This window comes from Gigantopelta aegis, chromosome 9 (genome assembly GCF_016097555.1).
Source record: "Gigantopelta aegis isolate Gae_Host chromosome 9, Gae_host_genome, whole genome shotgun sequence".
NCBI classification, from domain to species: Eukaryota; Metazoa; Mollusca; class Gastropoda; order Neomphalida; family Peltospiridae; genus Gigantopelta; species Gigantopelta aegis.
The window spans coordinates 29995132-30067220 of NC_054707.1; the positions used below are offsets into that span (position 1 = coordinate 29995132).

A 72089-nucleotide genomic window follows, 5' to 3' on the forward strand; every position below is an offset into this window, starting at 1 on the left:
AAAACATAAACTTTAACTTTATACAGTGTATGTCTTTGCGTGCGATTGTGTGCGCGTTCATATATATATATATATATATATATATATATATATATATATATATATATATATATATATACTGACTGAAAAAACAACAACGCAAGTTCAGTTTTGGTAACACAACTTTTTTTATCCGAATACCAAATGTAGTAACATATGACACATAGCTACCCCATTGTACTGTCTTTGGTTAAAATTGGGTCAACGTGCGAAGCTGATGCTTTTTACCGATTTGTCAAGAAAGCATGCATTTGGACAACTGCCACGTGCTGTGGACTTGAACGCCATACCACATCGAAGTTTTGAACAATACACATCGAGTGCATAACATTTCATTTCAACACGATAGAAAAGCAAAATTCCACGAATGTTACAAGTTTATAGGGGTCGGACTATTGCACTAACCGATTTCAGACGGCTACGGAGACGACGAGTCAGGTTCGTCGCCCAGCGTGTCCACGAACGGTTAGGAATCGGTTGCGGAAGTTCAACTTAAGGCCACGGCGTCCCTACGTTGGTCCGCAACTTACACCCAGGCTACGTCAATGTCGATTGCAATGGCTGCGTGCATATGCAACAAATCGGTTTCACTTGGCCCACTGGAGACGTGTTATTCATTGACGAGTCTCGGTTCTTGCTTTACAGGTCAGATGGACAACAACGCGTCTCTCGACGTCGAGGTGAGCGATAATCAGACGCGCGCGCTAATGAAAATGGCAGATTTAGAGGAGGGTATGTTATGGTTGGTGGGGAGGGGGGGGGGGGATTTCTCATGACGCGGTCATCCAGGGCAATCTTACAGCTGTAAGATATCGGCATCAGGTCTCACGTCCTTCCACTTATTCATGTGCGTAACCTTACGTTCCAAGCGGATAATGCGAGGCCGCACGTTGCGAGGGTTTGTCTTGACTTCCTAAACCAAAACAATGTCCAAGTGCTCGATTGGCCCCCCTACAGTCCAGATTTGAACCCGATCGAGCATTTGTGGGATGAGCTGGACAGGAGGGTCAGGAAGCGCGTCAACGTCCTAAACAACGTCGATCAGCTCACGCAGGCTCTTATTCATGAGTGGAATAACATCCCACAAAGAACCATAAACAACTTGATTGGGTTAGAGCAGCGACTGCAGCCCGGGGTGGACATACACGTTATTGATTTGGATCAGGAAATGTGACAACACAACAAAACTTGTCAAAATATATTCAGCAATGAAGACATAACCTACAAATCCAAACAATGAAATAACCATCAATAAAACATTTGAAATATTTACCACCGAAAAAAATTGCTTGGATTTTTCGTCAGTATATAATTATATTCAACAAAACAGTAATGACCTCTTTTTAATTTATTTTCCCAATGGAGATAACTCTTTTAAGGCTGAGAACAAAAAACACTGTTGTGAAACAATCACTGCAGAGATATAGTGAATTATAAGGAGTTAATGACAAAACCCCAAAGCATACAGAAAAGTGAACAAAATATAACATACAATCAATCAGTATTAACACTGTTCCAATATAGATTAGTTAATCAAAGCAGCGTAACCACTAACACATTCTTAATCGAGATCAAATATATATATATCTACAGAATATATGTAGCGCAGAACCAGGGACACTAAAACTTGTCTTATGAATATAATATGGTATACAATTCATGGAAAGATATATTTTTCAGAAAACTAAAATAAGACGAGACTAGAAATAAACTGGTATGATAAATAATGACCAAAGTAAATTTGTAAGCTGGCTTACAATCAACATCAAATATATTAAATCAAAATCAAAGATTAAACAACATGGCCAATATGAATATTATACAAAAAGTAATGTATCCTTTAAAAAAATGCTATTATAATATCCACATGTAAAATAGCAATTATAATATATTGATATTACACGTGTATATATATATATATATATATATATATATATATATATATATATATATATATATATATATATATATATATATATATATGTGTGTGTGTATATATATATATATATATATATATATATATATATATATATATATATATATATAACTAGGAAGACCGACTAGAAAGACAGACATATATAATACATCGATTCTATTATAAGTCATTGTCGTGCATCTGGGGATAACAAACATTGTTCAAGTTTCTCGAACATACAGATTTAGTATGTTTCTTATGATCCATGTTTCAAACTGCGCGTGTTCGTTAACTATAGTGCGAGTCATGTGACGTACTCCCATTACCACTGGGAGACCGTGGCGCGAACCATCCGCCCTCGGAGGTGTGTGGCGGCTACTTGCGGTACACCGAGTCAACGGAAACACTTCTTGGTGGCGACCGGCTCCAGTTCGAACCGCTGAACGAAGCGGTAAGCTGCGATCTTCTGTCAGCTTCCTGTAACGTGTCATCGTAGAAACTAGGCAGCGACCCGTGCTCGTCACTTAGGAGACCCGTGTTCGCTTCCTGGAAGTAGGTTTTCGTGTCCTTTCCTTCCGGTGTCGCCACGGAATCACTCTCCGACGCCGAGTCAAGAGCGTCGAGACGTTTTTGTGAGACGTCGATCGCGACGCGTCGGTGTCGGTGTTTGATGAGCATCAGCACCATGAAGACGAAGAAGTTGAACGGGTACGTGTACCAAATGTACGTTAAATACAGCCGCACATCTGAAACACAACACCAACAAAAACAACACAACTCTCGATTATCGTTATATCGTTTATGAGAGAATGTACCACCAACAAACTCGAACAAATGTGTGACACAAGTAGGCCTAGTTCAATCAAACTGTTGAATCGGAGAAATTAGAATCAAAACAACTGCGCGTGCGTGTACAGTGAACTACGTAAAGCAAATTCAGGCAGAAAGGTCGCTTCATATGTACGTAGATTTTTATGATTATTACAACAACAACAAAAATTTACACACTACAAAATTAGACTTTCCAAGTGATCAACAACAAAATCCAGTATTCGATGCCGAATTGACAAGATTACACACTATCACCATGTTCCAGTGCTTTATCATCTTCATAAATCAAGGCTAATATTCGTTCCTCGTATTCAGCCTTGATACATGTCGTCAAGAAATCGTGCCACAAAATGCTTAAATTTCAATGGATGCGATGAGATCTGATTGCAACGAATCGCAACGCTCCTTATAGATTCCCTTGTTATTGTAAACAAAGATGGAAGCGTCAGCGTCCGGCGGTTAATTTTTGTTATTGCTTTCAAGGTTGTCACATGTTACCGATGCTGTGATTGGTCAGCGATGTTACAAATCGGTGTTACAAATTTTCTTCCAATAGAGGCGCTAGTAGTGGATATCAGTAATCTTGACTACATGTATCAAGGCTGAATACGAGGAACGAATATTAGCCTTGATTTATGAAGATGGTGCTTTATGTGCACGGTGTCCATTTAACAGTTGTCAGTGATCAAGTATTTTCATTTCAAAGATTTAACTTACGAGCAAATTCATATAGACATTACCTTTACTCTTAAAGGGACTATCCTTGGTTTTCAGCCCTAGTAAGACTTCTGATACTCTCCACCCCCTCCCCCTCCAACAAAATAAACAATTCTACTTTTTTTCTTCTTTTTTTAGCACTATCTTACCTCAGTATGTTTTAAATATAAAATATTATACGGATAAATACATTTGGAATAACCTTTGGCTAAATTATTTCAAATTTCATTTGGTCGTTGGAAGAAATAATAAAACTGATATTGAGATACAACATAACATTACGATGTCCAGAAATGCATTGGTTATAGAAATAACCCTATACTGAGCAAGACAATGTAAGTAAATTGAAATTTTAAAACTATTTTATTTCCCCAAAACCTTCTAAAATGGCTATAAACTCAGACGACGAGTTAGGATAGGCACTGGTCTAAAAACAGCAAGATGTCATGGTGTTTTTGGTGTTTGTTTTTTTTACACATTTACATACTACAATCGAAGTATTATATGAAACATTTAAAGGGACATTCCTGAGTTTGCTGCAATTTTTAAGATGTTATCGACTAACAGAGACTTTTTGACGACTGTAATTACATATCAAATATATTTTTCTGCATAAAATATTAGTGGCTGTATATTAAACGTTTTTCTGATCGTCCTAATATTTGTAGTAGGTTAAATTTCATTTTATTTCCTAAAAACTATTTTTTTTTCGTACGTACGAAATTATTTTAAGACAAACTCCAGTTTGGGCTTCTTACAAATATTAAGACGACCAAAAACACATTGAATATACAGACACTGATATTCTAAACAAGAAAATATATTTAATATGTATGTTTAATCGTAGAAATATTTTTTTAGTGGAAAATATCTTACAATGCAGCAAACTCGGGAATGTCCCTTTAATAATGCATATAATTGGATACATTGTGTCCAATCCTTGTGTGCATGCGTGCATGTGTGTGAAAATATATGATCAATTATGCAATAAAATATTTTCAAATCAAGACATCATTTGGAAAGCAATAACGCTATGTATAACCATTGAATTTATATCAGTTGAAACATACATCTGTTGCTGTAATGTTCCATCATAGTGTGTAGAAGACCGTTTGGTGTAGCCACATGACCTGATGGCAACAGTTTACCCAATGGCAATGTCTATAAGGTGTATATCACCAAATCAAATTTAGTAGACGATAACAGTAACTACCAAAACTGCTTTATATATGAACATCCAATAGCCGATGATTAATAAATCAATGTGCTCTATTGGTGTTGTTAAACAAAACAAACTTTAACTTTATATATATATATATATAGTAGTCGTTTTCGAGTTGAAAGAAACAAGCCTGTCATGTAGAGAAAAACATACATTTTTTAACGATATATATATATATATATATATATATATATATATATATATATATGCAACGTTTCAGTCTCACACCGGCCTCGGTGGCGTCGTGGTAGGCCATCGGTCTACAGGCTGGTAGGTACTGGGTTCGGATCCCAGTCGAGGCATGGGATTTTTAATCCAGATACCGACTCCAAACCCTGAGTGAGTGCTCCGCAAGACTCAATGGGTTGTGTCAACGACTTGCACCGACCAGTGATCCATAACTGGTTCAACAAAGGCCATGGTTTGTGCTATCCTGTCTGTGGGAAGCGCAAATAAAATATCCCTTGCTGCTAATCGGAAGAGTAGCCCATGTAGTGGCGACAGCGGGTTTCCTCTCAAAATCTGTGTGGTCCTTAACCATATGTCTGACGCCATATAACCGTAAATAAAATGTGTTGAGTGCGTCGTTAAATAAAACATTTCTTTCGTTTCAGTCACAATTATACATCACAGATATAAATGCTAGAACTATTCACCCTTAAAGTAATTTTGAACGGTGTGTTATGGTGCTACGTTTTGACTTCACTTCTTTGAATACCCCAGTTCTGCACAAATTGCCATCCAAGTTTAAGTAGGACCCCGCATTTTGCAAGCACAATCGTGATACTAGTTTCAAATGGAATTGAAAGAATTTACTAGCTGGATTAAACAATATTTTATGACAAGTTCTGTCACCATTGCCAGGCGTTGCTAAACGTTAGGCGCACTTCGAACTTCATCCGGTGATTTGGTACTGACCTATCTTTTAGGATTTTTTTTACATATTATTTATTAAAAGCTTTTCAATGTCCAAGCCAATAAATATGGGATACTGTTTTTTATTCATCACAAGGATGATATCGGACATGATTTGGATGGTTAGCCAAGGGAGTTGGTTTTTCTTCTTTCTTTTTTTCTTTTCAGAAACCATTCGATACGATCAAAGATGCGGTTCCTGGACTTCAAATAATGCACACGATTGTCACTAAAGCAGATTCGTTAAGAGACAGTCCAAGCTCCGGATACCCATTTTTTAGTTAACAGTTTTAAAAATTAGTATGGGTTAGCCGTGGGTTTAAATATAAGATGTTGTTTTATGGGTCCTCGTTTTAGGAAGATGTGACCTATAGTCCTTCCAAGCAGTGAACGTCGTTTTCTGACTATGGTATGCACTAGTTATTTCTGAACTGATTGTTTTTAAAATTGCACATACACTTCCAAAACAGTTCTACTTTTCTTTTTCTGGTTTGACATCCAATAGCCGATGATAAACAAATCATGTGCTCTAGTAGTGTCGTTAAACAAAAGAAACTTTAACTCATTTTTTTCTCTTTCTGTCAAATGGAACTGAATTTTTTTTTTTTTTTTTTTTTTTTATTGTCCCCAGAAACATAAGCAAGGTCAAGGTTGGGGCCTTGAATCATTGCTGTACATGGTATTATTGTATATACATAAACGATACATAATTAAAGCTATACACTCGTATATAAAGCACTTATTCAACAATATGTGTATACATATGCATGTGCGTGTGTGTGTGTGAGAGAGAGAGAGAGAGAGAGAGAGAGAGAGAGAGAGAGAGAGAGAGAGAGGGTGGACAGACAGACAGACAGACAGACACGGACGTGTGGAGTAACAAGGATGAAGCCGAAAGAAAGAAATGTTTTATTTAACGACGCACTCAACACATTTTATTTACGGTTATATGGCGTCAGACATATGGTTAAGGACCACACAGATTTTGAGAGGAAACCCGCTGTCGCCACTACATGGGCTACTCTTCCGATTGGCAGCAAGGGATCTTTTATTTGCGCTTCCCACAGGCAGGATAGCACAAACCATGGCCTTTGTTGAACCAGTTATGGATCACTGGTCGGTGCAAGTGGTTTACACCTACCCATTGAGCCTTGCGGAGCACTCACTCAGGGTTTGGAGTCGGTATCTGGATTAAAAATCCCATGCCTCGACTGGGATCCGAACCCAGTACCTGCCAGCCTGTAGACCGATGGCCTGCCACGACGCCACCGAGGCCGGTAAAGGATGAAGCCGAAGATAGACGAAAGGGAACACAAACGGCGCGAGCCGTATGCACACATACATAGTATTCAATATTAAGATGAAACAGACAGGCTTAACATGATATTAGCAATGCAAAAGCCTTACATAACTGAAGAGGAAATATTCTGGAGACTAGGAAGAAGAGTACTAGAAATAGAAACAAAGAGTGAGAGTGAGAGAAAAAGAAGAAGAAGAAGAAGAAAAAAACTTTCTTGAAAGATAAATAAGATCAATGCGATCTTAAATTTTTTTTTTTATAGAAAGTCGAGATACGTTTTCCGAACTGGCGATTTTTGCATAAAAGTATGTTTATTAGCTTATTCGTATATTTTGCTATTAATAAGTTTATACATGAATTTATACAATTTGTTTGAGGAACTGCTGCCAAAGTTCCCACTGATCATCAAAGTCTTTATACAGGCAATTTTTATAAAATATATATTTTTCAATCTGTATTTTATCAATAATGAATCTTAGCATTGCGTTTTTATTTAATCTGATCTTTTGTAATTTCGTTCTATATATATATAATACTTAATATTAATAATGAACCAATTAATAAAACAATGCTTTTTTGTTATGATACCAAATAAAACCATGTTTTTATCCAACTGAAATTGTTCACCTTTTTTTAATGCCCATTCTTCTACTGCTTTCCATAGGACAGTAACTTTAGAGCACTCATAAAATAAGTGTTTCCTGTGTTTCTGGCATAAGATGGCAAAAATCGCAAATATTAGAATCAACATATTTTATTTTATTTAGAAATATATTTGTAGCTATTATCCTGTGTAAAATTTTATACTGAAACCATAATAAAGATGGGTCTTTAATAGTTTTGAATGGTAGAGCATAATACTTTCCCCATACTTGTGAAGTGAAGTCAAACCCCAATATTGAATATCTTTTTTGGGACGTAGGAACTATTGTAGTGCGATTTAATATTGCGTATATGTGCTTACTTAGGTTTGTATCTTTTAAAAATAGTTTTATTTTAAACGGAAGAATCGGGTTGCAGACAGTGTTAAAACTTTGGTTGTTTGATTTTGTTGTTTTACAAATATATAATTTAATGGCTCTGGTTAAAGAAGCATATTCTAAAAAATTGGACCGTACTTGATATTTTGTTATGAAAGTATTGTAATTCATTAATGTCCCATTTTCGTCTATTAGATCTTGAATAAATATTATGCCTTTTTGCAAATACTTCATATAAATAAAAGGTTTGCCGGGTTTTTTTGTGGGGTTTTTTGCTATTGTACCAAATGTTTAGGCTCATTACGTCTTCATTATTATCAGGCGTTTCTTTCTGTTGAATGGTAAGCCAGCTTTGTAACACATCTTTCCAAAAATTATTTTTAATTGTTGTTATTTTTAGCTTTATATAATAATCTCCATATTTAATCATATTTGCTGTCGTTAAACCTGTTACAGCTTGGAAAAGATGTGTCCATTTCGAGTTTAGAAGTCTTCTTAACCAAGTAGCTTTTAACGCAGTTGTAAAAATTTTAATGTATAGCATTTTGATGCCTCCATTTACATAGTCTTCCATTAGTACTTCTCTTTTGACTTTTTCTGGTTTGTTTTGCCAAATAAAATTAAAAAACATTTTAGTTATTTGTTTTGTTACTTGATCTGGTACATTTGGTAATGCAATTAATAAATGTGTTATTTTTGAAATTATTATAACAACGACGCGACCCAGTGGAGTTAATTTTCTAGTGGACCATTGTTTTAACAGTCTTTTCATCTCCATTAACTTCGGTTCAAAGTTAGTTTGAATCATTTCCTCAATATTAACTGAAAAATATACTCCTAGTAAGGAAAAGGTTTCTTCACCCCATTCTAACTTCCATTTTGGATGATGAAAAACATCTTTGGAATATTTTTTACTGCCTATCCAGATGATTTTTTATTTCGAGTAGTTTATGTTTAATCCAGATACGTTGGCATACAGGTCTAATATTTTTAGAGTGCTATCCAAGGATTTGTGGGTTCCATCTAAAATGAAGGAGGTGTCATCAGCGTACTGCGATATTAAATATTCTTGCCCGTTTACAGTTATACCTTTTATATCCTTTGAATTTCTTATTAATATAGCTAGTATTTCGGCGCAAATTATGAAAATATAGGGGGAAAGTGGATCGCCTTGTCCACAACCTCTTTCTAGTTTAAAACTTTCAGACAGAAATCCATTTTGTAAAATCCTTGATTCTGAGTTATTATAAAATGTTTTAATCCATGATTTAATTGACATTTTAAAATTGAAAAACTCAAGTGCTTGTTCAACGAATGACCAAGAGACAGAGTCAAAAGCCTTTGAAATTATTAACAAACAAAAAATGTTCATGGAGGCTGGGAAGGACTATAGATGCCCCACCATTTCACAAATAATGCACACTGAAATCGTTAAAAAAAAAAAAAAAAAAAAAAAAAAAATATATATATATTAACTTGGTTTTATTCGGCATTCAGTATTTTAATCTATTAATACATTCTGCCAACTCTCAAGTGAGATCTTTTCTTTTGCTACTTGCATTTAAAATGTACACAATAGCAACGTGCCATAGACGCCAGATGGTGCCACCAGCTAGGGGTGGGGTCAACTGCCATTTATATATTAAATCGCCTTCCAGCGGGAAAACCACAAGTTTGGGTTGGGGGCATTACCAAACATCATACGTTCCTTACCATATCAAACGAAATCATCCATCTACAATACAATAGTTTTGTGGTGAACTACACGAATTTCAAACAATCGAACTCCCTGAAACTCAAACTATTTCGTTGTCCCCTTCAAGTTTGAGTTATCGAAATTTGACTGTCTATATATATATATATATATATATATATATAAGGCAGCCTTAATCTTCATGAAAAGGCTGTTGTGTGCAAGCTGTAGTACTGAACACCTTTCTCCCAGGCTTGCGATTCTTAACAGGATGTCACAATATCATATTATACACCATCGTATGATAAATGATCGCTAAAGAAAAAATCGCATGGGTTTCGAGAAAGAAAAACCTCAAACTTACCTACGCCTTGGTCACAAATGGCCTGCGGCGTGTTGGCGGCGGCCGTAAGTCCCCAAAATTGCCATAACCGTGCGGTGGCCGCACGGTAGAATACGGTAGCCGTGAGGCGATCTCAATGTTTTTTGCTTATTACAGGGGCTTACGATTTTTTAAATTTGACATTAAACTTTTTTTCGGAAATCGCAAGGCCGTAGGCCGCAACCCCGCCGCATGTAGTATCGCAAGGTCACTGTACAGTGGCCGTGAGGTGACTTCAAGGTCACCTCACGGTTTTTACCCTGTCTGGTGTGCCTAGAAAATCGTACGGCAGCCGCAACAATCGTGAGGCCTCCTTACTGTCACCTCACGGTGGTCTTGCGCCTCCGTGAGATGGCTGTACGATGTTCTAAATATCGTACGGCGGCCGTGCAGTGACTCCAGGGCTGCCGTACGATGGCCTAACGGCAACCGTAGAGTTGGCGGCCGCCGTACGATCATCTTTCTGAAGAGGTATTTATTGCCTGCTGCGACACTAGCTTGATCGTCAAGATGGCGCCTCGCGGTTTGTTAACTAGCGCCTTGCGGTCTCCTCACGCATTTTGATTTCATGACTTTTACGATTGCCGTGCGGACCCCGTAACATTTGTGAACACTGCTTCCGCAGCCCGCAAAGCCGTACGATTTGTAAAAATCCCATCTACAAACCGCAGACCGCAGAACCGTGCGGCGGCAGCATCATATGTGACCGAGGCATAACACAGACTAGGAAAGGAAGCTAAGGTAATCTTACCTTTCTCTGGATCTACAGCAACTACAAAACACAAAACATATCAGATAAAATAACATAAGATCATTTATTTGATAGCTTCTATAATAGTCGATTCTGCTTAAATGGAATAATAATAATAATAATAATAATAATAATAATATTAATAATAAAAGAAATTGGGGGTGGGTGTTTGCGAGTTTTCAAAGTATGTTATTTTGTTGAATTTGACCTGAAGCTATACATAGTACCAATAACATCTCGGCTCTCACGTAACAGAGTCCCAGATCGATAGACACATAACTAAAGTAATACAAAATCGAGCTCTCGGTTTATTTTTACTTAAGCAATCCCTGGGCAGGGATTGGACGTTGCCCAGTGGTAAAGCACTCGCCTGATGCGCGGTCATCTATTTCTCGTTCAAGCCAGTGCTCCACAACTTATGTAACAAACGCCGTGATATGTACTATCCTATCTGTGGGAATATTGCATATAAAAGATCCCTTGCTGTTAATCAAAAAGAGTAGCTCATGGAGTGACGGAAGTGGGTTTCCTTTCTAATTATGTATGTGGTCTTTAACCATACTCATGTGCAGTCTACTAATAGAAAATAGTTTCCTCTCTAAGACTGTATGAGAAAATTACCAAACATTTTATATTCAATAGCCGATGATAAATAAGTCAATGTGCTTTAGTGGTATCTTTAAACAACAACTTTACTTTCGTCCATAGGTACAAAGTAAAGCAAAACGTGATGCCCTTTATTGTTGTCAAAGTATGTGTAATGTTTGAATGTTTAAATTCAAGCAACACCAATACGCATCTTTCAGAATGGTACCCGTCCACAACAATGGCGTGGCGTCGCTACCAGAGCATCCCACTGACAGTCATATTCAACGAGCATGCCACTAGGCGTTCAGTGGCATCTAATAGCACCATGCCCATTTCCCTCGTTCGGTTTTCAACACTCACAAAATGAGATATACTTTCGCAGCAATGGAGAGCTCGAAAATTGACATCATTACTCTTGAAAAATGCATGTGCACCTCTTGCTTTTCACGTGAAAAAGAAGACAGGTAATTTAGTTTGTGTGTTACCTTTTATACATTATGCTATATCCATGAACGGTTTTCATGTTTAAATACGTCCATGTTTCCATGTTCTTCTATCATGACTGGCCATCCCAATGGCCAGAATTAACAAATCATTCAGTGTGTGTTACTTATAAGTAGACCATTGCTTACTTTTCACGTCAAATTTGCCCATCAGGTTTGCTTTATTGTAACACGTATAAAGTTTAGTGTCTTGAATAAATGTTTCCTTGATTTCCAGCTCGTTGGTGAAGTGGATAATGACTCGAGAGTTGTTCACAAACAAGGACGGCTTCATGGGGTAGGTTCCGTTAAACCAAAACACATCATCCTCCAGGACAACCCTTTCAAAGAGAAAACGTGTATTTGTTTAGTAAAATTATAGCCAGTAACAATTGGTAATGTTATGTACTGATGTGTCCCGGAGGGGGTGGGGACATGGGTAATTATAGCCAGTAACAATTGGTAATGTTATGTACTGATGTGTCCCGGAGGGGGTGGGGACATGGGTAATTATAGCCAGTAACAATTGGTAATGTTATGTACTGATGTGTCCCGGAGGGGGTGGGGACATGGGTAATTAGGCTGTGGAACGGTTGGTGGACTTCTAAAAATTAACAGTGTAGTATAATTAGCCAATCAGCCCATAGACATACATTTCATATAAAATTCAATAACATTTGCCAAGTGGTGCATATATGGAGAATGGAAAATTACATGTATTGAGAATACATGTACGTATAATGAATTTGAGATAGTTTCCAGTATTGCATAGTTCGTTTCTGAATATATATATAATACTTGTTTGTCGTCTTCTTTTTTTTTTCTTTTTTGTGAATTTATCGATATATAACAGTCACAAATTGAACATAAATGCATGTGCAATGGACATTTCAAAATAAAGTGATATTCATTGTGATTACACATTTCCGTTGCGATCTTTCAATATCATAATATCTTCCGTGTGGAAAAACCAACAAGCATTTACAACAGTTATGTGTCATATGTACAACGCAACATTTTTCGTTTTCAGTCAACTTCTCTCATTATGTAACTAATTCCAACGTGACGATTTTTGTAGTAACGACTCGCGGGAATCGTGTGGAAAACGTAACGGAATGTAAGCGCATGAGTATTTCCACTGAAATAAATGTTTAGCTGGAGGATGTCGGCAGGCGCGGATTTAGCGCCCCCCCCCCCCCCCCCACCCCCCCACCCCATTTTTGGGGTCAAGTTATTATTTTTGTTTTAACTATAGCATACACAAGAGTGGAATTACACAAAAATGCCGCAATCAACGGAAAACCAGCCTAATATGGGAAGGAGAGATGACCACTTTAACTTTTAAAAAAAGGAGAGACCAGAGTTTATGAAATTTTTAAGATAACAAAAACAGTATGACAATACCAAAAACATACGTTAATATAGCTAGTTTGTTACTCAGGTGCGAGGAAATCGCGTTTCAGGCCACTTAAATTTCTAAATTTCGCAGGGAAGCATGCCCCAGGACCCCCCTAGGAATCTCGGGCGTTTCGCGCCATCGCCCCCCCCCCCCCCCCCCCCCTATTTAAAAATCCTGGATCCACGCCTGGTCGGAAGTTGATTTGTAGGATAAAAACTAATGGCAGGTTAATGACACTGTTAATCTGTTTTATTCCCTCGGCAGTCCTTGTGAAGTTCCCCATTATTACCTTTACAGGATAAAGCCGCTAATTTATGTGTCTTTCTTTTTATAAAACTCAGTTTCGCGTCATCACATATTTACCAGTTTAAGTTTAGAAAGGTTGTTATCTTCACTAGTGACTGACAACACTTATTTCACTGATAATTTCAGATATTTCAGTAAACATTTTGTATATAATACCTATCTAGGACGTTTCATTTTAGTCCTTGAGCTCTTTATGTAATACCTACCCAAGACATTTCATTTTAGTCATGAACTCTTTATGTAATACCTACCCAAGACATTTCATTTTAGACATTGAGCTCTACACGTAATACCTACCCGGGACATTTATGTAATACCTACCCAAGACATTTCATTTTAGTCGTTGAGCTCTTTACGTAATACCTACCCAAGACATTTATGTAATACCTACCCAGGACATTTCATTTTAGACATTGAGCTCTACACGTAATACCTACCCAAGACATTTCATTTTAGACATTGAGCTCTTTACGTAATACCTACCCAAGACATTTCATTTTAGTCATTGAGCTCTTTACGTAATACCTACCCAAGACATTTATGTAATACCTACCCAGGACATTTCATTTTAGACATTGAGCTCTACACGTAATACCTACCCAAGACATTTCATTTTAGACATTGAGCTCTACACGTAATACCTACCCAGGACATTTATGTAATACCTACCCAAGACATTTCATTTTAGTCATTGAGCTCTTTACGTAATACCTACCCAAGACATTTATGTAATACCTACCCAGGACATTTCATTTTAGACATTGAGCTCTACACGTAATACCTACCCGGGACATTTCATTTTAGTCGTTGAGCTCTTTATGTAATACCTACCCAAAACATTTCATTTTAGTCATTGAGCTCTTTACGTAATACCTACCCAGGACATTTCATTTTAGTCGTTGAGCTCTTTATGTAATACCTACCCAAGACATTTATGTAATACCTACCCAGGACATTTCATTTTAGACATTGAGCTCTACACGTAATACCTACCCAAGACATTTCATTTTAGACATTGAGCTCTTTACGTAATACCTACCCAAGACATTTCATTTTAGTCATTGAGCTCTTTACGTAATACCTACCCAAGACATTTATGTAATACCTACCCAGGACATTTCATTTTAGACATTGAGCTCTACACGTAATACCTATCCAAGACATTTCATTTTAGACATTGAGCTCTACACGTAATACCTACCCAGGACATTTCATTTTAGTCGTTGAGCTCTTTACGTAATACCTACCCAAGACATTTATGTAATACCTACCCAAGACATTTCATTTTAGTCATTGAGCTCTTTACGTAATACCTACCCAAGACATTTCATTTTAGACATTGAGCTCTACACGTAATACCTACCCGGGACATTTCATTTTAGTCGTTGAGCTCTTTATGTAATACCTACCCAAGACATTTCATTTTAGTCATTGAGCTCTTTACGTAATACCTACCCAGGACATTTCATTTTAGTCGTTGAGCTCTTTATGTAATACCTACCCAAGACATTTCATTTTAGTCATTGAGCTCTTTACGTAATACCTACCCAGGACATTTCATTTTAGTCGTTGAGCTCTTTATGTAATACCTACCCAAGACATTTCATTTTAGTCATTGAGCTCTTTATGTAATACCTACCCAGGACATTTCATTTTAGTCGTTGAGCTCTTTATGTAATACCTACCCAAGACATTTCATTTTAGACATTGAGCTCTACACGTAATACCTACCCGGGACATTTATGTAATACCTACCCAAGACATTTCATTTTAGTCGTTGAGCTCTTTACGTAATACCTACCCAAGACATTTATGTAATACCTACCCAGGACATTTCATTTTAGACATTGAGCTCTACACGTAATACCTACCCAAGACATTTCATTTTAGACATTGAGCTCTTTACGTAATACCTACCCAAGACATTTATGTAATACCTACCCAGGACATTTCATTTTAGACATTGAGCTCTACACGTAATACCTACCCAAGACATTTCATTTTAGACATTGAGCTCTACACGTAATACCTACCCAGGACATTTCATTTTAGTCGTTGAGCTCTTTACGTAATACCTACCCAAGACATTTATGTAATACCTACCCAAGACATTTCATTTTAGTCATTGAGCTCTTTACGTAATACCTACCCAAGACATTTATGTAATACCTACCCAGGACATTTCATTTTAGACATTGAGCTCTACAGGTAATACCTATCCGGGACATTTCATTTTAGTCGTTGAGCTCTTTATGTAATACCTACCCAAGACATTTCATTTTAGTCATTGAGCTCTTTTTATGTAATACCTACCCAAGACATTTCATTTTAGTCGTTGAGCTCTTTATGTAATACCTACCCAAGACATTTCATTTTAGTCATTGAGCTCTTTACGTAATACCTACCCAGGACATTTCATTTTAGTCGTTGAGCTCTTTATGTAATACCTACCCAAGACATTTCATTTTAGTCATTGAGCTCTTTATGTAATACCTACCCAGGACATTTCTTTTTAGTCGTTGAGCTCTTTATGTAATACCTACCCAAGACATTTCATTTTAGTCACTGAGCTCTGTATGTAATACCTACCCAGGACATTTCATTTTAGTCACTGAGCTCTGTATGTAATACCTACCCGGGACATTTCAGTTTAGTCATTGATATTTGTGTGTAATACCTACCCAAAACATTTCATTTTAGTCACTGAGCTCTGTATGTAATACCTACCCAGGACATTTCAGTTTAGTCATTGATATTTGTGTGTAATACCTACCCAGGACATTTCATTTTAGTCACTGAGCTCTGTATGTAATACCTACCCAGGACATTTCATTTTAGTCACTGATCTCTGTGCGTAATACCTACCCAGGACATTTCATTTTAACTGGACTTCCTTCTTTCACTTTTATCTCCACAACTTTGCCAGCTGCAAAAACCAAAACAACAACAACAGACATTTGGTTATTTAAATGGAAAGAGTGACAACAAACCAATTTTATCTAAGCCAGAACGGTATTAGTTCACAAATGTTAGGGGGAAACACAATCTTGCACCAAAAAAAATAAAGAAGAAAAAACATAATAATAATTTTAAAAAGGGTTTTTTTTCAACTTTTTTTCATGCTGCCTGAAATTCTACTTTTCCACTAATAGAATCTACTCTTTATTCCATATGATTTCCCACCTCAACACCTTCGTGTTATCCCTAATTCTGATGAGCTTCAATTAATCTAATCTGTGGTGGTTTCGTTACTAAGTACGTTGTATTACTATTATGGTTTTGGAGGCTTGGGAAGGGGTGGGAGAGAGAGAGCAAACCTATTAGTGGCCCAGGGGTGCGAAATACTCAAATACGTCTCTGATACGTTTTTGCTTCAATATTAAACATTATTTATTTATATCTGTTATAAATCATGTTTAGCTGCCTAATTCTGAAGACAGTAAAATTTAAATACAATTATAGTTAGAACCACCTCAAACATTTCAATTTAATGTTGATCAGTGTCTGTTGTACTACTTAACATTACTTACAAAAGACCTTTTTTTCTTCTTCCAATTTTACTCCTTTAGCTGACATTATCTGAACAGTATTAAAACCTGAGATAAAAAAATTTAATACAAGATATATATTATTATATATAAACACTTGTAGCCAGAAGACAATTAAAACTTGAATTTAGGGAATGCCAAGATGTACGCTTTGATTTCATTTAATTTCATTTCTCTCTATTTATGTGCCTATATCAATTATATATATATATATATATATATATATATATATATATATATATATATATATATATATATATAAAATTGATATATATACATGTATATGTATATATATATATATATATATATATATATATATATATATATATATATATATACGACGATAATAAAGTGTTTGTGAAATGTATATAGGTTAAAACCCACGAACTGGCTTAATCATGAATATGATGGTCGTATTTAACTTTTTATCTGCTTTTGTCCATTTAAGATTCAGGCACGTTGTCCTGGGTCATTTTATATCCAGGAAATTAATAACTGGTCTGGTAAAAGAGGTATATTTGATTAAACTAAAACTTATTTTATCACAGAAAACGTCTTAAGAAAAAGACTTAAGACGCTGGAACATAACTCATAATAAAGGCTTATTGCCATGACGGAGCAGAACAAAGATGTATTAACATGACGTGTTTACAGGATATGACGTGACTCACTTGTGACACACTTGATCTTGCAGCTCGCGCTCTCCATCTCGTCAGGACGGTCAACACTCAGGTCTTTGTGATTGGTGAACACTGAAGACCGACAGGGGACGCCACTGTTGTATGTACTTAGAACAGCCTCCACGAACCATGGTTTTGCTGCGAGTTTCTTGTACATCTTTTTTATTGCACAGGTTCCTAAAAACATTCATAGTTCTAAATGTCAACATTGTCACCAAATTTTCAAAACGTTACAAAATGTGAAATGTCCGATCTACGTTGATTTTAAACCACAGTTGACATGCTAAAAGGTGTTTTAAACATCGGATCTACGTTGATTTTAAACGACAATTGATATGCTAAAACCACAATTGAAATACTAAAAAGTGTTTTAAACATCGGATCTACGTCGATTTTAAATCACAATTGATATGCTAAAAATGTTCTAAACATTAAACCACAATTGTTATGCTACAAAGTGTTTTAAACATCATATCTACCTTTAGGAAGGTTGTCAGCATCAGACGCACCCAGTCTCTATGAGTCTTTAGGGTGGTTGTCAACCAATCTAATTAAAATTAGCTCCACTATTACATGTGGATCTAAAGACAGCCAGTTGGAGCTCATGTCCACCAATCAAAACCTTACTTGCAGAATTCTGCCAGTGATTTAAAAATAATTTGAAAACATTCCGAATTATCCTGAGGGTATACGACATGTTTCGTGTGAATTACGAATGCCTTAAAACATGTTTTATTTTATAAAATAAATAATTTGTAATGTAAAACTGAAGACTGATTTAGTTTTTTTTAATTTTATAAATAAATAAATAATTTTTAATGTAAAATTGAAGACTGATAACCCACCTCGTACGTATTGGTATGGTTCGCTGTACTGCGGCCACTAAAATAGACTCGCCCGATATTTTTAGAATTTGTATGCTCCCAAATAACGTTATAAAAGGCGAAGTGTGATTTGTCAATATTTAAATTATTATTTACAGACGAAATGTTACCTGGACATTGGGGACTACGCAGTGTTGTTAGTTTTAAATCACTGGCAGGATTCTGCAAGTACGGTTTTGATTGGTGGACATGAGCTCCAACTGGCTGTCTTTAGATCCACATGTAGGCCTAATAGTGGAGCTAATTTTAATTAGATTGGTTGTCAACATCAGACGCACCCAGTCTTTACGAGCCTTTAGGGTGGTTGTCAACATTAGACGCACCCAGTCTCTATGAACCTTTAGGATGGTTGTCACTTTTCTTTAGCATATATATATATATACACTCACCGTGACGTTTCCGGGTTCCGATCTCCCCGCAAGTGCTGCACGGACTCCAATCGCCCCATTTCGTGGTTAGTAGGAAGTTATGTTCGGCTACAAGTTAAATTCAAGTGTATTAAATATAGTTTTTGAAAAGACTACAGTAATTTAACAAACATTAATCATTACTGCTATATGCCCTTTGGTTCCTCGCTAGGTAAATTACGATATCTGATCTCATGATCTCATATTGGTACTTGATTAGTGAGTGCATTTGACGTCAAGTCTTACGTCAAGTCTGACATGTCCAAGTGACCTTTCATTCGACTAATCAAAACATCGCTCAGATAAATCGGTCATCAGCTTAAAGGGACATTCTCGAGTTTGCTGCAATTTTTAAGATGTTATCGACTAACAGAGACTTTTTAACGATTGTAATTACATATCAAATATATTTTTTGGCATAAAATATTAGTGGCTGTATATTAAAAGTGTTTCTGATCGTTTTAATAACTGTACTAGGTTAAATTTAATTTAATTTAATTATTGTTTTTTTTGTACGTACGAAATTATTTGAAGACAAAGTCCAGTTTGGTCTTCTTACAAATATTAAGACGACCAGAAACATATTGAATATACAGACACTGATATTCTAAACAAGAAAACATATTTAATATGTAAGTTTAATCGTAGAAATATTTTATTAGTCGGAAACATCTTACAATGCAGCAGGAATGTTCCTTTAAGCCATTTCGAATGTCTGCTGAACACGAAATGGTTGGCTGGGCCGAAGGTAGGGTCTAGTTATTGTGCTTCCTAGGATTTTATGATTTGTGGTTGAACCAGTATTCACTAGCAAATGCTAGCTTCTATTTACCCACGTTATCGTAGAAAATTATAGATCATTGCGAGCAAAATCTTAAGGCATATTACAAACATCGATAAAAATTTCTTATCTTTATAAATTCTTAGTACATGTAATAGTTAGTATATGACTTTACAGAACTACCTTATGAAATCTATTCCAGATTTGTATAAAAGGTGTATCACACGAATTCGATTGTCTTCACATAGCTTAGCTATTGAAGTTGGGCGTTACAATAATATTGATAGACGTAATAGAGTTTGCGTATTTTGTCAACTTGGAGAGATTGAAGATGAGTTTCATTGTTTATTATGTTGTCTATTTTTATGATCTAAGAGTTTTATATATGAAAAATTATTATAGTGTATCCATATATGTTCAAATTAATAGACTTGCTAAGTACAAATAATATTAAAGGGACATTCCTAAGTTTGCTGCATTGTAAAACGTTTCCAAAATATAAAATATTTCTTCGATTAAACTTACATAATAAATATATTTTCTGGTTCAGAATATCAGTGTTTGTATATTCAGTGTGTTTCTGGCCGTTCTAATATTTGTAAGAAGCCCAAACTGGATGTCGTCTTCAAATAATTTCGTACGTACGAAAAAACTATATTTTAGGAAATAAAAAGGAACTTTAACCTAGTACAAATATTAGAACGATTAGAAACACGTTAATATACAGCCACTAATATTTTATGCAGAAAAATATATTTGATACGTAATTACAGTCGTTAAAAAGTATCTGTTAGTCGATAACATCTTAAAAGTTGCAGCAAACTCAGGAATGTCCCTTTAAAGAATTATGTAATTTAGGTAAATATCTATTGAAAGCATTTAAAAAACGTGAAATCTATGTCATTGTTACTTAGAGACAAAGTCGAATTGCACATGTTCTATTATATTCTCCTTGGATTGTAATAATGCTATTTTAAACCTTTTATTCGTTTTCCAGCATGTTATTTGTATTTATAACAGCAGTTATATCGTCAATAAACAACTGAACTGAACCAGATACAGATTAATCGAGACTACTTACGATATGTTTCATCCTCCATTGGTTCCTTCCCAGGAGTCTCCCGGGAAACTGAAAACAATCCAAAGTGTGCTATTGTTTTACTTGTACTGCCGCTTTATAGAGGAGTGACTTAGGGCAATTATCGTCACTTACTCGCCCAAATCACCACATTTGACACAGTTGTAGTTTAGGACAGTAAACATTTTTAAGACGGCGCTACCCGATTTTAGATGTCAAAGTTAAGGTCAGATCAAAGTCAAAGGTCAAATTTAGACAATATCCAGAAAATCTGTTTTAAAATACTACAAAAGGCACATATTTACCCTAAACATTACAAAATGTTTAAAAGGCGACTCCCCCAATTTAGACGTCACGGTCAGGTTACGACCAAAGGTCAAACTAAAATGGTATTTTAAAAATTCTGAAAATAGCACTAACAGTCGAATAATTAAACTTGTACTTTGATAGCCAAACCCTCAATCACTTTGTAACTGAGATATTGTATCATCATTTAAATCCAAGATCGCCACAAAATTGAATATCAAAAGAAAGAAGTGGCCACCTCAGTGTCAGCACTGTCAGTGTCTTCTGACGGTACACCACATTTTGATGGGGTGTACGCATCTCAAAGACACTCCTTTCGATTCCATCCAGAACTTTTATTACAAATTTTACAATTTGTACGTGATACTGACTTTTATTTTAAATTTTAAATGTATCTATCTGTGATATTTGTAGTTTTTGCACAGTTGTTTACACTGTATTTTTATTTAACTGGTGACTCCTAATAGCCGATGTATTTCTCGTGCTGGGGTGTCGTTAAACGTCTAATCTAATCTAACCTCTATAACTATCCCATGTGGAATAAAGCCAACACTATCTAACCTCTATAACTATCCCATGTGGAATAAAGCCAACACTATCTAACCTCCTCTATAACTATCCCATGTGGAATAAAGCCAACACTCTCTAACCTCCTCTATAGCTATCCTATGTGGAATAAAGCCAACACTCTCTAACCTCCTCTATAGCTATCCCATGTGGAATAAAGCCAACACTCTCTAACCTCCTCTATAGCGATCCCATGTGGAATAAAGCCAACACTCTCTAACCTCCTCTATAACTATCCCATGTGGAATAAAGCCAACACTCTCTAAACTCATGCTGCTGATTCGATGCAGATATTTAACCAAACTGAACTGACTGGGTATTGTGGTGTTCAAAGTGATGTTTTCTCTGTGTGTACATTGCTTGGCAACCTATCATTTTGGTGTATTTTCAAAATCAAATACTATTTTGGGCAACGACCATTTTGTTGTCATTTGTATCCTATTTCTGGTGATATTATAGGTATAACCGGATACATAAAGTAGTAAGTGCACTGTTATGTCGAGCAAAGTTGATGTTGGATGAATTACATTGTTCCTGACACAATCTGTTATGCTCGTAGAAATGAATTCTTATTATCAATGGATAGAACTTGGGAATGATACAAACGTTATTCCACAGTTCTTAGCTAACATCAGTCATTGCTTATTTATCAGATTAAGATTGGCATTATAGACAGTCTATATGATGCAGCATTACTTCTAGATTGTGCACCACATAGGATGTAGTAGGCGGCTTCAGAATGATTCTTTTACGTGCTATTTTAGATAGTGTTACCACAGATGATTTAAAACGTAGCTAATGCAAACATAACTTGGTTGTTCTTTGTTTTTGCAGCTATTTTGGTAGACAACTTGCATTCAAACCTCTTTGTATTAGAAGTATTATTATGCAATAACTGAATTACTTGCACCCTAAAACCTGTATTTGAAGTAAAAATTATTGTTTGGGGTAAAATATAGTATATGCCCATTTCTTACTCTTGGCGACCATTTATCACTAATACAAAAATCTAGCAATTTCCTTATAGATCAGCCGCTACTATAGTGATGGCCATCTTGGATTTAAATGACATTACTATGTCTATATTAGTTGGGGATAGTTCAAAATGTATTCTTTGACCCTAATGGGTGTATACTACCAAATCAAATTCCATAGACGACTATAGTAACATATGTGTCGTATCAATTGACATAAATATACTAACACCCCTCACCCGTAAAGTGAATCTGAAAACATTATGGGTGAAGCTGCTCATTTCAGATATAACGGGTAGCGTCTATGATTGACTACCCTAGTTCCACACAAAATTCGAGTACTTTTTTTTACAGGTACCTCATACATGTTTCAAACATAACGCTACTTGACACAATGGTACTATGGTACTCAAACTGGGTTTTTATTACAACCAACACACTCACATTTGTCACTAATCACAGGACTTGTGGTGTTAACTTCTCTATCAAAAGTTCGGTGCACTTCGAACTTTGACTCAGTCGGAAGTTATTTGGTTTAGTACAACCTAAAACCCAGCCATAGGCGACAGTTGTGTCATAGATGATTGTAAGTATCAGATATATTGTCAGTTCTGTCTTTTGGCAGCCATCTTGGACCTCAATCAGCACCTTTCACAGATGCAAAAATGACAAAGAACAGTTGTTGGTACCGAATTGCAAAGTTTAATGCCATACCGGTTGACTAAAAGAATTTGGAGACCGACCATTTTGGTGGCAATCTTGCATTCAAATCATGGTTTTATATCACAGTTAGCAAGATGTTATTATAAATGAAATTTATTACCACTAAAGTCCAGTCATGTTTTGGCTTAAGTGAGAAACAGCAAGTTATGTGTTGTGGCAGTCAATGCCAACGATATTGACATTTAACAGTGGGCAGTCCCATCTTAGATATTCTTTATGATCTTAAAATACAATTGTGCCCAGTTTAGTGCTTTTATCCCACTTTTATTGACATTGTCTAAATTTGACCTTTGACAGTGACCCGACCTTGACCTATAAAATCAAAACAATTGTACGGTCGTAAGGTACAACAGTGCCAAAGTTGGCGTTTTGGGCCAATGTGTCACAATGTCGTAGAAATTTGGACTATTATTGCACTATTATTACAAATTATACATGCATATATATATATATATATATATATATATATATATATATATATATATATATATATACATCTCTTACATTTTCAGTACTAGGATGACATTTCATAATTGGCGTATGCATTCAAAGTCATCAAATAAAACCATTTCAAAAGCAATTTTACACTGAAAGCTGTTCAGCGTTCAGAAAACAAAAAACGTTAAGCACTATGAGTTAAGTATGAGTTACATTCGAAATTTATACTGATCACAAAAATGCCGATAATTTACATCATTAACCTCTTATTGTTTTTTATTAACTCCACATGAAAAATGAAGAAATCATAATATTCGTAACTTTTGATGGCTGAATCTAAACAAGCAACCTGTTTGCAATATGAGCTTTCTCGTCTGTAATAATTACAACTGACTAAAACAAAGCAATAATACAGTAAAAAGAATATCAATAAAATAAACAATAACAACAATGAAATGGGCATAACAAAATAGCATTAATATTCAAACGAACCTTCTTTGATCGGTATATCAATGGGTTTTATGACTGCAAAGACAAACATAAAATATTACTGACAAGGCAACATGGAACATTTAGTTCAGTATCGCGTCGTGATTCGCTATGCAAGTTTCAGAGCTACACATGTTTAAAACAGTACACAGTAGCTGTTAATCAATTTTCAATTGATTAGAAATATTGCTAATCAAGATTTTAAAAAGAAAATGTTCCTTAGAGACCTATTAATTTTCTATTACAATAACATTACAACAAAATATTATACTCATGGAAATTCAAAACAATTGTACTTAAAGTCTTAATATTTTAATACCAACAAGAATTCGACTTGTGCCCTTTTCATAATAGTGTGTGCATGCAGTGTGTTTTGATGTAGTTTTGAACTGCAGAACAAGCACATGCCTGCTTACTAACTTCCAGCTTGCCAATACTGGTTACATTCAGCTGGACGACTCTTCTCATCCCCAATCCAACTGCGAGACGATCACATCTAGGAGAATACTGTTCTTAATGCTCGAACTAGCGGCCCGCGAAAAGCAAAAAGTAATTCATTTTGTAGACCTAGCAAGTGAAGTAGAACTCCACCTGCTAAAACCACCAAAGAATTACAGGTAATTTTCCAAGGGACAGATGGTTATCTCATCTGCTATTTAGTGCGTGATTCTGTTATACTTTAATTCCATAATGCTCTAAAATATATTTCAGATGTCCTAATTTGTTTACAACACTACCCCAAACCCTCCCTCAAACCCTCCCTCAAACCCTCCCTCAACCCGTGCTGTCATAGTTCCAGCACGTCATAGGTTTTGTTACCTGGACATATTTCTTCTGGCATGCTATGTTAAAAGAATAACAGCTGACCATATTTTACTTCCTATTTCAAGCTCTAGTTAGTACTGTACAGCCATACCACCCTCCACCTGTTACCGGCTATGGTCGGACTGCTGGTGCTCCCTTGAACCTGCCAGTGCAGGTGGTACCTCCTCCTACCCACCCCACACCTAGACGGAAGAGCCGGCCGAGGCCGGCACTTGTGCCCAGGACAGGCGTGCGCTACAACAGCTTGCTCTGAATTTGCACGTTAAACAATCTTGTCCTTGCCCTTTAATGAACTATATATAACACGTGTACCCGTTAAAGGAATGCACACGCAAGGCGTTTGAACAGGTAGGCATTTTCAACGATATATAATGCGCATCATTGCTTAATATCAATAAGTATATTGGTATATTGAATTCATTGTTAAGCCATTTTGTACCATCTCAGTGACTACGCCCTCTGGCGAGCCGGTGGTTACGTAATACTTAACGCGTCAAGTCAGGAATTAAGTCTTAGAACTGAAGAAACAAACGTACCTGTTTTGTGGAATGATGAAATGGGCATGCATCGCAATGTTCTATAATAATATCCATCCCAGTAAGCCAGCAATAAGTATATATTATTTATATATATATATATATATATATATATATATTTATATATTATCATCAGTTGTCAAAGTGGCTACAAAATATGTTGAAATAATTGTCGATATATCATGTTATCTCTGTGCATTAGCCTATGTACTGAAATTATAAAAGAAAGTGTTTACTTAGTTAATTGGTCTATTATTTTAGTTGTCTCTACCGGTGATTCCTGATTGGCAGGTGTATATTTGGTTGGTAACTAGACATGGCAGTTGCCGCAGTCTAGACACAAAATGAATACGTAGGGCTTTCCGGTATTACTGACATCACAGAGTATTGTGATGTAGCCTGTTTGTTACCAGTCTGATGCATCATGGAATGTCCTAATATTAGTCTTTATTTAATGTAATGGAGAAAATGTAGACACTTACGTTATTAGCATACAGTGGATCAGGACCCGTGTCACCATATTGCTGTAGAAAATCAAAACGTTCTCCAACAAATAAACTGCCACCCCTAAAATTTTAATAGACAGTATCCGCCGACATGGTTTATTACTGTAAATAATTCTGTAAAACTCTTGATTAAGTAGACGTTCCCATCTAAAATCACAGAATTGACCAATTACGTAGTCCAAAAGAAAAGAACATTTTCACTTGGGTATTGTGGGTGGTCGTTTTTGCTCCAACATACCAACGCATTTTTTCTTTGGATTTTTTAGAGAAAAATACTATAACCCCTTTTCGTTCTGTTGATGCAAATTGAAATATATTTAGTTAAATAATTTATTATATTATCAAGTCATTTATGTTGTTTCACAAGTCAAGTTTATCAAAGCAAAAAGCCTTGTCGTAAATTACTGCGTTTGTTTACACTGTGCATACAGGAGTTAGTAGGAGCTGACGTCACTTCCTTCAAAGCTAGAATACCAGACTCCACGAAAAATAAACAAAATGGCTGGCCCCCAGTTAGCAGTAATAAACATAGGTTTTGTTTTAATTAATTCTAAAACCACTCGTTTTTCATTTCTTAAAGTGTCAGTATGTGTTGGTGGTCCGGGTATGCATCTTTCCAACACATAAGGTTCATATTTGACTTGGGTTCTTCTATAAAATGCTATTGACAAAAATATGAATGTCCGTGCATGTGAACGCCACCCTATCCCTTCAGCAATGTGGCTTGGAAGATAAAAGAGCTAGTGGAACCGCCAGACAAAGGTTCGTATCATCAGTAGGGTCCACATGCACTTAAGAAATGTGTCCAGTTTCTTACTTGCCATACCTTGAGTTTTCACAAATTTTAGTATGCTGTTCTGGATTTTAAAAATGCACTTCTAGAGGTGGGGAGCAAAACAGTATTCTTTGACGTGCGGACTAATTATTAAACGAACGGAATTTTGCCTTTAAAATCATAATCGTGTTTTATGCAATTGTCACTATCAGGTAGTCTTCGTTTATGGTGCAGGACTTAGATCAGTCTGTTGAGCGCTCGCCTAGGGTGCTTCTGTTGCAGGATCGAATCACCTCGGTGAATCCATTCAACTATTGTTGGGGGGGGGGGGGGGGGGTCTCGTTTCAACCAGTGCATCACACTTGGTCAAAGGCCGTGGTATGTGCGTTTTTGTCTGTGGGAAGGTGTATATAAAAGATCCCTTGATGCTAATGGAAAAATGTAGCTGGTTTTCACTGATGACTACGAGTCAGAATTTACAAATGTTTGACATCCAATAGCCGATGATTAAGTAATAAATGTGCTCTAGTGCTATCGTTAAACAAAACAAACTTTTTTTCTTTGTTTATGATTTTACCGGGTACATTTGTTGTACTTACCGTCAAAATGATAGAGGAATCTCAACTTGTCCCTGGATTCAAGGAGTCTTTTTATATCTGCTGGTGTCATGATTCTCTTCAGCAGGTGGTCGGGCTCCGTGTGGTCTTTGCAGAAGTACGTGCCAGCATCTTCTGCGTAACAGAAATTGAATCGAAATATACTGGACATCTTCAGTACTATACACGAAGGACGATCGGCTCACCCTCTTCTTAGACAACGCTTCCTTAGTTGTTGGGGGGAGTGGGGGGAAGGGGTATATATTTGTTTCGGTAAGGTTTGTGATATTTAGCACAGTTCTTCATAATTGTTTCTACCATGCCACTGCCATGATCAAAGCAGGAGTCTTATGCTTATAGGGAGAGCACCGTTTTCTGCAAACTTTACTTGAGATCTTCATACAGAGTTTTATATCCTGCCCGTGCACCGTGGTGGAGGGATGTAATATCCTCTTTGAGAATGGCCAATACAGCACAACTTCCCTTTTCGGGCACCTTGTTGGCCGTGAGGTGCATCCGTTGAGTTGGGCGCATATCTACGGGCAGGTTTTCTGGCGATACACCACTTTGGCCTAGAGTTCAGCCAGACGGATGGTTAGGGAGACCCGACCTGACCAATCGGCTAGTAATGCCAAGCTCTAGAGAAAACAATCTTTGTTTTGTTAATTGTGTCAGGGACAAACATTATTTATAGGTCTCACTACACAGATGTCATCTGCCATTGAAACCCATGTTAAACTGCCCAGCTTCATTGGCACTAACAACATACACCATTGCGAACATACATTATATAAGCATTTATTTTTACTCACAAATTGAGAACATTTCCATCTAAGTTTTTTGCTATATGACCGAATCTGGCTGTAATACCAGTCCGAACAGGTGGTTCATTAACCGATTCACTCCGGCTGTCTCTTGCGCTATACCTCCATGTCCCAAAAGGTCAATGCACAATATTACAAAATAATATGGGCAAAATAAAACCAGAAGGCTTACCATTAAACATACATATTGTTTTAATTCTTCACCATTTCCTAGAAGTGAATAGAATCACTCGATATAAGGTGCAGTTATAGGAATAAACAGAAGATATTTTTGTATTCTAGTCATTTTAACGATTTTAAAAAATTTGTATTTCTTAATTATAATCTGATAGCAACAAATATTATTGGTAGTAAATCCCCCGAACCTCCCTAGAAACTCGGGCTATAATAATAATAATAATAATATTGGTGTTGTTGTTAAGTTACCTACCGTAGGGTTTCAGGTGGGGGAGGGTGGTGGTGTTAGTTTAAAAATTTATTTGGTTTACCTATTGTCGGTTTTTCAATAATCAATGTGTGGTCTGTTTCTACATAAATTCTGTTTAGCCGTGGATCATCGTGCATATCTGGGATGATTTCGTTAATCCTGTACACGCCCTCCCACATGATTCTCTCTAACCGAAACCACAGCATAGACCGGCGTATAGGGTTGCCACTAGAACACACAAAAAAGAATTATTTTAATAACATTTTTAGCTGGTTACGACTGCAGACGAGCAGCCAGCCAGTCGTATCAAGCTTGATTCCATGGGCAGTCATCCTCACCCTGTAGCAGACACAACCACAAATAACGTAATTAATCAAGCAGTTGAAAGTAGTCTATCACGATAAACCTTGGTTTATTTTCCTTTCAAATAGCTTAAAATATTAATACGTCTGATAAAAATTCCCGAAAGCTGATTTTAATAGATGTTTTACGAAACGCGGCGCTTCTAATGATACCAAAATAAACACACCCAGACCAAGATACTTGTAATTTTCACCGATACAAATGGATCCTTATAATATGGCATAAAAGCAAGCATGACTGCAAATCGATTCATTAATAATAGTTATTTTTAGAATGTCAACAATTAAATGCAATGAGCAACTTGTGCACATGTATATGTATGCAGATATCAATTTAATTAGTTATTTACTTGTTTGTTCTTTTTTTTCGTTCTTTATTTCTTCATTTATAGATTTTTAAAAAATAATGATTTATTTTAATTTGTGGATGGTATTAAATGGTATACGTTCTACAAACAATAAAAAAAGTAATAGTGATCAGACAGTTTGCAATTACTAATTATGGCTTATTTCAATAAAATAACAAAATATACATTGATACAATAATTATACTTATGGTTATGGGTACCTTTTCGTCAATAATCCAAATTTAAGAATAATAAATCTGGTTTTGGAAACTGATTCCCTCCCTGCAGTATACATACGTTTATAAATGTTTGAAATAATTTAATAAATAATCCAAAATTATCCATTATGTCTTTCAATGAATGAAATCGGTATGGTTGTAAAATAAAGTGCATAACTTCATGGTGGTAACATCATTTCATTATTTGTGTAGATTTGTGGAAATGTAATCATGATTGTAATCATGATTGCTAGACAATGTATTCGCAATCGTAATCGATTACTTTCAATTATCTTGGAATCGTAATCGTAATCGTGACATTCTAAAGTAATTGATTACTTTTGTCAAGTAATCGCCCCATCACTGATATATATATATATATATATATATATATATATATATATATATAGAGAGAGAGAGAGAGAGAGAGAGAGAGAGAGAGAGAGAGAGAGAGAGAGAGAGAGAGATATGATATAGATATAGATATAGATATATACTAAAACGCAAAAGAAACGCAGGTCCTGAAAATGCGAAAGAATTGCACTTTGTAAAGCAGTATCTTTGGTGGAATTGAACCTCAACTGTGTTAAAGGACATGGCACACACCCACACCGCAGTCCCACCTGCGTGTCAATTTCATTACCTGTGTGACGTCACGAATTCTCAAAACACGTTGTTTGCACGTGCTGGATCATCCGTATCATGAATCCAGTGCAAACACACTCATTGAAATGCTTATAAAGCCTACACACCTGGATTTAATCGCATAAATTCAATTTGAGTAGTGACAGACAACAGAATCACATTTTAAAAATGCCGCGACTGACGCAACTCCAGCGAGGGATGGCCATCGGGATGTTGCAAGCCGGACAGACCCGTACTGCTGTAGCCAGACAATTGGGATGTCATGTTTCGACAATCGCACGCCTTTCTCAACGTCACCAAATCACTGGATCTGTGAACGATCGACCACGCACCGGCCGCCCGAGGGTGACAACCGCAGCCCTAGACCGGTACATCCGGGTGACCCACCTTAGGAATCGGATGCTGCCAGCAGCTAACACCGCTCACCAGGTGCGTGGTCCACGTGGTCCAGTGTCCGCCGATACCGTCCGACGCCGTCTGAGGGCAGCAGGACTCCGTAACCGCCGTCCTTATGTGGGACCAATATTGACCCCTCGGCACCGCCAACAACGTCAACAGTGGGCGCAACAACATCAAAGATGGCGACGTGGCCAGTGGCAACAAGTTCTGTTTACTGATGAGAGCCGTTACAATCTTTCCAACGCTGATGGCCGAATCCGAGTATGGCGACGTCGACATGAACGTTACTCCGACTGCTGCGTTCTGCAGGCCGACCGATGGGGCGGGGGTAGTGTGATGGTGTGGGGTGGGTTCTCATTCAACCACAGAACACAACTTCATGTGTTCAGACAACGCGTTAATGCCGCCGTGTACCAAAATGACGTCATCAACAATCACGTCGTTCCCTTCTTTGCCGCTCACCCACGTGTGCGCTTGCTGCAGCAAGACAATGCCAGGCCGCACACTGCCAGGGCAACACAGGCGTTGCTGGCTCAGCACAACATCCCAACGTTGCCGTGGCCAGCCTTATCACCGGACATGGCGCCTATCGAACACGTCTGGGATGAAATCGGACGTCGCCTTCAGGCTCGCGGACAACCTCAGAATATGCAGGCGCTGGAGGCAGCATTGGTCCATGAATGGAACTCCCTCCCTCAGGCATTCTTTCAACGGCTTGTCAACTCAATGAGGAGACGTTGCACTGCCTGTTTGAATGCCCAGGGTGGTCACACGCGATACTGACTTTGACAATGCTACAGGTCGTCTCTTTCACATTTTTAACATGGACCCCCACCCTACTTTATGACATGAAACAATAGCCAAAAAGGAATTCAATCAAACATTTCCAACACCAATGTGTGCCGAATTGGTGTAGCTCCAAAATAAATGTTGAAATCTTCATTTCGTTTTGTTTTTTTAATATTTTATATCCAATTTAATGAGAACCTGCGTTTCTTTTGCGTTTTAGTATAGATATCTTATATAATGATTTCATGAAACTGACGAATGGAATGGAAACTCAATTAATGTGCCCATGAAGAGGTTCAGGCACGCCCATCCCGGATCTGGTCTCTGACATCTGACGGGAAGGGGGAAGGGAATGGGAGGGGGAAATACTGCAGTGGGCAATTTTACAACAAGCCATATGGACTTGAAAAATTCTAAACTTAAAACAAAAAGAAAAGAGGGCGACATTTATTATTTTAAAGTGCGTCTTTTAAAAACCATATATGTTACTGTAGTTTAATCTTTAATTAGTTGACGCCAATTTTAGATCGGGCTATCGGGTAAAAATATATATTTTGGTATCTTTTAAAGCTTTTTTAGCATGTTGTTTAGCTAACACATTACCGGGGATGCCAACATGGGCAGGTATCCATTCGAAGGTGACTAAGTGACCTTTATTTGTAATAAAGTTAGTAAGATTGTTCATTTGTTTAATCAGATGTGAACGGTTGAATCTGAAATTATGTAGAGCTTGAAGTGAACTGAGTGAATCCGATAAAATAAGAAATTTATACAAAACTTTAGAATGGTGTATTATAGTTAGAATCCATTTAACTTTAAACTATTCATCGATCCATTCATACGTACGTACGTACCTACGTACCAACCCACTGACCCATCTACCTGTCTACATCCATACATACATATCTACATCCATACATACATATATACATCCATATATGCATACACATATACATAGATAGTAGATATATGCACACACATACATGCATATACACAATATCTACATATTTACACAGCATATTTCATACTATTTCCTATGATATGCCATTCATGAATCACTGGTTGGATTAGAAAAACGTAATAGTTTCACCAAGAGGATCGATCCTTTATTGTAGTCCATTTTAAACGAACGGATTACAACCGAGCGAAAATCCCACTCGTTTGGGCACGCAGTTTCAAAATGTCCACATGCCTTTAAATGGTGTAACCAGTGCCCTACGACTGGTATATCAAAGGATGTTGTATGCGCCGTCCTTTGCTGCTAATGGAAAAATGTGACAGGTTTCCCCTCAATACTACGTGTCAGAATTACCAATTGTTTGACATCCAACAGCCGATGATTAATTAATTAATGTGATACAAAAATAACAACAATTTGAACGATTTAAGCAAGTATATGGCATGTTGGCCCATTTGGGACATCTTGGGCTGATGCTCGCCCAGAATGGCAGTTGGGCCAAAACTCACTTTCGACGGAATTAAGTGGGTTTTTTTTAGATGAAGTTGTAGAAGTTTTCATTGAATGTAACATGAAAATTATTCAATGGATGCCATTAAACGATATAGGTAGAAAGATTATCATTCTAGTAATCGACCGACTTAAGTTTTTTGGTGTAAATGTCATGTTTATGTTTTATATTTGTCATGTTTAGCGAGTTGGGGTGTGTGTCTGGTCGATCTTCGTTTCCGACCCTGTCTCTATATATATGAACACAGGCTATATAGCGTAATGCGCGTTGGTGTTCTATCGACTGGTACTAATCATACACCTACAACTAGCCCGAGTACTCTGACTGTAAGAGAGCTAGACGGACATTTGGACATAAATACGCTCTCATTACAGTCAGAGACCAAGCTATGTATTTTTTTGGCAATCATATGTTTGACGTCAAATACCTTTTCATCGATCATTTTCGAGTTAACTGATTTAAAAAAATTCACATATTAATCACTAATACACATAGTACAGAAATAAATCCGACAGCACCCACATTCAGCTACGCTTAGTGATTAATATGTGGATTTTTTTTAATCAATTAACTCGAAAATGATCGATGTAAAAGTATTTAACGTCAAACATGGGATTGTTGTGATATTAGAGCGGAAATCTTTGCCAACTTTTTGGTTGTCGGGAATTGCCAAAAAACATACATAGCTTGGTCTCTGACTGTAATGAGAGCGTATTTATGTCCAAATGTCCGTCTAGCTCTCTTACAGTCAGAGTACTCGGGCTAACCTACAACCTGCAACAAGGACCCGGACGCCCATGATAGCAACTATAGTTACGTCAGAGGTGTGCTATAACAGTTTTCAACAATCGCGACGGTCATAGCCTGTCTGGCATCGCATTTTTTTTACTTGAAAAACACTGCGGTATAAGTTGTTTTAATTCTTCTTCATAGGAGTTGAAACCAATATATTGATTAGTGTATATGAACCCCATTCTTGTTATGGAAAATACTCTCTTTTTTATAGATTTCGTTTGGGATTGGGTACCACATAAAAACCCGTAAAATACTGCGCAATGTATTTCAGTGAACCGCATAACGTCACTACTAATACTATACTTAGGAAAATCGAGACATGTTCCCAACTGAATATACGTGGTGAGCAGCATGCATTATTAATGTTTCCCATACAACATAACAAAGCTGATATTCGAATACTTGAATACACTATTAGAATATTTCGAAGAGAAAACTAGCGAGCGAATATTCGGACCGAACATGGAGCCAGTACTGAAATGTAAAATCAGCATGCAACTATTAGTATTACTAGTACCAATCTGCCTGAGGCAAATGGCAGAAGTTGCGTCACGGTGGAATTGTGTTTTCTGAACACATGTTGTTATCACCAGTTAATTACTGTCCGCGGCTACGTGCTTCCTGTAACCTTTATCTGCAACGATCAATCGTGTGTTTTCACACCTATCAGTGTCTACGTAATACTCTCTCTGTCAGTTAAATGGAATGATTCAACGGGAGGGTGGCCTCCCCTTATGACGGCGGGCTTTATTAATTAAAAAACTAATAAACACGGTAGTTGTTCTAGTTATAAAAATTAGCATTTAAAAATGAGTATCATTAACTGCAGTCAATATATCTTGTGTATCCTTGGTTGAAAAAGAAAAAAAGAAATCAGATTTAACAGTGTTCAAGACAGATTTGTTTCCACTAACCAAAAGGTGCACGTGAAAGCTGCATCTTCGTGAATTTCCTTGGTGACAACCATCTGAACGACTTTATGTTCCATGGCACTTTCGATGGCTTGTAATTTCTCCACACAATCAGTGGCGTGGGGATCTGCAAGAAAACAATTCCTAGCAAATCTCATGTCCACACACACGCACGCAAGCAAACATACACGCACATACACACACATGCACGTATATACACACACCATAAAACATAGACACACACACACACACACCTAGCCCGTTTGAGAACTAGACGGACATTTGGACGGTTATGATCGATCTGTGTGGTCAGAAATAACTGTATCTAGCAAAAACACTGAATGACTGTCTACCACCGGGTAGACAAAGATTCCCGCTCTAATACAACAATACTAGGATCTCCACGGGTACTCGAGTACTCGGACAAGACCCGAGTCCGTGCATAGGACTCGAGTACCCGTACACGTGAGACACTAGGACAGTAATTTCAGCACTAACTAATCAGCAATACAAGTTACACAATAATTATATGATCATGTGCTAGTTTTTCTTTTTAATATGGCCGTCCATCACAATATTGAACGAATCGATCAATTTTTCAGCGCTGGAATTAAGATGTGCAGTGCTATTTTACAGGTGACCTCCCATTTGGCCTACAACCCCGTTTGCCTACATTCAGTTTCCTTACAGTATAAAGAGGTAATATCCCCAATTAAACGTGGAACACTCCATGTATGATCCCTATTTATAAGAAATAACATGACAAAATAATATGACTAACACATATTTTATTACAACAAAATGATTAAAATGACCTCACAAATATTAAGCAAATATTTCGTACAAAATGTTCACAGTTCAAAGTTATTTTACAACTACATTTTTAGCAGGTGAGAACTAGAACTAGTTTTGCGGCCTTGCTGAAGCTGATCCTACAGTATTCCTTAGTCTCACTGTCGTCTAATTTAAGTGTACTCAGGTCCGGGTCGAGTTTGACGCCCGAGTGCTCGAGTCCCATATTTTGGACTCGTGGAAGCCCAAAACAATAACCATGTTTGACGTTAAATACCAGTACATTGATCATTTACATGTTCGCAGATAACAAATATTTCACATATTAACCAATGATACACACACTATAGGAAGGCACCCGACAGTACACCTCTTCAGTAATGTTCCGGTTAAATACGTGGGTACTGACGGGTTTCTTCCTGAAGGCGCTCACAATATCACCCACAGTATACCACACTAGTTTGTCCTGAAAACGTCTGTGAGCATTTTTATTTCGAAATGTTCCGGGTAGGGCGCTGCTGAACCAACTACAGATTTTTGACAAACTCCAAATGACACACACACACACACACACACACACACACTTACTTATAAAATCTTGGATCCACCCATGTGTATATTTCCATTATTAAATTTATTTCTCAAGGAAACATTTTTTAATCACATCTTGCTAATCTGTTTCGGTCTTGTTTCTGTACGAATTCAGGAGTGTATTGAGTCGGGGGGGGGGGGGGGGAGGGTGTCATGGCACAGAAAAACACGAAAACATCATCTCTTTATTTTAAAAGTGCCCTGTTTGTGTAGGTGAATAGCACGCTATAATGTCATGTCATCACGCAATAATGTAATGTCGTCACGGTATAATGTCATGTCGTCACGCTATAATGCCATGTCGTCATGTCGTCACGCTATAATGTCATGTCGTCACGCTATAATGTCATGTCGTCAATCAGGTTTCACAGCTTTTGACCCCACCCCAGTTATTGGATTCTTTTTCTTCTTTTACAAAATACTGTTTAGTATATGGAATCACAGGAATATGTGAGGATTAAGAACCGATACCACCTGGCTGTAGGAATATCCATATTGTTCATATCACCTGTATTCCTTCTCAAAGTGGTAGAAGAGTAGTTGCCTGACGGGTATACAACGGATTTACCACAATTGCTGAAAGCTGAGTGTGCTGAATTCCAATATTCACCATGGCAGCATATTATCATGTTGTAAAGTGATAATGTTGACAACACACCACGGTTTAGTAGAGACGAGCAAACTGTTTCTTTTGTTTAACGGCATGCCGCATCACTAGTGCACATTGATCGATTTTAATTATCGCCTACTGGATGTCAAACATTTGATAATGATGTTAGTTTGTTTCGTTTAACGACACCACTAGAGAACATTGATTATTAATCATCGGCTTTTGGAAAGTAAAGTTTGTTTTATTTAACGACGCCACTAGAGCACATTGATTTTTTATCTTATCATCGGCTATTGGACGTCAAACTTATGGTTATTCTGACATTGTTTTTAGAGAAAACCCGCTGTCGCCACATAGGCTACTCTTTTACGACAGGCAGCAAGGGATCTTTTATTTACGCTTCCCACAGGCAGGATAGCACAAACCATGGCCTTTGTTGAACCAGTTATGGATCACTGGTCAGTGCAAATGGTATAAACCTACCCACTGAGCTTTGCGGAGCACTCACTCAGGGTTTGGAGTCGGTATCTGGATTAAAAATTCCATGCCTTGACTGGGATCCGAACCCAGTACCTAGCAGCCTGTAGACCGATGGCCTAACCACGACGCCACCGAGGCCGGTTATCGATTGTTGGATGTCAAACATTTGGTTATTCTGACATACAGATAGGAAACCCGCTACATTATTTCCATTAGTAGCAAGGGATCTTTTATATGCACCATTCCACAGAAAGGATACCACATACCACAGCCTTTGATATACCAGTCGTGGTGTACTGGCTGAAACAAGAAATAGCCCAATGGGCCCACCGACGGGGATCGATCTCACACTGACCGCGCATCAAGCGAGCGCTTTACCACTGGGCTATGTCCCGCCCCTAATGATGACAAAGTGATGAGAGAAAACTCGCTACATTTCAATGGGGAGAAATCAAGCTCGGTCGGTGGAGCGGTCACCTCAGATGTTTTAATCAAATCAAGCTCGGTCGGTGGAGCGGTCACCTCAGATGCTTTAATCAAATCAAGCTCGGTCGGTGGAGCGGTCACCTCAGATGTTTTAATCAAATCAAGCTCGGTCGGTGGAGCGGTCACCTCAGATGCTTTAATCAAATCAAGCTCGGTCGGTGGAGCGGTCACCTCAGATGTTTTAATCAAATCAAGCTCGGTCGGTGGAGCGGTCACCTCAGATGCTTTAATTAAATCAAGCTCGGTCGGTGGAGGGGGAAGTTTTAATCAAATCAAGCTCGGTCGGTGGAGCGGTATGTTTTAATCAAATCAAGCTCGGTCGGTGGAGCGGTATATTTTAATCAAATCAAGCTCGGTCGGTGGAGCGGTCACCTCAGATGCTTTAATCGGATGATCGAACCCCCACGATGAACGCATCAAAGTATGTGGTATGTGCTGTTCAGTTTGTGGAAAAGTGCATATAAAAGATCCCTTAAAAGCTTGCTACTACTGGAAACATGTGCAGCGTGTTTCTTCTAACATCCAATAGCCCATGCTTACATAATCAATGTCCTCTAGTAGTGTCGTTAAACAAAACAGACTTTACTGATAAAGGCAAGGATCTTTTTCATGCTCTGTCCCGGAGATATGACAGCACATATCACAACCTTTGATATACTAGCCGTGGGGGAACTGGTTGGGATATGACAACCCGATAGGTTCGCCGGGGGGGGGGGGGGGGGGTCGATCCTATGTCAGCATCTCAGGCGAGCGCTCACTGAGCTCAATCTTTCCCCACTCACTGAGCTCAATCCTTCCCCGCTCACTGAGCTCAATCCTTCCTCGCTCACTGAGCTCAATCCTTCCCCGCTCACTAACGCCACACTAGCGTGTCTGTATGCTGTGTTTCCCAAATTAAATAAACATACACCGATTTTACGCTTAGGAAAGATCGGAAATAGTTAAATTCAAACTGCGCGTACTAAAATAATAGTCACTACATCACACACACACACACACACACACACACACACACACACACACAGTTTATATGTAATTAAGTTACGTGAGGCAAAATCAGATACACTCTCTATAAACATTTAAAATACATTTTGAATGCAAATATTATTACGCATTCCACATAACATAGCCTATTTTTTGTTGAAACGTTAAGGTCCAACACACTTACCGACTTGCTCCGACCTTTCAAAAGCTTCACGTCGAATTCTGGTGTGTCGTTCACCTCGATCATCAGAAAAAATCAAGCTGGAGATTCCGCTCATTATTTCTACAAAAAAGAATAGAATAGAATAGAATTAACAGTGCAATACAATAAAAATCAATGCAATATAATACAATACAGAACAGAACAGAATAAAACGGAAAAGAACATAACAAAATAGAAAAAATAAACAATAATGAGAATAGAATAGAACATTATGATAGTAGGTTGTAGAAAGCGGTAGCCTAAGGCCACATAACTACAATTCGGCAAACTAAGTCAAAATTACTCAAATAGCTCCTCAGTTTCATTTTTGATTAACCATTCCAAAGCATGTGCCAAATTACCTCATGAATACTGCGCAATCGTTTAATATTTTGGACTTAATCCAACGGAACATTCAACTTCAATAGCACCACAAATGCTGGTGCTTGCTCTGAATGTGCACGTTAAGTCCTTTGATCTGACCTGACCTGACCAAATATATCCCCGGATGGTGTCCGCCCTCCCACCCCCACACCCCCACCCCCTCCCATATCTCAGGGTTTTTATTTTTTTTAAACCACTTGACTATTATCTACATGAATATTAGCCTCTTTAGTGCGGAGTGGCAGAAATCAACCCTCTTAGCCCATTTATAATCGGAAGATGACCCAAATTTAACCGGCCTCGGTGGCGTCGTGGTTAGGCCATCAGCCTACAGGCTGGTAGGTACTGGGTTCGGATCCCAGTTAAGGCATGGGATTTTTAATCCAGATACCGACTCCAAACCCTGAGTGAGTGCTACGCAAGGCTCAATGGGTAGGTGTAAACCACTTGCACCGACCAGTGATCCATAACTGGTCCAACAAAGGCCATGGTTTGTGCTATCCTGCCTGTGGGAAGCGCAAAGAAAAGATCCCTTGCTGCCTGTTGTAAAAGAGTAGCCTATGTGGCGACAGCGGGTTTCCTCTAAAAAAAAACCTGTCAGAATGACCATATGTTTGATGTCCAATAGCCGATGATAAGATAAAAAATCAATGTGCTCTAGTGGCATCGTTAAATAAAACAAACTTTACTTTTGTTATGACTGGATTAGAGAATAATCAAACTATAGCTCTGTGACATCAGATTCAGGAAAACAATTGTATTTTAGAAACAGTAGCTGGCTACAATTTGGCCGTTGACGATTGCCAAAGTAGAGTTTCCTCTAACCATCCACTACAAAATATCAACACGGGAAGGGCTAGAGGTGACTCGAGCTAGAGTGTTATGTATCTAAATGTAACTTTCATTGCAGATAGTATTTAAAGGTGCTCGAAGGATGGCGCGTTATGGGAAGAAACCAAAGGTTTACAATATATTCTAATTTTAGCGGTATGTTCAAATAATCTTTCACTCGACAAGTTGTCGAAACACCGCTGATATAACAGTTAGTATTAAAGCAAAACAAAACGAATGGCTGGTCTTATAGTCAGCGCACGCGTCGATTTTGACACTCTCCTGTCAACTTGAGTTGTTTGCTTTTTTTTTAATTTCCCGCGGTATGACGTCGAATTTTGCCGGGCTTTTCTTGCTGGGACATAAAACCGCATTTGGAGCCAAAATGGTCTATATGCTGGCATGGACCATTAGCTTTTTTTAATTTATATCTAAACAGGCCATGTTGTTCTGAATGAGTACCATGACTTGTTTTTAAAATATTTGCGGCCAAAGTCGAAGTAATAAAAATTGGCTTGGTTATATGGAAAAAAAGGGTAATATTTAGGGTACCATGACAAGGGAAGTGGCACTATGGCTGACTGGGACGGCTATTATTCCAGAACCTTGCGATGCATTCGCAAAATTCAGGTATGTTTTGTTTCTTCATTTCGAAGACTAATTCCTGACGTGACACTTTAGGTATTACGTAACCACCAGCTCGCCAGAGGGCGTATTCACTGGGATGGTATAAAATGGCTGCGTCCGTTATATATAATAGCCGTCACATTTAACCGTTTTATTAATTAACTATACGATTATACTTGTTGATATTAAGCAATAATGTGCATTATATATTGTTGAATGTGCATACCAGGCCAAATGCCTTAACTGACCAAGGCAGATGAGGAGAACGTAAAACCCCACCTAAATATACTCACCTTTTCTGTGCAATCCATGAACAAAAAAAGCCATATGGCCGCATCAATTCTGGAACTTTGATCTGAACAGAGACTAAACAAGACTTAATGAATTCAGAATGACTGAGGTGAAAGGTTGTTGCCCACGAAAGTTTGTTTGTTTTGATTTGACACCACTAGAGAACATTGATTTATTAATCATCGGCTAATAGATATCACACATTTGGTAATTTTGACATAGTTGTAGAGAGGAAACCCGCTACATTTTTCTATTAGTAGCAAGGGATCTTTTATACGCATCATCCCACAAACAGGATAGCACATATGATATCACGACATTTAATATACCAGTCATGGTGCACTTGCTGGAGCGAGAAATAGCATAGACCAACCGCGAGGTCTTTACCAGTGGGTTACGACCCACCTCTATGGGCCACGAAATGGCATCGACTATATTGGATATATGGCAGTCACTGTACAGTGTATGGTAGTCTCTATACAGAGTGTATAGCAGTCTCTATACACAGTGTATGGCAGTCACTGCACATTATATGGCAGTCACTGTACAGTGTATGGCAGTCTATACAGAGTGTATAGCAGTCACTATAAACAGTGTATAGCAGTCACTGTACACAGTGTATGGCAGTCACTGCACATTATATGGCAGTCATTGTACAGTGTATGGCAGTTACTGTAGTGTGTATGGCAGTCACTGTACACAGTGTATGGCAGTCACTGCACATTATATGACAGTCATTGTACAGTGTATGGCAGTTACTGTAGTGTGTATGGCAGTCACTATTATGTATGGCAGTCATTGTACAGAATGTATGGCAGTCACTGTACACAGTGTATAGCAGTCTCTATACAGTGTATGGTAGTCACTATACAGAGTGTACGGCAATCACTACACATTGTATGGCAGTCACTATACGGTGTATGGCAGTCACTATACAGAGTGTACGGCAATCACTGTAGTGAATGACAGTCACTGTACAGTGTGTGACAGTCATTATACAGAGTGTATGGCAATCACTGTAGTGTATGGCAGTCACTATACATAGTGTACGGCAATCACTATACCTGAATCCGAGTCGTGTTCCCAATACTCTTCATCCTCGGTGTCGAAATGAATTCTGATAGTACCAGTATAGTCATTAATAATCTGACCTCTTACACCTAAAACTAAAAAGGTAAACAGCAGTTTCATATAAGGCATGTAATATTAATTACAATCCAGTGAACAAATTAATGAAGTATATAATGAACAATTAAACGTATTAATTGAAAAACAATTTAAAATCATTTTCGTTTTAATTATTCTTCATAATCGTATTATACATAGGCGTACAGGCTCCCATTTTTGTAGTGAGGTAGGCTGGCTTTTGCCCGAATTAAACAAAAATGCCTGAATCTGGATAACATTTATTCATATTAGCATCACTGCCAAACAGCTATATAGGGTTGCAATTGAATCACTACGCATTTGTACACGGATTACAACTAATTTTGTGGGTAGAATGATGGAAATTCATGGTAAAAAGGTCTCAGGTTAGCACATTTTACCATAATATCTGTATAATTTTTTCTCGAATTTGAGGTTTAGCTCCAGCTCTATGGGGGGGGGGGGGGGGGGGGGGGGGGGAGGGGGCAACTCCCCGTCTCGTAGCCTATGGTATTATCTAACATTTTATTACATCCAAATACTATTAGCATTGGCTGAAACGAGAAATTTGCCTAATGGGCCCACCGACGGGAATCGATCCCAAACTGACCGCGCATCTCGCTATCGCTTTACCACTGGGCTAAGTCCCGTCCCCTATCCTAAAATAAGTGGGGTGTTGATACTAAAAGAATCAAGGCACAGTAATAGATGTTCTTCGTGTCACCAAAACGGACCTTCTTTTGTAACTTAAAGGGCACTTTTTTCCTATATATTTGGTGCAACTTCACCCGTAGGCCAGTGGCGTAGCCAGGGGGATCACGGGGTGGGGGTCACTGTACAGGGTGTATGGCCATCACTGCAGTGTCTGGCAGTCAGTGTACAGTGTGTCACCATGTCTGGTGTATTTTGACGTCTAGGTCTGTAACTGTAACGCATCAATGTATAGGTATATTAATGCGTTCATAGTTTTTGATAAATTTACTTCTATAAACACCAACAATAAGTAGGAGAAAACCACATTGAATAATACATACCTTTCCCGTTGTTTATTAAGATAAATGAAAGAGTAAGGTTCGAACATTGTGTAGCTGCCAGTCTGGCAGTGTGAAAATATAGCGCATACTCTATGACGTGTGTTGCCAGATCTGTAGTTCGCGTCAGAACAGACGCGGTGTGTTTTGTTCAGATCAATGCGTTTCATTTTTGACAGTAACTGTACTAGTCCAGTCAATCTACGCAAATTTTGGCCGAAGCCGGACAAAATTGCAACAGAATCTTCTTTGGGATTTTCTTTGTGTTGGAAAGATGCATAGGACTACCAACACATATTGACCGTTTAAGAAGTGAAAAACGCGTAATTTTAGAATTAATAATTAAAAAAAAAAAAAAAAAAAACATTTCTGGTAACTGGGTGCAGCCATTTTGTTTCGTTTTTGTCGCGTCTGGCACTCTAGCTTGGATAAAAGTAACGTCAGCCCTACTAACTCTTGTATCAACTATTTAACTAAATATATTTCCATTTTCATTAACAGAACGAAATTGGGTTATAGTATCTCATTCTAATGGTGTCCAGAAATTCGACCTACAAACTAACTAAATCATTATCTCCTGCATCACTAAAATCTTTTATAGGCTTGACACTATTAAAGACTGACATGACTTCAAAACATCGCATCTGTTTGGAATTCTTTCAGGGACACACCTTTTCTATTGCTGTGTATCCTTGAAATTGTGTCATATCCTAAAATAGCATGGATATATAAAATATTCCTACACATTCTCACGAAATTGTGTCATATCCTAAAATAGCATGGATATATAAAATATTCCTACACACTCTCACGAAATTCTTTCTTTGTTTAGTTACCATTCCACACCATTTACTACACGTTTTACCTCAACCCCTACATATATTATTATACCATTACTCTTTATGCTGTAGTAATAACACACATTAAGAATTGAGTCTTTGTCTTCTCCTATACCCACTGTTGAACAATGCAAATATGACAGTTGTCCCTTTGCCGTCTACATCGTACTGATACCACCGTCTCCGAGAACATTATATCAACATGTTGCTTATTTGTGGAATGTGTTCAGCCAGGAGCAAATGTTGCAGACCTTCCCATTTGTCCCTTCGTACATTGACGTGAGCCGTGCCTTTGGTTTGATGACTGCTCTATGTAGACGTACAATATAGTCACAATACACCTTATAATCTGTCTCATACATTAGACCGTATGGATAATTTGCAGCTAAGCGTTTCACCATTATATGGGTCGAGCCTCTGTACGCACGCCAGATTTGACAAGGGACCAAATTACATCATCTAAACCTGGTTTGTTCACACCCATCAGTCTACCAGACCAAACGCGCTGATGTTGGTCTCCTGTGTGAAGAGTGGATGCAGTATAGTATTCTATGGTAATGGGACTTTTCAGCTTGTTCACTTGTCTTTTTTGGTGTATGTGGTAGTGTTAAATAGTGTTGAAAAAAGAAAAGCACACAGTGCTGCTCCCACAAGAGAGTGATCCCCAATTGGTATTGCAATGGTCTTGTCACTCGTATATTTAAACATTTTCAGCATAAATTGTAACAAGAAGCTGTTGAAGACTTGAACCATGCATCATATTATCTATGCTTCACATGAAACGTATTACCACCGATGTTAAGAATACTATTATTGGGTTCATGATCTTGTATCTCAGTTGATTTCAACTACAAAGGTTGATCAAATGTCAGAACTGGGGTCACCCGATACCGCTTTGCTTGATCACTGACAAAGCACATGGGCGAGTACATACATGATTCGTTGTGTGTTTAATGTCTATCATCGACTTAAGCAAAATCAAGGATACTTCGGGCTAAATACTGTGATGTACCATTTGCATGAACACATTCCAAAATGGTCTAGACAGATGTAACAATCAGGATAATTTTCAAAGACGTTCTAGACAGAACATAAATCATCATGTTGGCAATAATTCAGTCTCCAAATGCACTGCATGACATGTTGGCTCCCTGTAAAGTTTAGTGTTAATTTTACCAACAGCTAAGTCCTCCGAGGAATCCTGTACGTATTGTGTTTAAATGCTGTCTCATGCATTACTGTCGTGATAATACCCATACCATGAATTGTAGCCATCGATTGTCCTCATGTTATTGTCTACATGCTCACCAACATGCTGCATGCACAGTTCTGATATATTTTTCAAAAATACATTTTCTAAAGTATCAGGTATTATGAGAAAAACAAATATACATTATAATAATAATAATAATCCAGGCATGACATAACAGCAAGTTTCTGTTTTGGTTTCACTCAATACCAGGGTGGGTTTGATCATAATTATTGTAGTTTTACAAAACTAAGGCCTGGTGAGTGGATGTCTTCTACAGACAAAACATATGATAGTGATTTATGGGAGCATACAGCCATGACCTTGTCAACGATTTATTTAGACTCTGCCTTGTGCAGAGATACTAGTTTTGTGATTCAGATTTACTAAAATAAATCATGTACTAGTAAATATTAAGCACCAATAGTAATTTTAGAATTAATATTTGAAAAAAAAACCCATCAACGTAGCATATATTATACGAGAGAGCCATGCCATTATCATGAATTATCATGCTTAGCCTTTGTGTGGGTTTCCAGAAATCCCCTATTGTGTATACATTGGTACAATGCACATCCGTTGAGATAACGTTTGTGCTTTCAAAATCTGGTATTTTTAATTGCTATACCTGTGATGGAACACGTACTTTGCATAAATTATGATATTGAGTGTGTTTTTAATTCCCAACTTTTAAAGAATCATTCTATGTGCATTTTGTAACACATGCAAGTGTTCAAAGTGTATTTTATATAAATAGAGACATGATTTTAGCATGTAATACTCATACACACAAAACTATCTTTTAATTTTAATAAAATTTCGAAAACATACATGCAAAAAAAATAAGATACTTCCCATGCTCAGATTTTTGTAGACTTTTGGTATGCTATATAGAATTAGTTGCTTTGTATATTTTATTTTTAAAGAAAATTTTGTTGCAATTTTGTCCGGGTGTTTCACAGATTGACTGGACTATACTCGCCAGATCCAGGCCCAGACCCACATCCGGTGTGTTTTTGGCCTTACATTCTCGCTAGGTGGGGCCCTGTACGTTTGTAACATTTGTAACGCGCCTGGATAATGTTCTTTATTATGAATCCTGGTTCCCATACATTCTGAAATACGTCGCATATTTCCACACAATCGTAAACGATGTATAATATGTAGGGGATAACTAATGTATTTATAGGATAACATCACTGTTTCGTTGTTAACTATAAGGATTTATCACAAAATTTCGATTTTGGGACGAGACGAAGTATGTTCTAAACACGTGCTATTTATAATGAGCGAGGTGTCAGCAGGACATCGTTAAAATCTTTGTTAAGAAACAATATCCAGCTTCTTTCCTCACAACCACCAACATCGGTTCCACCCATGGAAAGAGAATGCAGTATTGTAGATACTATGCGAGTAGTATGCGTAATTCCCATCAATGATCTCCAACTTTCAAATCCTAGGTACACATGATTGTGAACTACCTTAAGTTACTGCCAACTACTACTCTTCATCTCGTCTTTATGGTTATCGCTCAGAAAGAGAACAACCGTTCGTGTCCAAAGAATGGCCAGACAAAAGTAGAGAACAGAGAATCTTTGATCTGTCAAATCTTACTAAAGCTGTGGAATGGGATGACTTTTTTTTTACAAATGATACGAAGACAAGACAGAACTCCTTCGTGACTACTTGTTGTCTGGTCTTTTACATATCGACAGTATATCTATATCACAAAAGATACCCAGTATAGGAAGAAGGAAATGTTTTATTTAACGACGCACTCAACACATTTTATTTACAGTTTTATGGCGTCGGAAATATGGTTAAGGACCACACAGATATTGAGAAAGGAAACCCGCTGTCGCTACTTCATGGACTACTCTTTTCAATTAGCAGCAAGGGATATTTTATATGCACCATCCCACAGACATGATAGTACATACCACGGCCTTTGTTACACCAGTTGTGGAGCACTGGCTGGAACGAGAAATAGCTCAAAGGGCCTACGACCAGAATGGATCCCAGATCGATCGCGCATCAGGCGAGCGCTGTACCACTGATCTACGTCCCGCCCTATCCAGTATACATGTTGTAGATATATGGTTTGCAAATGCATGCAGTCCAGATACAGAGGAATCATTTCGATTCCATCCAGAATTAGTTGTACAATTTTTACGTGATATTGACTTTTACTCTAAATTTTAATTTGATCTATCTATGATATTTGTATTTGTGCACAGTTTTTTACACTGTGTTTTATTTGACTCTTGATTTTTTATAGTGATGTTGATCATCACTTCATGTTTTGAATTACCATAGTTTGACACCCAATAGCAGGGGCGTAGGCTGGGGGGGGGGGGTCGGACGAACACCCCCCCCCCCCCCACACACACACACACACACACCCCACACCCACACCCCGCTGAAGCAAATGATCCGCTTTCAGTACTAAAACATACAGGTTTATAAATATGGAGATTCGGGTGGTGCAAAAACAAAATAGAAAAAAGTCCACTTGGTTCATATTCGAAACACACACACACACACACACACACACACACACACACACCCCGATCCAGATCACGCTATGCCCCTGAATAGCCGATGTATTTTTCGTTATGGGGTGTCGTTAAACATTCATTCATTCATTCAGTCAGTCCAGATACAGACGTCTCTGACCTTCGCTAATTCCACAAAGAGGCTGGCCCAAGGATTCATATTTATGAAGCACCTGCCTCCAAACAAAAATTCAGATATATACAATTCTGCGCATGCGTCTTGTCACACATGATGTGCTTAATTGTTTACGCCCAAAATACACACAGTTAGAAGGAAGTTTCTAGAATACAAAGTTGGCCAACACCGCTGATCATGACATACTAGATGAGCTAAGATGATTCCAGTTTGATACGGATGATGATAGCTCGAAATCGGAAGACAATGCTGAGTCAAATGATGAAAGTAGATGACATTTATGTTTACAATACTGTTCCATATTATCACATTATTCTAGGCATCATGTATACATCACCCATCTGAAAGTGATTCACAACTGCCAAAATGCCCTTTCGACCGAGATTCTTTTTGAATCATGATATCAATTTTGTCGTTGAGATTTAGGTAACATTTTACTATATATTATCCATATTGTTAGTCTATAGTATTTACCATAATTTTTCTTACTGTGATATTTACTACAAGTTATTTATTTCTGGGTCGACTATTTTCTATATTGCACACAAAAAATTGGGGGGGGGGGGGGGGGGGGGTCTTATTATTTCCAAAACATTTTTACTTTTCTTCTTTCGTGAAATCAAACTGAAATTATTGACGAAAAACAATGTTCATGGAGACTGGAAAGAACTACAAGTGGTCATTTTATTTTTGTAGTACCCATTTTTAGTCATTTGTTAGCTTCGTTGTGTATTTTAAGCTAACTGCTACAATACTCTGGCAATAAGTATATAAGATTAAAGCCGCACACCCTAGTTCCATCCAGCGAAAATAAATTATAATTTGGTTAATCTACAAACCTGTAACACACTTAGATCACGTTTTTATCAAATGGAGTGAAAAAGCAGGTTTTATATCGATAAATACCATGGGAATCCCCATGTCCCAATTGCTTGAAATAATTTTGAAAGTTAGTATTCTGATGTCACCGGTAGATGTCGCTCGAAGCACAACAATGCCTACGTCACGACAAATTTCACAGACTTGGGGTGCGTTCGTTTCACCTCTCCTGGACATGTTCCAACTGTTCTGTCCTGTTTGTATCCCCTCTCCAGATATCGTAAGACTTATCAAAATTATTGGTTTTAAGGGTTTGTAACGTTTTGTATTGAGACACTTACTATCTGAACTTTATTGTTACTGAAAATGTTCACGAACTGTGAAGAAAAATTTCACAAATGAACAACAACAAATCGGATGTTGATTGCGCGATCTGTGCACGAGAAAACAAACCGAACCAAAATGATAACGGTCACGTGATATACCAACGTCTGTGACATTGAAATGGAAATATCCCCTCTAAAAATAGATTGGAACTCGCTTGCTTAACGGTTTTTTCTCGACAACACGTCTTGTGAAAAAATGCAAAAAATGCATTGCGTGGTTTTACAAACATCAGGATTACCAAAAAGCACTTCAGGTGAATGGAAATGTGTATTCTAAATAATAAAATGTAAGTAAAGTGCAATTTTATTTGTGAAAAATGGGGTTTAATAGTGAAAAACAACGCCGTAATGGTTAAGAAATAAACGTAACTAGGGTGTGTCCCTTTAACGAGATTTGAATTGGATTTGGTGAAATCAATATAAAATGTCACCATTTTGTATGTTGAACAGTATGGCGGCCATCTTGGATTTAAAAAATTATTTGATCGAATTTGGCCATCCTTGAAAAAGTCCCCAAGTCGACCAACATTTACATATATAAGTACATTTTTATGTTGACACCCCACCCACCAGCAAAAAGTTGTCATGTTGGACACGTTTTATCAAACATCAGTTAGCACCATCGGATTCCTTGAAAAAAATCAATTTGGAATCAACTTCAAACATAAAGTGAACACTTTCCAAAAATTATAACAAATCTGAGACGGACTACTGGGCAAATGGACGCAGATATTTAATTTCCAGTAGTTTGTTGACAAGGTTGTCCACCTAAGTTGTGATTTTTTTTTTTTTTTAAAGAAAATTCGCTTGAGCACGCGCCTGCATAATGTTTCGCAATCAACCGACGACTCCCCCCCCCCCCCCCCCGACCTATTGTTACGTTATTCTTGAACTGCCCCCATTGCCAAGTGATGACATTTTTCTGATATGGAACAATGTTTCTTTTTAATGTTGCGTTTTGTCGAGTTCTCTTTTTCAAGATGTGCACAAATGTTGATCAATCACAGCTCTCCGTGCACTTGAGAGGTGGGGATTCAAATGTGTGTAGGGTATTCACAGATACCGCATACTTTTGTCAATAGGAACGTGCAAACAGTGAGGAGTAGCCTGTAGATATGTAAATAGGCTCTTGCTGAATCCCCCAAATTGCCGACACGTTAATGCTCGTTTTACTGTACCAGATAGATTTGATTAGCCAATCAAATTTCGCGTTATATTCAGAATGAAGTAGAATAATAGTTTTAGCTTCTCTTATTTGTCGCCGACCTGACGCAGGTGTCATGTTTCCACACAATCGTAGACGGCGTTTAATAGTTTTATCGTCACCTATCCGTTGCATACATAGGTGTACGGGCTCCCCGAGGGCAGACAAAAATGCCCGAATATGCCCGAACAACATTTATTCATATTAACGTTTCTGCTAAACAGCTACCAACGAATCGCTACACATTTTTGCAAGGATTACAACTAATTTTGTGGGTAGAATGAGGAAATACATGGTAAAAAGGTTGGCTATCAGATTAGTATATTTTGCCAGAATATCCATAGTTTCGCCGGAATTTAAGGATTTGACCCAGCACAAGGGGGCTGTTGCCACCCCCGCCCTCCGTTCCATCGCATTCCCCGTCTCGTACGCTTATACCATGGTCGCAGATAGTGTGTTCACACACGCACGCAGACACAGACACGCACACAACCACCTGTAGGCTAATCGTGGTAATAGAGGAGCTTTTTCAGCAAGATAAAAATGAACACTTCTAAACTGAAAAGGCCTGCTATAAACTTAATTGTATTGAACAGAATTGTGACTTGCCTGCTCTACTAACAACTAAAATAAGAAGCAGCTGTATTTTAGCAGATTTCTCACTCATTGGTTTTCACAACTCGGCACGTTTCCATAACAGTTCTGACGTTAGAAGCCTTTTAATTTCAGACGAAGTTGATGTTCTGACGTCATCGATGAAAACTGACGAGCGTTGTCACTGCTAAACGTATCGCCATATGATATCCGGATTTTTGTGTATTACAAGAAAATTATAGCTCAAGCGCGGATCCAATGGAAATTCAAAGTGCCCCAAAACATCCAGTGTTTAGCAAACTGCAATGCGTTTAGTTTAATAGCTTGTTCAGCTTTATAGTTCTGTGGAAGATTAGGCTACCATATAGATAAAATATACCGAAGGTGCCATTTTTAAATGTTGCATCCCCTCTCTGGATATTGGAGGTGCCCATTTTAAAAGTCCCATCCCTCAATAGAAAAATCCTACATCAACCTGTTAGTTTAATAGGGAAGGCTAAAACTAATTCCCCATGTCACGTCAAATAATTGAATCATGCCTATATATAAGCCTAAGCATTAGGCTAATGTGAAATGTTGAACAAAGACTGGTTTAAATATTTTCATTTATTTGCAGTATATTCATAGCGTAGGCCTATGAACGGTGCTGTAGGTTTTTAGTTTGTGGAAGTTGTGATAATGTATAGCGATGATCAGTCACTTGCTATTATCAAGACATTTCACTGGTAAACTTATTAGGCCCTATTATTATTTAAAATTATATTTATTTTATGGGCTATAGCGAAAAGATCAGTGATATAAATGGTTTGTTATTGTAACTTATACCATTTAGGGCTTGAAAATAATATTTTCACTTTTTAAAGTCAGTTTTGTATGCAGACCAGTACGGAAAATGGCAAAACGTTAAATTCGCCCGAAATAAACTTAATATTTATAATCAATATTTCACTAAATCTGTTCTAATGTTTATTAATATATAACGTATAATTGTTTGACGTCCATATTGAAAATAACTAAGAAAATTAATGCCTGTACAATAGGTTCGAAGCCTACCAATTGACATTGTGTCAGGCTTTCTGTCTGAAAATCATTTGATGGTATGTAGTGTAGTGTCTTGGAACTTACAGTGAACATTGTGGTCTGTCTCGGTACTCCTATGATACACGCATGCGTATAGGGAAAAAAGAAACATCCGCCCAAGTAGTGTGGCCTCCATGTTTACGTTATACATGAGAGTTTTTCAACATGAATAAATCATATGTTTAAATACCAAAGCGTGTTCCTGTATGTAGACAGGACACTATATCTGGCGATGAGGATGAACTCTACGTAACTGGTACGTGAATACAAAATCTACGCTACGAGCTAGCAAACGAACTGTTTTTTTCGTTCTAAAAGTACAGCCCGCGCTAATTTGTGAATGTGTTTTCGCTGACGCCATGGCATCGCTACCGCCTTTTGAGAAATTGTTGTGTATGAGGAAGAGATAACAACCGGCACCAGATGGCGTAGATGGGTAACACAATTTGAAAATCTACTATGTGCGCTTGACATTGCAAAAGATTCCAGAAAAAAAGCCCTGCTACTGCACTATGCAGGCGACGATGTTTTAGAAATATTTGACGCAATGACTGATGAACAGAAAGGAAATGGAGCAATAACTGACGGAGACAACCCTATTCCTAGGGAATATATCGTGCTAAAGAAGTCCCTGGATGAGTATTTCACTCCCAATAAGAACATTTCTTACGAAACATTTAAGTTTAGGCAAACACCATAAGGAAGGTGACAGCATCAACGTTTTTCACACCCGTCTGAGAGGCATGGCAGTCCTTTGTGATTTTCATGATGTCGACAAAGAGATTCTTGGACAAATCATACAAGGCTGCATATCTACCTGAGTGCACAGGAAAGCTCTGAAGGACAATTTAACTCTCATGCAAGTGCTAGATGAAGCTTGGAGTATAGAACTTTCTGAAAGCATAGCTGCTATCATTGAGAATGCTGCTGCTGCTGCTGCTGCTGCTGCTCATGCTGTCTCCAGTGATTCTAGTGCCTACACTGTGAACAATGAACATCATCGTGGTCGTCGCGGACAACGATATCAATACTCATGTGGTTCCAATCATTCCAGTGATCGCTCTCTTCACAATGGACACCAACGTAGTAGGCCCCTATATGTGTGCAAATAGAACCGACTGCACATGGTCCAAGTCATCGAGGCAGGACTTATCGTCGAGGTGGTTTCAGCCGTCATGGTCGTCCCAAACGTGTTTCCAGTGAGCACTCAACAAGTAATTCCTGTCATTACTGTGGATCTCAGCCTCATTTCAAGAACGACTGAGGCAAGACTTGCTCAAACTTTGGAATAATAGGATACTATGCACGTGTCTGCATGTCAACACCCATGGTAGGACGTGTCGATTTTTCATCATCTGTGTCTGATGATGAAGAGCATGTATTCTCCGTCACTGACAAGATTGTCAACTCGCCAAAGATCACAGCATGCATCATGAACTGTCCCATTGACTTTGTGATTGATACTGGTGCTTATGTTAATATCATAGGTCATTCTACATACGACGCACTCGCCAACAAACTAAAGATTCATTCTCCAGTGCCAAAGTTATATGCATTTGGCTCTACAAATCCTCTTCCTGTGCAAGGTTTCTTTGATTCAGAAATAAGCTTTGAGTCGAATAAAACTCTGGCAAATTAGAGAAGATAGATGTCATTAAAAAGGTAGAAGGCCCCACGCTATAGACGAGCCCAATTGTAGTCGTCCTTAAGAAAGCTGGTGGCATACGAATCTGCGTCGCCTCAACAAAGCCATACGGAGAGAAAGACACCCAATGCCAACGTTTGACGATCTCGTTGCTGACCTGAACGGCTCAAATGTTTTCAGCAAACTAGACCTGACTAACACATACTATCAGCTAGAACTGGATGAAGCAAGTCGTTACATCACTACCTTCACCACCCATGTCAGTTTTCGTCGGTACAAACGCCTACTCTTTGAAGTCAACGCTGCTGCAGAAATATTCCAAAACGCACTCGCAGAAATACTCAGCAACATCCCAGGTTCTCGAAGCCTCTCTGATGGCATTATTATCCAAGTCTTCGAGCCACACTGAAGAAACTAGAAGAGAGTGGTGCCACGGTCAATAGAGAAAAATGTGTGTTCTTCACAAATGAACTGACTTTCATTTGACATGTGTTCGGTGCGAATGGTGTCTTGACTGATCTCAACAAGATTAAAAAGACATGGTTTATTTAACGACGCACAAAATCATTTTACTTACGGTTATATGGCGTCAGACATATGGTTAAGGACAAACATATATTGAAAGAGGAAACCCGGTGTCTCCACTTCATGGGCTACTCTTTTCGATTAGCAGCAAGGGATCTATTATATGCATCATCCCACAGACAGGGTAGCACATGCCACGGCCTTTGATATACCAGTCGAGGTGCACTGGCTGGAACGAGAAATAGTCCAATAGGCCCATCGACGGGGGATCGATCCCAGACCGACTGCGCATCAAGCGAGCGCTTTACCACTGGGCTACGTTCCGTCCCTAACAGGATTAAGACCATCATCAACACAGCTCATCCAGAGAATGTCAGCGAAATCCGCTTCTTCCTAGGAATGACGCGGTACATTTCGAAGTTCATCTCTGACCACGCAACCATAACAGAGCTTCTCAGGAAGCTCACCAGAAAGGACATCGCATGGAAATGGTGACAAACAGAACAGCAAGCTTTCGACAAGCTGAAGCAATCTCTAACGCAAACGCCCGTCATGGCTTACTTCAGTCCTAAGGAACAAACCACAGTCCTGTCGGAGCAATTTTGACCCAGAAAAGAAAGGTCATCTGCTACGCCAGTTGTGCCCTCACTGCCACTGAACAGCGTTACTCCCAAACAGACAGAGAACTCTTGGTAGTTGTCAATGGTGTAGAACACTTCCATCTGTATCTCTTTGGCTCCCGCTTCGTAATGATCACTGATCACAAGCCACTACTGGGAATCATGAACAGCTAGAAGCCGACTACAGCCCAGATGGAAAGATGGCATTTACGTCTTATGCCCTATTAGGTGACGCTAGTTTATGCTCCACGAAGAGATGACCTAAACCCAGTCGACTACATCATCCGTCACCCTCAAACTATACCAAACCGCGAGAATGCTGGTGAAGCATACCTCGCATATGTCATGAGAAATGCCATACCAAAATCAATGACGACTGAAGAAGTGAAGCAAGATCAAACACTCCAAAGTTTTATGTTGGCAATCCAAACTGGTCATTGGGAAGATCCAGAGATATCAAATTTTACCAGGTTCAGAGAAGAACTATCCGTCCATGATGGTTTGGTTCTCCGAGGAAATCGTCTTGTTATCCCAGCAACTTTTCAACAGAAAGTCGTTGCAATAGCACAGCAAGCATACCAAGGGATTGTTACGACCAAGCAATGCATCAGAGAGAAGGTCTGGTTCCATGGAAGTTTGTGGAAGACGCTGTCAAATCCTGCATTCCCTGCCATGCATCACATCCAGGGCCTGCTAACGTGAACCTCTTCAACCAACTCACTTGCCATCTGAACCATGGAGTTCACTTGCCATTGACTTTGCTGGTCCGTTCCCATTGGGCGATTATTTGCTTGTTGTCATAGATTGGTATAGTCGATTTCCCAAGGTTGAAATCGTCCCATCCACCTCTGCCAAAGCAGTACTACCAAAGTTGAAAGCGATCTTCTTGCGCCAAGAAATCCCAACAACAGTCAAAACGGATAATGGGCCTCCATTCAACGGTGATGAATTTACAAGCACTATGTCCAGTTTCGGGATCCATCACAGGAAGATTACGCCCCTCTAGCCAGAAGCGAACGGAGATGCTGAACGTTGCATGGCTACACTGAACAAGACAATCCGTGCATCAGTCGCCGACAACATTGCTTGGAAGTCACAGCTTCCCACTTTCCTACATATCTATAGAGGTACACCGCACACCTCCGCCAAAGTATCTCCTTTCGAAGCACTGACTGGCTGCAAGATGAAAATTCGCCTGCCCGGTCCTCCTATCACAAATCAGACAGACAGATTTGTCCACAGCCGCATTACTGAACTATGTTGACGCTAAACGACACACACGACGATCAGATCTATGGCCAGGTGATTACATCCTAGTGAAGCAGAAGAGGATGAACAAGCTGTCAACTCTATATTGTCGTCTGCTTTATGTTGTCGTCCACGAGAAAGGCACCATGATCACTGGGCAACGTGGTGAGAGTCAAATCGCTGGCAGCTCCTCGCAGTTTAAACCTATCAGCGGTACACAACTCTCTCTAAGCGATGAGGAAGAGGAGGATGGAGATGACAAGACTGTCGAGACATCAATGCCATCAACTCCTCAACAGCAGTCCAAGTCCCCTGTCACTCCGCCCAAGCAGCCGAGGACGCCTTCGAAGTTTGTTTCATCTACGCCGACCGTGTTTACACCTGCCCCGGTCCACACTGAGAAGCCAGTAAAACTAGTCCGCAACCGCCAACACATCTGAAAGACTATCATTTGACTTGACGCTATCAACAATATGCATATTACATGGCTGTCTGATAAATACATGATGACAAAAGTGAATTATGTGCGAACTGTCAAATCCAAGTTTTTGAATAGTGTACCAGGTTACAGAAACGTTTGAGAACTGTATTACTTTCTTATGAATGCACCGTGCATTTTTCTTTGACAATTTTCTGTTCAAGTTGGGGAGGAATGTAGTGTCTTGGAACTTATTGTGAACATTGTAGTCTGTCTCGGTACTCCTATGATACATGCATGTGTAGAGGAAAAAAGAAACATCCGCCCAAGTAGCGTTGCCTCCATGTTTACGTTATACATGAGTATTTTTCAACATGAATAAATCTTATGTTTAAATACCAAAACGTGTTCCTATATGTAGACTGAACACTATACGTAATAAAAATAAAACCGATCTAGGTGGTTACGGGTTTGAAATCGTTTGACACTGCATTTCGAGTACTTTGGTACATTTTAAACAACACTTCTCATTGTTATCTATCTAAACATTATCAAAATATATCCATTTATTTCCAAGATTTTAGGTACGTAATTTTACACTTTGTATCCTCTGGAAGAAACTGTATTTTAAATATTATTCCCCGAGTGGGTCATTGGCCTCATTGCAAGTTACAAAATTGCTGTATATAAATACAAAATTGTTACATTAGTTTCGATCCTAATATTTGACAGTACACTGTCTTAACTGCAGGTTAAATTGCTTCTATTTGTTTTAAGAAGTCACGTTGGCATAGTAGATATGACGCTCAAATGCCATGCAAAGCGGTGCAGTAGGTTAGAAATCTGCCAACTGACACAATATGTTGATTAGTACTAAATTCATAGTTTAATGTTTGGTCAGTTTTGTGTACCAAAATCATGCAAATCAGCATTGCAGACACGTGAGGAAAACGTTAGACCATTTGTGAATAGCCTGAGGTAAAACACCAAAGTGCCACAAAACACTATTATTTCAATAACGAAAGAAAGAAATGTTTTATTTAAGGACGCACTCAACACATTTTATTTACGGTTATATGGCGTCAGACATATGGTCAAGGACCACACAGATTTTGAGAGGAAACCCGCTGTCGCCACTATATGGGCTACTCTTCCGATTAGCAGCAAAGGATTTTTTATTTGCGCTTCCCACAGGCAGGATGGCACAAACCATGGCCTTTGTTGAACCAGTTATGGATCACTGGTCGGTGCAAGTGGTTTACACGTACCCATTGAGCCTTGCGGAGCACTCACTCAGGGTTTGGAGTCGGTATCTGGATTAAAAATCCCATGCCTCGACTGGGGTCCGAACCCAGTACCTACCAACCTGTAGACTGATGGCCTACCACGACGCCACCGAGGCCGGTCTTCAATAACGAAATCCTATGGTGTAGCCTGTCACTCTGCCAATTTTGGGACATCGGATTGTCTCTCCTGTGCCCAATTCGTTCCAGACATGTTTTATAGGTGACACATCTGGTTAGAATGCCGGCCAGTTCATACGCTGGACACCATTGTGTCAGGAAATATGTTACAACCCTGGCATTGTGGGGTCTGGCATTGTCGTGCAAAAATTAACAATAACATCAAGGCCAGTTTGGGGGGCAGGGGGACGCGTCCCATTTATTTTTCAAAATGTTGAAGTGCTATTTTTGTTTGTATAAACATTGTTTTGCACGTAAGCATTTTAAGCTGCCTGAAGTCAACTTGTGCGTGTATGCGCAAGCTTGCAGATGTGTGTCTGTGTTACCGAGTCTCAATGGAGTTTAGTGTTCACCACGTTGTTTAACGCGTGATTAAAGTTGCATAATCATAGCTTAATACTTTTTTGTATAACTGTCCTACTTAGACTGAGCCGTCCCTAGACTAGTACCTTTTACAGTTTGAATTTACAAGTTCTTAGAAGTGCCCCTTTGTATCGTTTTCATGTATATCTACCCTACCTAGCCAGAGCCGTCCCTACAACAGTGCCCTTTAAAAAAAAAGGTGATCAAAGTCAAAATACCATGAAATATATGATCGTCAAACTTATATACGAAGTTGACTCTTGGGTTATAATATTATGCAAAATAATGCTTAAAATAGTTTTTAAATTATTGTTAAAAAATGGCTAATTTTGCCATTCAGATGCCATCCAGTTTTAAAATTTCCCCGGGGGAACGTACCTCCTGACCCCTACACATCTCGGGCTCTGCGCGCCCTCCGGCAAAGCACATCGTGTCATGCCCACCCCACTTTAAAAAAAAAAAAGCTCCAACGGGCCTGCAAACTCATATAATAATCTCTGTTAATGCAGCTAGCTAGAGATAAGTACTCTGAATACAAGCAATTATTTGTTCCACGTTTCTCTGAGAAAGACCTTTTCTAAAGATGTCTAAGAAACAAAATAGTACACGCGTGTGTCTTTGAGATACTATTCATATATAATTAAACAACTTGTAAGATAAATGGTATCAAACAGGCATTCATATTTTTTCTCTATTCATCCTTTGGCCAAATAATATGTAACAGATTAATATTCAAAGCAAGAAAATATAAATAAATTATAATATTAATATATTTTTTAAAAGGTTATATTTGCCGAAAACACGTTAAAATAATTATAAACAAAAGATAGTCCCTTTAACATAGACAGCAATACCTATAGATCACCTCCCCACTGGCTTAGCCAGAATTTTATATTGGGGGGGGGGGGGGGGGGGGGGGGGGGCAAACCACATTATGTATGAATATATGATTTATGGGGGGTTAAAGATTTGATTGGATGTCCCTTCCCCCCCCACCCCCCCCCCCCCCCCCCCCCCCCCCCCCCTGCCAACGCCACTTCATCTCCCACTTCATTTAGATTACCAAAAACTAAGGCTTAATGACGTTTACACGGAACAGTTGCGTTTATTAATACCAGCAAGTGACTATACAAATCAGATTTGCCTAAAAACTGCAAGTATATTATTTTTAAATAGGTTTTTCAACTTCAGTATGCCTAATGTCATCCATACATCTTCAGTACAACAAAAATATTTCGAAACTGTATACACAATCTGTTTTGAAGAGGAGTCGAAATGGAATTTTTTGCATGATTTGTAGGCCTACACAACAGCGATGAATAAAATGTTAGAATACGTGTATTCTTTTTTATTTATATGCATACAATTTGGTTGTGCTAATTTGGGAAGGATTGTTTTTTGCCAGAACAATAATTTATGTTTTGTATATAATACCTAGAAAGAAGATAAATATTGTCAAATTTACTCGTACTAAAACGTTCCACTCCAACCGAAGTGATTGTCGCTAAACATAGTCGCAGCTTCCGGAAAATTATAAAAAAAATGTATAGGCCTACAGTTTCGTTCATACACTGTGATATTAGGCTATATTCACATTCGAATATGCATGTATTTGATATCCTACATCGCAGTGACAGCCATTTTGAATTCTTGAACAGGCTGTAAATAAATACATTGGAGAAACTCAAATATACTGAACAGCATTGAAAACGCACCACCAAGAAATGTTTGGTTTTCGAAACAAATACCTGAGCAATAAATGTTTTTGTTGTGAACAGCAATAGATGGATGATTGATAATGACAACAAACAAAAAAGATGCACAATCGTTGATTAGTTTTAATTCATCTACGTATGAAAGACACGTGGGGTCACAATGAAAAGTCACTAACACGTATGACAACCAACTGCAGCAACACAAGCCATGCAACGTCCTCTCATCGACCCGATAAGTCTGCGAATAGTGTTCTGGATGATAGCATTCCACTCCTGCTGTAGTGCGTTTTCCAGTTCTCTGAGGTTATTCATTTGTGGACAACGTGAGATGTGTTGACCAAGGTAATCCCAAAACTCTATTGGCGATAAATCAGGGGACAGTGCTGGTCATTCAAGCAAAGGGACATTATTGTTCGCTAGATACTGTGTTGTAACACGTGTTGTGTGCACTCGGGTGTTGTCTTGCAGAAATGTGTGAATATCCCGATGTTGTTGAAAGAAGGGAATGACGTGATTTTGCAAGATGTTATCCCGGTAGTAAATGACATTCATTCTGCTGTTCGGCAATGATAACTGATCCCGCCCCACACCATGACACTCCCTCCACCCCATCGATCCGTCTAGACAAGGCAGTCATTGTGGTAACGTTCTCCACGCCTACGCCACATCCGCAACCGACCATCAGCCTGGAAACGGGATTCGTCAGAGAATAGCATACCATGCCAACGCTATAATCTCCAATGACGATAACTTCCTGCCAAACATCGGCGCTCATTTCGATGTCGATCAGTCAGGATAGGTCCAACATATGGTCGTTGAGCACGCAGCCCAACAGAGCGAAGACGGCGACGCACAGTGGTTGCGCTAATAACCCCTCGTCGACTTTGAACAGTTGGTGCAGTCCTGACAGTTGGCACCATTCAATAACGAATATGGAGGCGAACAATATGGCGATCTTGTCGTGGAGTCGTAACACATCGTTGGCCTGGACGTTCCTGTCTGCTGGTATCTCCTGTGGAGTCTATTGATTGTTGAATGGTGGTATCCAAACCGCTGTGCGATGACTACTCGAAATGCCGACTTGAAGCAGCCTAAGGTGTCACCCTTGCCATCACTTGTTTAACGTTCCCTCAAAGACTACTTCATAAATGAAAGTGGCTTTTCAGACTATCTTTTATAGCCCCAATTAGCATGATTTGCACATTCAATTGACGTTTTGCGTGCTATGCATGCAATATGTTGTGTTTTGGTGTTGTGTTTCATGGAGTGTCTATAAGGTAGTACAGTACTTATTCATTGATATTTTTAATGCTGATATACGCCTCATTCACATTTGTTAGCATCAACTGGTTGTGCGTTTTCAATGCTGTTCAGTATATATTCAAAAACAGGTTATCAACATTCTGGTCAGCTGTAGGATACATTTTGAATTCTTATCTTTTTTTTTCTATTTTTTAGTGGAAACAAGTGATTTCGAAGTCCTCTGAAGTTGTTTAACATCCAATAGCCAATGATTAATAAATCAATGTTCTCTAGAGATGTCTTTAAACAAAACAAACGTTAACTTTGTTTGTAATAAATAACTACAAATTAATCGATCCCATATAATCTTTCCATAATAGTTTGAAAGCCGTGTACTGGATAAGAGGGGTTTCCCGAATAACGTGTGGCTAAATATAGCATGGGCACATCCTTGTTTCTTTGTCAGTTGTCTCCAAAGAATTATGGAAAACAAACTTAAGTGTTCAATGTGTACACATAAAACAATGACGTCACTATTAAATGCGTGTGACACACTCAAGATTCCTTTATAATTTTTTTTTTTTTTTTTACTAGTAAATGGAATTATTTGGTTGTAATTTGTATAGGCATATTATAGCTTGAAGGGATAAACTTGTTTCGAAGTAGAAATTAAGATTTTTGGCAGGAACCGCCATTATTGCAACTTTTGATATAGAACCTTTAAAAATCGTCAGTACTTTATCTTTATGAACAGGGTATTGGGGGAGGGGGAAGAGTCACCGACTATATTAGACTTGCGTCATTCAGTACTCATCGTTCCTTCACTCTCGTTTTCATCCATTACTTCTGTTTATCACAATAAGTTGTAATCCATGTTCAGGCGGATCATGCTCACTCTCTAAGCGCTTGCCTAAGACCATATTTTTTTATTATTCGGTTTACGAACCCGCCGACGTAAATTTTGCTCAAATAAAATAAAATAAAAAAAGTCGTATTTTTCATTTTTATTTTTTTCGCCGCCGACTTCCACAAATAGCTCTAAAGAAAAAAAAAAGTTACCATTCTAGTCTATTGTGGCGCATTTCGTAAGGTAACAGTGAGAAATAACACTTATTTAGTCAATAAATATACCGTTGTAGATACGAATTGTTAATTCGTCTTCGGTCGCTCTCTTTCCGTCCGATTCGCTATTTCGCTCACCCCTACTGATACACCCTTAACAGGGTTTTTTTTTTTTTTTTTTTTTTTTTTTCCTTCCTCCTACCTTTGTGCACAAAAGTTCTTGTTCGTAAACCTAAAAATTAAAAAATACTGGCCTAAGGTGCATGGGTGGAACGATAAAATCCCTAAGCCAGAACAATTCTCTGACTTTGTTTCTTTTCATGAGCGGGACGTAACCCAGTGGCAAAGTGCTCGCTCGATGCAATTCGGTCTGGGAAATTGGGCTGTGTCGTTCCAGCCAGTGCACCACGACTGGTATACCAAAGGCCGTGGTATGTACTACCCTGTCTGTGGGATGGTGCATATAAAAGACCATTGCTGCTAATCGAAAAAGAGTAGCCCATGAAGTGGCGACAGCGTATTTTCTCTCTCAATGTGTGGTCCTTAACCAAGTCTGACGCCATATAACCGTAAATAAAAAATGTGTTGTGTCGTTAAATAAAAGATTTCTAATAGCAAATATATATAACACACACATACACATATACACACACATACACACATACATATACATACATATACATACACATACATACACATACACATACACATACACACACACACACACACACATAATATATATATATATACTCTTCAAAAGAAGAAACGCAAAACCACATTGTCGTAACATTTGGAGAATTGATTTAATTATTGAATGGTGAGTCCGATAATTACCAAATGTTGCAGGATTGTTCACAATTCACTCTAGTCCATTGTGAGTAAGTGATAGGACACACCACCAAGGTCAAGGTCATCTGGAATCAATACCGGGTGTGGCCTCCGCGTGTGTTGACAACTGCCTGGCACCGCCTGCCCATTGAAGCAACCAGAGTACGGATGACGTCCCGGGGGATGGTGGCCCACTCGGCCTGCAAGGCTGCTGCCAGCTCGGGCAGGGCCTGGGGCTGTGGTTGTCGCTGTCGGTCCAACTCGTCCCATAGATGCTCAATTGGGTTCAAATCCGGTGATATCGATGGCCAAGGAAGGACATTAATGTTGTTGTTCTGTAGGAAAGCCGCTGTGAGACGTGCTGTGTGAGGCCTGGCGTTGTCATGTTGGAACACTGCGTTGGCGTTGGCCATAACTGGAACGATGTGTGGTTGGAGGATCTGGTCAATGTAGCCCTGTGCATTCAGGTTGCCCTGCACGTGGACCAGGTCAGTTCTGCCAGTGTGTGAGATGGCTGCCCACACCATGACACTACCCCCGCCGAATCTGTCCACTTCCTGCACGCAGTTTGCCGCATAACGTTCACCACGACGCCTATACACGCGACATCTTCCATCATGACGTCGGAGCAGAAATCGGGACTCGTCACTGAACCACACCTGTCTCCATCGCAGTTGAGGCCATTGTCGATGAATCTGGCACCACTGCAGTCGGAGTCGACGGTGTTGTGGTGTTAAGATGACACCTCGAACTGGACGTCTGGCACGAATTTCTACCTCACGTAGGCGGTTCCGTACGGTCTGGTCGGATATCCTGCGCAAACCTGGTATTGCTGCGGCTGTGGAGGTGGCAGTAGTCAATCGTTCCCGAAGGTGGCGTACCCGGATGTAGCGGTCCTGCCCGGGGGTAGTGACCCGTGGTCGACCGGATCTAGGGAGGTCACGTGTTGATCCATGTTGCTGGTAACGGTCCCACAGTCTGGAGATGGTGCTTGGGGACACATGGAATGCCCTGGCAACGGCCGTTCTGGATTCGCCTGCGTCTAGTCGGCCGATGGCATTGTTTCTCTGCGGTTCACTGAGACGTGGCATGTCCTGGATTGTCAACTGTCGGCCAGATACAGAGGCCAGGCAAGCGAACACCCTGCACTTTTATACTGTCGGTGTTCATGTTGCACGTGCAGACAACGCACGTGCAGTGGTGACATGGTTTGCACGTGGCTGCGTTTTTGCGAATATTCACATTTTGGAACTTTATTGTACAGTAGCTGCGTTTTATCGAATGTAACCGTGGGAATGTGTTTGGGACATGCAATGACCTTATATTCACAAAGCATGAACCGGTAGGAAACATAAAATCGGAGTTATAACTCATTTGTACCCTTTTGCGTTTCTTTTTTTGAAGAGTATATATATATATATATATATATATATATCATTATCAGTTTTAAAGCAAGTCTTTCTTTTAATACTAATAGCTTTAAAAAATATGAAAAATGAAAAGAGTCCAGGACCTGATGGGTTTACCGCAGAATTCTTTTTAAAAAATTTGGAGACTTGAATAAATATTTATTAGGATCATTGAATTATGCATATCAGACAGATAATCTTTCTATAACTCAAAAACAAGGTATTATTACATGCATTCCCAAGGGAAATAAGCCTAAATTTTTTTTTTTTTAAATTCGAGGCCAATTTCATTGTTAAATGTTTCATATAAAATTGCATCAGCTGCTATAGCACAAAGAATAAAATTAGTGTTGCCTATTATAATTAGCGAAGAACAAAAAGGTTTCATGTCAGGACGATATATAGATGAGGTAACAAGACTAATATATGATATCATGGAGTATACAGAAAATCAAAAAATTCCTGGCTCATTATTGTTAATTGACTTTGAAAAGGCATTTGATTGTGTATTTTGGTTTTGGTCCTTCAATACAAAAATGGATTTCAATTTTTCATAAAGATTCTCAATCTACTGTTCTTGTTAATGGTTTTGCTTCATCCTTTTTTAAATTAGGAAGAGGTTGCCGTCAAGGGGATCCGATATCTCCATATATATTTCTCATTTGTGGTGAGATTCTTAATAGGATGCTAAAAACTAAAAATAATATAAAAGGTTTAACAATTGGAAATATAGAATTTTTATTAACTCAATTTGCAGACGACACAACAGTAATTTTAGATGGAACAGAAAAAAGCCTCTATGGAGTTCTAAATGCATTGGAGATTTATGCAAATTTTCGGGCCTTAAAGTTAATGTGGAGAAAACTAAGTTAATATGGATAGGTTCTAAGAAGAGGAGTAAATACAAATTATGTAAAGAATGGAAATTTGATTGGACACACACGTTTGATTTATTAGGTATAAAATTTGATATTGACTTAGAAAATATGGTACTGATTAATTATAAGAATAAATTAAACTCAATAAAGAATTTGTAAAAAATTTGGTCTAGTAGAACATTAACACCATTAGGGAGAAATACAATATTAAAGTGTCTTATTTTACCAAAATTAAATAATCTAATTTCAACCCTTCCTAATCCACCAGATGACGATATTTAACTACTACAGAGACCATTTTTTTCTTTCATATGGAATGGGAAACCTGATCAAATTAAGCGTATTCAAATGTCAAAAAATATGAAAGATGGTGGTATTAAAGTTACAATAGTCAAAGAATTTATTATTATATTAAAGCACAAAAAATTGCTTGGATTCAAAGATTAGTTATCACCGACTCTAAATGGAAGGGATTGATTATTCACAAGTATAAATGTTTAGCTAATATAATGGATTTTGACTCTGAAGAAATAGGAAAACACTGTCAATATATTTATAATTATTTTTGGAAAGAAATATTAACAGCATGGGGAACATATCTTAAAAAATGCAAATCAAACTCAGTATTTGAAGAGATACTGTCAGAATATATCTGGAATAATAATGACATAAAAATAAATGGAAATTAATATTCTATAGAGATTGGTTTGAGGGAGGGATAAAATTTATTAATGATTTAGTTAATGAAAGAGGTAAATTTTTAACTTATAATGAATTTAAACTAGTTTTTAATATCAATACTAATTTTTTAACTTATCAAGGTGTAATTAATGCAGTAAAACAATATTTTAAATTGTGTGAAGTCAACTGAAAAATAAACTGCCATTTCCCATATTACCATATAATATTAGAAAGTTAAATATAACAGAGGAAGTAAACATTACTATAATACTTTACTAAATTCGTCATTCTCAAAATCGGCATACAATTTAAAATGGGAAAACATTTTTAATTGTACTTTTTCAGATTCCGATTGGAAAAAAATATATATAATTCCTTTATGCTGTACTGATAGTAGTAAATTGCGCTGGTTTCAGTTTAAAATAATTCATAATATACTTCCTGTTAATACCTTCTCATATAAAATTGGTTATATTTCTTATATTAAGTGTAATTTTTGTAATTTAGAACTTGGTACAATTACCCATTTATTTTGAGAATGCACTTAGTCAACTCAATTTAGAATGATATTCAGAACTGGATTAATGTAAAAACGGGTAGCAATATTAAATTTAATAAAGAAAATGTAATTTTTGGCTTTAAAACTAGAAATAATGATCCCATTAATGCCATTGTACTCGTTACAAAACACGTAATATTTAAAAGTCATTTTAATGCATATGTACCCAGTTTAAAATGGATCCAAAAAGAGTTGACCGAGTACTATTATGTTACAAAAGCAGTGGCTTTTTCCGCGTGCAACGATGATAAATTCACCAAATTTTGGTCAATTTGTCACAATATATTTAAAACCTAGATTGTATTTCTTCTCTTCTTTTTTTGATACTTATTATGTCCTTAGTCTCCTTTTGAATTTTTCATACATGTATGTCTGATTGTCAGTCACATATATTCAATCTTAGCTAAATATCTCCTTAGCTACTTCGGGTTTTTTTTTTTCATGTGGATCTTTTTATCATCTGTGTGTGGATATCATGTCAATAAAAACGGGGGGAAAAAAGAAGAAAGAAAAAGTTTTTTTTTTTAAACTTTGACATTTCAAGATAAGTAAAACACTTGGTGTTAAACTGACAAACTTTTGAGTCATTATTCATTCTTAACAGTTAGAATCCAGTGTGTTACTTTTCTTTTTTTTTTTTTTTTGGAGTGCATAAAAGGCAGTCTATACTGAATGGCTCTATAACAAATAAGCATACAATTGTAATTCAAAAAATTCCTGCAAAAGCAAAAACTAATTTATGCCGTCAGTAATATGTTGTTTTGTAGACTAAATTTATTTTTTAATAATAAATATACAAAAACAAATAAAAAAAACATAAAAATAATTTCTCAACAAATGTGAATACTTAAGATACTTTTAATAACATCAATAAGGAAACAATTCACAATCAAAATTGAAATATAGTGTTAACACACTTTACCATGTTTACATAATTTTGTGGGATATATAAATTGTAAAATACTGAACAGCTAGATGCAACAAAACAATATGTTCATAAATAAACAGATTTACACATGTCCACTTCAAATGTTCTAACTACAAAGAAAATGGGTGCTCTGGCATATTCACAGATTTCCTGAGCATGTTTGATACACCCTAACGAAAAAGAAAAAGAGAATCTGTTCCTGCGAGTGCACTATAAATACAACACACAATTGGTTACATTACCCATATTTATTGCGACTAGTTGCCACACATTATGGGGCATGTTTCTCTATGTACACCAAAGAAACAAAAATATCTTGTGGAAAATAACATGTTGGTATACAAAATTATTTTAAAGACCCCCACCAAAAAACAAAAACATTATGTATAAATTAAAATGATTTTCTACCAGTAACAGAGCTTACAAGGTTAAATTTCAGTACGTTTCAAAACTTTAAATTTAAAAATTAGCCCAGAAAATAGATTAAATATCTAAAAATGTAAATATTTACTATTGGTAAAATGTTAACATTTGATGGAATTAGTCAAAAATAATTTAGAACGAATGCAAAATACGTTAAATAGATGCAAGCATATTTATATTAAAAAATATAATTTAAAAACTGTGTGGTTCCGATAACGTGCCAGTTATGGTGGGACACCCCCATCCTCCCAGGACTCTCTTTCCAGTAAAGCTTTTTATTTATTCAATATCAGAATTTTTTTTCTTTTCCTGAAATTGAAAGAAAGAAAGAAATGTTTTATTTTAACGACGCACTCAACACATTTTATTTACGGTTATATGGCGTCAGACATATGGTTAAGGACCACACAGATTCTAAGAGGAAACCCGCTGTCGCCACTACATGAGCTACTCTTCCGATTAGCAGCAAGGGATCTTTTATTTGCACTTCCCACAGGCAGGATAGCACAAACCATGGCCTTTGTTAACCAGTTATGGATCACTGGTCGGTGCAAGTGGTTTACACCTACCCATTGATCCTTGCGGAGCACTCACTCAGGGTTTGGAGTCGGTATCTGGATTAAAAATCCCATGCCTCGACTGGGATCCGAACCCAGTACCTACCAGCCTGTAGACCGATGGCCTGCCACGACGCCACCGAGGCCGGTCCCTCCTGAAATTGAGGTTAAGCTCTAAAAAAGCAAGGAAATCAAACTAATTGATTACATGAATGGAATTTTACGATCTATTTAATCAACAGCTAATGACTGATCGTAACATCTGCCATTTGAAGCAAAAATCTTGGGATCAATAATTTCATCACCCACAAGCCATCTTATTTCAAGGCTAGATTTATCAGTTACAAGAAATAATATTTAATAAGCAAAAACAAAGTTCCTGTTTTAATACCATCAATATACTGAGTAACAAAGACAGACAAATATTAATTTAGTTTTATTTAATAATTAATTTTGAATCCCATTAGGTTTTAAAACTATCAATGTCTTGTAAACCATTTTGACAGTGTATTTACAGAATTAATGTTACCGTATTATATATATATATAATATATAATATATATATACATGTGTATATATATTAAAATATTAATTTATTTGTGTTTCTTTTATTGTTCTGTAGTTAAGTTAGCTAAGAATTCACATAAGGCACAATTAACAGTAGATGATAGTCATAAGCTGCAAAACAAGACCAAAAATAATATTTAAAAAAAATAAATACAAATTGAAATACAAAAAATAATATAGGCCATTTTTATGGCATTAAAAGTATCATTTAAGTGCAGAGTTTTAAACATTTTATAAGCAATTATCGGAACCACACAATAAAGGACTGTTTTATTAGCATACATGTAACCCTTTAAATTAAAATTAGAGTAAAGCAAAAACGAAAAGAAAAATACCAACAATGTCAATTTTACAACTACCCCAAAACATTTAACACTCATTTTATATTTACTAACAAATAAATCAATACCAAATAAAGTATGTGGTACCCATATACATATTTAGTTTTACATGATGTTCACATCAACAAAACATTTCATGCAATAAAGCACCATGCAAATAATTTGTTTTTATTCCACCAACAGAAAATAGGTGAGCCAGACTTTGGGTACATCTACATTATGCAAATTCTGCACAGAGCAGAACTGCATGTTCTTCACATTATCACTTAAAAGTTGACAAAATCTCAATTATTTTATTTAAAAAAATTAAAATCTTCAATATAGATTTTAAAATGGCACGCCCCACATTCCATGTATGCAATTCAACGAAGCTTGCAGTGCATTTACAGAACCATCTCTATGTTGAGAGGTTCTGTGCCGATATATTCAGCATTTGGAAGAAACTAAAGCAACCTTTTTGCAAACTTAAGGGAGAATCCTCAAGGTCACTTCAGTGCAAGGTGTTTCCCTGTGCTTTTAAGTGGGCACCTTTCAATCAGAATCTGTGCTACAAACCTGTTTATAAATGTTTCAGAAAAGTGAAAAGCAGGCAATAATAGGTTTTCAACTTTTTTTGCAACCTTTGTTTCAATCAGAATCTGTGTATTTTTCTCTGCCATCACTTGTACATAGCTACACTATTTTAAGTCATAAGCTGTTTCACTGCCAACGTACCGTTAAAAACTGCCTTTTTAACTGATGCCATGTTCTGTAATTTGACTGGTTAATTTCAGTTTCGTGAGCATCAAATAGACAATAAGCCCGCAGTCTAAAAACTCCATTTGGTTATCTCCTAGTTAAATACTCTTGTTTTCAGTATCAGTGTGTATATTCAGTGCATTTCTGGTCAGCCTAATGTTTGTAGTAGCTCAAACCTAATTTCAATTAGGGGATAATATCACTCTTTCGTTGTTAACTACAAGGATTTATAAAAAAAAAAATGATTTTGGGACAAGACGAAGTAGAGTCCCAAAATTGAAATATTTGGCAATAAATCTTTATGAAACACACTGATATTATCCCCATTCTAATACACCTATTATGAGTATCTGTAAGAAATTTTATTTTGTTTATTAAAGAAATCTAAAAAATGTTAAAAACCTAATTATGTATTCTCTTTACTTACAATATAAATACTTGTAGCAAGTAATATTATTACATTACATTTTTTCTTTCTGACATCATGTGATTTAGGAGCAAAGCAAATGGCAAATTTATTAGTACTGTAGTCTGTATTTTATCATCGATTTATTGTAATACAGGATACACTAAAAAATATATTTTTGTTTGCTGTTAATTTCAGTCACAAAATGTATGGATATGATTGAACTTACATTTGTGAAGTGGTGTTTCAACCTCAGATTGAATTATTTCAAGGAAATCATCTGGATTAATTTTGGACAAAAACCACATTGATGGGACAGGTCTACAAGTTTATAACTATTACTAACATATTTTCACTTAATTTTTGTATAAACATATAAAATAATATTAATTTACAAAAGGTTAAATATTATTTTTATCAATTTTTTTTAACTTTTGTTGCAAGCAGTTAGTTGTTTAAAATTGTGTTTAAAAAAAATCAATAGTCATTTCTATCTTGTCTTCATTTTTATTGTTCCAAAAAGCATGTTCTAAACAAAAATGGTATACTTCAGATTGTAATACAATTATTTTTGATGAAGCTGCTTGTGTCGTTTTGGGAACATTTTCATCTGAAGTTAGTAATATATTTTTTAATTAATTATATCAACATTTAAACATAATTGAAGACACAGAATTAATATACTAACGAAAACACCACAAATCAGGCTAAGTGATAGCATATTGGAAATGATTTCGGAATTTTGTCGTGGTAAATCCTGGTTGCCCATGACAGCATACATATATCGTCCGATTTATCACAAAAATTAACCAATGGAAAAAAGGCTTATATGCCAGTTGTATTAGAATTCCTAATATATATTTTTTCACACGTGAAATTTTATTGGGAAACAAAATTTACTTTGAGGAGCGATTACTCAGTTATGATAATCAGAAATTCATTAAATGGTCAAGAATAGACACAAATGAATAATATTAAACAAGAAAATTTATTTAATGCACAATTTTAGTTGTTAGTTGGAATACAATGGCAGCAAATTCAGAACAGTATCTTTTAAGTAAAATTTGTTGGAGAATCCACTGAACACACAAATCTGCATTTTGTACAGGAAACTGCATACAGGAAACGTGGAGTCAGGATCAAAGATCTCTACAACTGGCATATTCAGTGGTGATCAAATAAATAAAGCAACAAATGCCCAAATTTAAAAGTTCATTTTGCTTTAATAACATCACTAGAGCACACTGATAAATTACTCATCAGCTATTGGATGTCAAACATTAGGCAATTCTGACATGCAGTCTTCAGAGAAAACCAGCTACATTTTTTTTTTTTAT

The 72089-nt window shown here is 37.6% G+C and overlaps 2 protein-coding genes across 4 annotated transcripts in view; both read right to left on the bottom strand.

Moving 5' to 3' along the window:
* Positions 1-2053: 2053 nt before the first annotated feature.
* Positions 2054-51202, bottom strand: LOC121380437. 2 transcript variants are annotated; one of them, XM_041509251.1, is made up of 15 exons: positions 51072-51202; positions 42162-42263; positions 38947-39045; positions 34823-34946; positions 28946-29112; positions 27637-27765; positions 24399-24431; positions 20902-20949; positions 19022-19108; positions 17740-17925; positions 17051-17116; positions 16386-16446; positions 11966-12156; positions 10746-10766; positions 2054-2700 (listed from the first exon to the last, which is right to left on the bottom strand). In XM_041509251.1, the coding sequence occupies exons 1-15, from the start codon at positions 51127-51129 to the stop codon at positions 2330-2332; spliced, it is 1743 nt and encodes a 580-aa protein (XP_041365185.1). In that variant the 5' UTR covers positions 51130-51202; the 3' UTR covers positions 2054-2329. The 2 variants fall into 2 exon arrangements, with proteins under 2 accessions (XP_041365185.1, XP_041365184.1); XM_041509250.1 differs by having other exon boundaries at positions 2056-2700; positions 27637-27768.
* Positions 51203-71243: 20041 nt separating this feature from the next.
* Positions 71244-72089, bottom strand: part of LOC121382109 (cAMP-dependent protein kinase catalytic subunit alpha) — a 40687-nt gene continuing 39841 nt past the window's right edge. For both annotated transcript variants that reach the window (XM_041511609.1, XM_041511608.1), the window contains one exon: positions 71244-72089. This exon is cut by the window's right edge and continues 6719 nt beyond it. The gene's annotated coding sequence lies outside the window, so the exon portion shown is untranslated.

What these genes read in the sequence shown, in the direction of transcription:
- LOC121380437 (XM_041509250.1), bottom strand. Translation starts at nt 51,129, where the DNA reads ATGAGTGAGAAATCTGCTAAAATACAGCTGCTTCTTATTTTAGTTGTT. An exon ending in CGGAACCCGGAAACGTCACG is followed by an intron (nt 17,926 to 19,021) that starts GTGAGTGTATAT and finishes GAATGTTTTTAG; the next exon opens with GAACCTGTGCAATAAAAAAG. An exon ending in TGCTGTAGATCCAGAGAAAG is followed by an intron (nt 2,701 to 10,745) that starts GTAAGATTACCT and finishes GTTGTGTTTCAG; the next exon opens with ATGTGCGGCTGTATTTAACG.